The sequence below is a fragment of the Ovis aries genome, chromosome 3 (genome assembly GCF_016772045.2).
Source record: "Ovis aries strain OAR_USU_Benz2616 breed Rambouillet chromosome 3, ARS-UI_Ramb_v3.0, whole genome shotgun sequence".
Classification (NCBI taxonomy): domain Eukaryota; kingdom Metazoa; phylum Chordata; class Mammalia; order Artiodactyla; family Bovidae; genus Ovis; species Ovis aries.
Genome location: NC_056056.1, coordinates 180,882,165 through 180,953,873, shown reverse-complemented (window position 1 = coordinate 180,953,873; position 71,709 = coordinate 180,882,165). Strand labels below are relative to the sequence as shown.

The following is a 71,709-nucleotide window of genomic DNA, read 5'->3' as shown; positions in this document are numbered from 1 at the left end:
AAACATTCTTTTTAATTTTTCGGCCATGACACATGGCACTCTGCATGTGGGATCTTAGTTCCCTGACCTGGAGTCGAGCCTGTGCCCCCTGCAGAGTTGAGTGGAGCATGAAGTCCTAACCTCTGGACTGCCAGCAAAGTCCTACACATTCTTTTTTTTTTTTCTTTAATTTTAATTGGAGGTTAATTACTTTACAATATTGTATTGGTTTTGCCATACATCAACATGAATCCACCACAGGTATGCATGTGTTCTTTTAAAAATTCTTTTCCATTATGGTTTATTAGATGATATTAAATATACTTCCCTGTGCTAAACAGTAGGACCTTGCTGTTTAGTCATTCTGTATATAATGGATTACATCTGCTACCCCTGAAGTCCCAATCCATCCCTTCCTCGTGGCAACAACAAGTCTGTTCTCTAAGGACATGGATTCTTTTTTTTTTTTTTTTTTTTGTCTTTTATTTTTACTTTATTTTACTTTACAATACTGTATGGTTTTGCCATACATTGACATGAATCCCCATGGGTGTACATGCGTTCCCAAACATGAACCCCCCTCCCACCTCCCTCCCCATAACATCTCTCTGGGTCATCACCGTGCACCAGCCCCAAGCATGCTGTATCCTGCGTTGGACATAGACTGGCGATTTGATTCTTACATGATAGTGTACATGTTACAATTCCATTCTCCCAAATCATCCCACCCTCTCCCTCTCCCTCTGAATCCAAAAGTCCGTTATACACATCTGTGTCTTTTTTGCTGTTTTGCATACAGGGTCGTCATTGCCATCTTTCTAAATTCCATATATATGTGTTAGTAAGGACATGGATTCTTTAAATAAGACTGTGTCAGGCTCTTGATATCTGCCCTGCATGATGCTCTAACCTAGAAGCCTCAGATTTTGCAAATTGATACACTGATAACATTTCCCACCCCAGTTTTCCCCAAAGTATTACAGCAACCACCAGCGTTTGGGTGGAGGAGCAGTTAAGGACATTTTTAAAAGCAACCACAGATCAGTCGGTTTCCTTATTGTTCAAGGCTGCTCTTGTAACTTGCCACCAATTCCTGATTCTTACACTGGGGATGTTCCGCTTACTTCTAGCTCCCTTCCTGGAATATCAGGTAAATAAAAGGAACTATGGGATGAAAAATTCAAAACCAGACATCGCATTGTCTATCACTATTAATTTCACTAGAAAAAGATGCTTTTTTTTGTTTTGGCCCTTTTTTTTTTTAAGGATACAATCCCAGAATAAACAGTCATAAATTGAAGACAGCTGTTTTTAAAATCATTTATTTAGGGTTTTTAGTTGCACTGGGTCTTCGTTGCTGTGCTTGGGCTTTCTCTAGTGGAGGCAAGTGGGACCAGCACTGCTTTGCGGTGCACAGGCTTCTCTTTGCGGCAGCTCTTGTTGCAGAGCACAGGCTTGGGGTGCATTGCTTCAGTAGTTGCAGCTCGCAGACTCAGTAGTCTTGGCTCATGGATTTCTTTGCTCCACAGCATGTAGAATCTTCCTGCACCAGGGATTGAACTTGTGTCTCCCGCATTAGTGGGCATATTCTTTTACACCGTATCACCATGGGAGTCCTGAATACAATTGCTTTAACTTTCTCCATTACATTTCAGACTGGTGAAAGCTTGATCTTGGCCACAAATTTGGGAACAGTTAGTTTATTGTTCTTCCTCAGTGGTAGGTACCTCTGCAGGTAAGTTTTGTTCTTCCCCTGGATTCTAAGTTCCTCAAAGCTGCCTCATTTGGTAGAAACAGAGCTTAGGAGAGGCACACATCACTTCCTCTTATTTCCGCAGATGGGGCTTTGTCTCATGGCCACACTCAGCTGCACGGGAAACTGGGAAACTCAGTCTTTATTCATGGCTACTGTTTATGTCAGCTTATGGTGACAAATGAGCACAAACTTGGTGGCTCACAACCACAGAAATCTCTTCTCTTGCAGTTTCAGAAAACAAAAGTGCAAAATTGTTGTGTCTTAAAGCTGTATTCTCTCTGGAGGCTCTGGGGAGGATCCATTCTTGCCTCTTCCAGATCTTCATATCTCCAGGCGGTCAATGACTTGTGGCTGAAAAACTTCAATCTCTGCCTCTGTCTTCATATGGTCCTCCCTCCTCTCTGTGTCTATCTTATGCTTTCTCCTTCTAAAGACACCTGTCACCAGATTTAGGGGCCACTTGGCTATCCCAGGATGGTCTCATCTCGAGATCCTTAACTTAATTTCATTTGCAAAGACTCCTTTTTCAAATAAGGTCATATTTACATGTTTTGGGGGTTGGTGTACCGACATGTTTTGGAGAACCCACCGCACTCTGTATCCACCACAGATCCTTTTATTAGGAAAAGGGAAGTGCGGACACTGAGGACAATGGGCCGTCTCTGCCCCATGCAGGATAATGGACATCCCCGGGCACCCACAGAGCCAAGCTTTGCAGAACTGGGAAAGTAATTGGGAACTTGCAGGTGGCTGAGATTTGAGACAGCAATAGGGACTGGTTACACTGTCAACCACTCAGCAGCAGCACCTGCCACCACAGTGACCACTCCCCTCTATTTCCACCCCCTGCCTCCAGCCCCTCCCTGCTGTCAGCATCCTCAGCCAGAATCCCCACATTGATCATGGCTCCCATGGGCTCTCCCATTGCAGGCTCCCTGCCATCTGCTTTCTCTCCCCATGTCCCAGGCTGGGCGCCCTGTTAGGCAGGCTCTGAGATGATGTTGAGTGTGTGGCAGGAGTTTTATTAAGATGTGTCCTGGGATCAAAACCTATAAGAGAAGAGGAGAAGCAGCAGGACTAGCAGCAGAAGCTGAGTTGTGATGCAGGCCCCACCACAGTCAGCACTTAAGTCTATATTTATTCCAACCCTGGGCCACTTCTCCTTCTATACATATAGCCAAATGCTCTACTCAAAATGGCCCACTGAGGGATTTTTCATTGATTTTTCAAGACCACTCATTACTGGGGCTGCCACACAACCGCCACACCCTTTCTGTGGGTACCCACATACTAGCTGACCCATAAATGGACCAAGCTTTTTCTCTATCAGCTTGTCCTAAGCAACCCTCCCATCCTATGTAGCCTAAGCATGAGCTAAGGGAGAGGTGCTGGGGGATGCGGTTTGTTGATTTCATTCCCCACCCCTCAGTCCTATTCACGCTTAATCCCAGGTGGACCACTTCCATCTGATGACATAATGCTCTGAGCCTTCCCCACATTAAGGCTAGGGTGGTTCACGAAGTGAAGCCCTGATGCCCAGTTGTGGCCACGTAGTCCCGGAGTATCCCATAGGCAAGCACTGTGTCTCTACTAGGGCCCTGCAAAGCAATGGCACAGGATTATTTTCCTAAAGGTGCACAGTTCTCCACTGCAGAAGACGTGGCCTTGCCTCAGGGGTCTCTGTTACGGTTCTCCCACCAGGGCTTATCACATGGCATCTCTTCCCGCTGCTAATACCTCCACTATCATAGATTCTGCTGAGCCTTAGGACCCAAGTGGTAGGGCTGCTTGCTCTGTATCTCAACCCTGCTCTGCAGTCCTTCTCTTCTCTGGGTGCTTCTCTAATCTGGAAGCCTTGGACCTCCCTGATGGTACAGTGGTTAAGAATCCGCCTGCCAAAGCAGGGGACTCAGGTTCGATCCTTGGTCCAGGAAGATTCCACATACCTCAGGGCAACTGAACCTACGTGGTACAACAACTAAAGCCCATGTGACTAGAGTGTGTGCTCCGCAGTAAGAGAAGCCACCGCAGTGAGAAGCCTGTGTACCCCAGTGCAGAGTAGCCCCCGCCTGCTGTGACTACAGAAAACCTGAGCACAGCAATGAAGACCCAGTGCACCCCAGTAAATAAATAAATGATATTAAAAAAAATAAACTTGGAAAAATCTGGCAGCTTTAACGTGGTCCAATATGTGAGTCAGAGAAGTATTTCCAGGTTGAAAAAAAGCTTTGCAGAAGCCCAGCAAGTACTGGACCTCCTCCTTTGTGGTGAAATATGCAAAGGCACAGTATTTTGTCCTTGACTTTGGACGGACTGTCCCAGTACTCTCTTGACCACTAGACCCTTGAAATTTGTACTGAAATGGAAAGCCCTGAATTTTCATAAGTTTTGTTTCCTACCCACTGGCATTCGTGTGAACTATCCAGGCCTTGAGCGTGTTGGGCATTTTTTGCTTATCTGGTTTAACGAGTATGGTATCATTGACTCAGTGGGTCAACCTGATATTCTTCAGGGTGTCCAGATGGTCCAGATGCCTTTCTATTTGTCTTCTATTGTGACCTGGGGTAGGAGATTTAACAGAGCTCTGCAGAAAACCTCTAACTGTAGGCTACGTCCATCTCACGCCAGGGCAAATGGTTTCTGATCCTCCTTTCTGACTGGGTGGAAAATAACACGTTCATCAAATCCATGGCTACATACCGTGGACATAAGGCCATGTTTATCCACTCTTTCAAGGACCACATCTGCCATGTTAGCTACAGTTGGAGCTGCTGCTACTTGGTTGAGTTTGTCTGCCATTTTGACACCTCTGCCTTTCTCTGTGATCTCAGTGTTTTTTTCAGTGGACGTTAACTGATGAACACAGTGGGGTCATGATGGAGATCACCACCTCTACATCCTTCAATTATTGATTTGTTTTTCTCTGCATCCGTTGGATCTTTAAGAGTGACACTAACATCTGCCTCTGTCATTTGCCACTGGTACAAATGTTAACACTTGACCTGCCACTTTGTGCTGGGGGCTGTTGATGCTCAACCTGCCACCAGTAATGGGGTCCCACTCCTGGCTGGGCAGATACAAAACCTTATCTTTGTGCCAGCTTTCTTGAACCATTCCAGCTACTGATTGTTGCAGGTCAGGTTTCTCAGGAATTAGACTTGGAGACAGTTCAGCGCGCAGGGTGTTTACTAAGGAACACCCTTAGAAACAAAGACCACGGAGGGGAAGGGATGGAAACAGGACTAAGCAGAGGGAGAAGCTGAGCTGTGATTCAGACCCACAAGTGTCCTGGCCAATCCCGTAGGAGCTAAAATGTTCCTTCAGAGTTGTGCCAGGCCAAGATGTCCAGGCCCTTGTGTTAATTATTATGTATCTTCTCCTTTGTCCCTCGGGAAAGCTCATGACTTGGGCAAGGTGGAATTCCCTTAATGGGCTTTCAGTGGGGTCAGCAAAATGCCAGCCCCTTCTCAGGCCCTTCTCAGTGGGGGTCTCAGTGTGTATTTGTGTCAACCACAGTGTGGCTTGCAGCTTCTGCTCCCGTGACCATATCCTCACTCTTTCACCAAGTCTTCTTCATTCAAGTTCACAGAAGAGAATCAGAATCAACTAATCCAAGTATCATGGATTGACAGCCAGCTGTGGGTTGGGATGACTTTCGAAGGAGTCACATACAAAGGAAGCAGGCTGAGCTTTGGCCTCCTAGTGCTCTTATCTGTACAATGGAGATGTCACCACCTATTTGTCACAACACTGCTGGGGAAAGTCAATGCAGTTACCTACGCTGCATGGCTAGCGTACAGTAGGCATGAAACTAATGTAAGCTTTCTTATACCATTCCTCTCTTCACTCTGAAATCGAGAACACTTCATTTCAACTCATTTCCTTCATTTCAATCAGTTCAACTCAACAAAGGTACACCATGGCAGCCAAGGTCTGCTGTCTACTCTACAGGCATGCCTTAACTGTCTCCCAGGTCACCCCAACGAGTCCCATCTCCAGATTCACGTTGATGTAGTCCAACCCCACACTGGGCCACGTTGGTCAGTGTGACCAGTAGAATAGAGCAGAAGGTAGCATGTTATTTTTGATATTAGGTTATAAAAAACACTGCAGCTTCCATCTTGCCCCCCCTCCTCTATTTCTCTCCTTCCTCCTTCCTTCCCAACCCTCTTGCCCAGCTCACTCACTCTGGAGAGGCCAGCTGCCACATCATGAATAGCCTTATGGAGAAACCCGCATGACAAGGAACTGAAGTCTTTTGCCAACAAACACAGAAGTGATCTTGAAAGCAGATCCTCTGGACCCAGTCCAGCCTTCAACTGACTACAGCCCAACCAACAGCTGGACTAAAACCTCATGAGAGATCCTGTGCCAAAACCACCTTGCTAAACTGCTCTCAGATTTCTGACCCTCATATGAGACTATATGAGAAAATGTTTATTATTTTAAATTGTTGATTTGGGAGTAACTCAATATCCAGCAACAATTTATGTTGCAACTGCTCCCCACTTATTCTAACAGAACCATGATTTTCCAGGTGTCTGGGGAGATCCTTATGCTCAGGGAAGATGGTTCTTTATCGCAATCCATAATCAGAATCATGACTTTTTTTTTTTAACAAAGAGTCATAATTTAATAAAGCAGTTTTGGAAGCTTCCTTCTGCTTGAGCAGTGACTGGCCTACACTATGAGTATCTGACCTGTTTTGACCAAAACAAGGAGGGTAGGAGAGAGCTCCACTTCACAAATAAAAAAATATAGGTTTGTGAAGAGATGGCCTTTGCCCTCTTGTCTTCACCCTCCTCTGTCCCTGAACAGGAATTTAAAGCCTTGAGCACAACTCTTTTCGATCCATGGAACAACAGGGATGAGGGAGAAGTCAAGAGAATCATTCACACACTGGCTCTGACATCATCGGGGCAATGGACCAACACTGGGATCCCTCACTTCCAGATTTATTCTATGAAAAGAAATTAAACAATTGCAAATGAATACAATCCTAATTGAATGATCTAAGCTCCTGCTATTTTTGGAGCACAGTGTAGGACATTGGGAACAGAGCAGGGAACCAAATAGCCACAGTCCTGCCTTTGTGAAGTTTAAACCTTTGCTCAGGACAGAGTTCAGTTCAGTTCTGTCTCTCAGTCCTGTCTGACTCTGCGACCCCATGAATTCCAGCACACCAGGCTTCCCTGTCCATCACCAACTCCCGGAGTTAACTCAAACTCACATCCATCGAGTCTGTGATGCCATAGAGCCAACTCATCCTCCATAGTCCCCTTCTCCTCCTGTCCCCAATCCCTCCCAGCATCAGTCTTTTCCAATGAGTCAACTCTTCGCGTGAGGTGGCCAAAGTATTGGAGTTTCACCTTTAGCATCATTCCTTCCAAAGAACACCCAGGACTGATCTCCTTTAGAATGGACTTGTTGGATCTCCTTGCAGTCCAAGGGACCCTCAAGAGTCTTCTCCAACACCACAGTTCAAAAGCATCAATTCTTCGGTGTTCAACTTTCTTCACAGTCCAACTCTCACATCCATACATGACCACTGGAAAAACCATAGCCTTGACTAGACAGACCTTTGTTGGCAAAGTAATGTCTCTGCTTTTGAATAGGCTATCTAGGTTGGTCATAAGTTTCCTTCCAAGGAGAAAGTGTCTTTTAATTTCATGGCTTCAGTCACCATCTGCAGTGATTTTGGAGCCCAAAAACATAAAGTCTGACACTGTTTCTACGGTTTCCCCATCTATTTCCCATGAAGTGATGGGACCAGATGCCATGATCTTCGTTTTCTGAATGTTGAGCATTAAGCCAACTTTTTCGGTCTCCTCTTTCACTTTCATCAAGAGGCTTTTTAGTTCCTCTTCACTTTCTGCCATAAGGGTGGTGTCATCTGCATATATGAGGTTATTGATATTTCTCCTGGCAATCTTGATTCCAGCTTGTGCTTCTTCCAGCCCAGCATTTCTCATGATGTACTCTGCATAGAAGTTAAATAAGCAGGGTGACAATATACAGCCTTGACGTACTCCTTTTCCTATTTGGAACCAGTCTGTTGTTCCATGTCCAGTTCGAACTGTTGCTTCCTGACCTGCATATAGGTTTCTCAAGAGGCAGGTCAGGTGGTCTGTATTCCCATCTCTTTCAGAATTTTCCACAGTTTATTGTGATCCACACAGTCAAAGGCTTTGCCCTGCTTCATTTTGTACTCTAAGGCCAAATTTGCCTGACACTCCAGGTATTTCTTGACATCCTACTTTTACATTCAAGTCCCCTATAATGAAAAGCACATCTTTTTGGGGTGTTAGTTCTAAAAGGTTTTGTAGTTCTTCATAGAACCATTGAACTTCAACTTCTTCAGTTCATTCTTGCCATCTCCTGTTTGACCACCTCCAATTTGCCTTGATTCACGGACTAACATTCCAGGTTCCTATGCAATATTGCTCTCTACAGCATGAGACCTTGCTTCTATCACCACTCACATCCACAGCTGGGTATTGTTTTTGCTTTGGCTCCATCCCTTCATTCTTTCTGGAGTCATTTCTCCACTCATCTCCTGTAGCATATTGGGCACCTACTGACCTGGGGAGTTCCTCTTTCAGTATCCTATCATTTTGCCTTTTCATACTGTTCATGGGGTTCTCAAGGCAAGAATACTAAAGTGACTTGCCATTCCCTTCTCTTCAGGACAGAGATAACAATCAAAAATCTGATGGACCTTTCAAAATATTGTAAAAGGAAAAGTAAAGTTGCTATGGGAGGCAAACCACAGGGTTACCTGATCAAGCCTGAACTTTGGGGCAGATCCCACCACAAGCATCTTTTAAGGGGAGACCAGAAGGGTGGGTGGGAGTTGGCTGGGGAGGGAAGTCTGTCCAATAAGCGTCCCAGAGATAAGAGAATATGAGCTATTTGGGGAAACAGGAAGAGTGGGGGACATGAGGAGATGGATATTTGGTGACAGCTCACATTCTAGGGGGACTCTTGGGCCACTGTAAGAATTTAGGACTTTAGCCTAAGAGCACTAAGAAGTTATAGGAGTTTCCAACAGAGCAGGGATAGAATAAGGTTTGCTTTTTCGTTTGTTTATAATTTTTCTTTTAAAAAAATTTTTGGCTGTTCTGGGTCTTCGTTGCTGCACAAAGGCTTTCTCTAGGTGGGGCAAGTAGGGGCTACACTCTAGTTGGTGTGTGGGCTTCTCATTGCCTTGGCATCTCTTGCTGGGGAGCATAGACTCTAAGGCACATGGGCTTCAGTAGTTGTGGTGCACAGGCTTAGTTGGCCCTCCCAGACCAGGGATTGAATTCGTGACCTTATACCAGTCTGCACTGGCAGGTGGACTGTTGACCACTGAACCACCAAGGAGGCCCAAGATTTGCTTTTTGACCAGACGGCTCAGGCTGCCACACTAAGAAGGCTGGAGACAGGGTTATCACAAAGTAGGAAGGCATTTGGATGAAGATGATCCTGGAGGGGACTATGGTGGTAACAATGGGGTGAGAAAAGGGAGTGCATTCCAGACATGTTTAAAGGATACAATCACAGAGCCTACCGTCTTACTTGGGTTTCTCTTACCCTGGAAGTGAGGTATCTCTTCACGGCTGCCCCAGCAAAGTGCAGCTGCCGCCCCGGATCTTGGACATGGGGTAGCTCCTCTCCGCTGCTCCTTTGCAGTTGTGCAGCTGCTGGCTCCTGCAGCTAACCCAAGTAGGACGGTAAGCGCTGAGAGAGGGCATCAGAGGGCAGACAAACTGAAACCACAATCGCAGACAACTAGCCAATCTGATCACACGGACCACAGCTTGTCTAATTTAAGGAAACTAAGCCACCCAAGACGGGCGGGTCATGGTGGAGAGGTCCTACAGAATGTGGTCCACTGAAGAAGGAAATGGCAAACTACTTCAGTATTCCTGCCTTGAGAACCCCATGAACAGTATGAAAAGGCAAAAGATAGGACACTGAAAGATGAATTCAGCAGATCGGTAGGTGCCCAATATGCTACTGGAGATCAGTGGAGAGAGAACTCCAGAAAGAATGCAGAGACAGAGCCAAAGCAAAAACAACACACTGTTGTGGATGTGAGTGGTGATAGAAGCAAGATCCGATGTTGTAAAGAGCAATATTGCATAGGAACCTGGAATGTTAGGTCCATGAATCAAGGCAAATTGGAAGTGGTCAAACAGGAGATGGCAAGAGTGAACGTCAACATTCTAGGAATCAGCGACCCAAGATGGAATAAAATGGGTGAATTTAACTCAGATGACCATTATATCTACTACTATGGGCAAGAATCCCTTAGAAGAAATGGAGTAGACATCACGTGCAACAAAAGAGTCCAAAATGCAATACTTGGATGCAATCTCAAAAGCATCAGGATGATCTCTGTTTGTTTCCAAGGCAAGTCATTCAATATCACAGTAATCCAAGTCTATGCCCCAACCAATATTACTGAAGAAGCTGAAGTCAGCAAAAATAAGACCGGGAGCTGACTGTGGCTCAGATCATGAACTCCTTATTGCCAAACTCAGACTTAAATTGAAGAAAGTAGGGAAAACCACTAGACCATTCAGGTATGACCTAAATCAAATCCCTTATGATTATACAGTGAAAGTGAGCAATAGATTTAAGGGACTAAATCTAATAGACAGAGTGTCTGATGAACTATGGATGGAGGTTCGTGACATTGTACAGGAGACAGGGATCAAGACCATCCCTGTGGAAAAGAAAAGCAAAAAGGCAAAATGGCTGTCTGGGGAGGCCTTACAAATGGCTGTGAAAAGAAGAGAAGTGAAAAGCAAAGGAGAAAAGGAAAGATATACCCATTTGAATGCAGAGTTCCAAAGAATAGCAAGGAGAGATAGAAAGCCTTTCTCAGTGATCAATGCAAAGAAATAGAATAAAACAATAGAAAAGGAAAGACTAGAGATCTCTTCGAGAAAATTAGAGATACCGAGGGAACATGTCATGCAAAGATGGGCTCAATAAAGGCAGAAATGGTATGGACCTAACAGAAACAGAAGATATTAAGAAGAGATGGCAAGAATACACAGAAGAACTGTACAAAAAAGATCTTCATGACCCAGATAGTCACGATGGTGTGATCACTCACCTAGAGCCAGACATCCTGGAAAGCGAAGTCAAGTGGGCCTTAGGAAGTATCACTACAAATAAAGCAAGTGGAGGTGCTGGAATTCCAGTTGAGCTATTTCAAATCCTAAAAGATGGTGCTGTGAAAGTGCTGCACTCAATATGTCAGCAAATTTGGAAAACTCAGCAGTGGCCACAGGACTGGGAAAGGTCACTTTTCACTCCAATCCCAAAGAAAGGCAATGCCAAAGAGTGGTCAAACTACCACACAATTGCACTTATCTCACACGGTAGTAAAGTAATGCTCAAAATTCTCCAAGCCAGGCTTCAGCAGTATGTGAACCATGAACTTCCAGATGTTCAAGCTGGTTTTAGAAAAGGCAGAGGAACCAGAGATCAAATTGCCAACATCTGCTGGATCATCAAAACAGCAAGAGAGTTCCAGAAAAACATCTCAGTACAGTTCAGTTCAGTTTAGTTCAGTCTCTCAGTCGTGTCTGACTCTTTGCAACGCCATGAATCGCAGCACGCCAGGCCTTCCTGTCCATCACCAACTCCCGGAGTTCACTCAGACTTGCATCCATTGAGTCAGTGATGCCATCCAGCCACCTCATCCTCTGTCATCCCCTTCTCCTCCTGTCCCCAAAGTTATGACCAACCTAGATAGCATATTGAAAAGCAGAGACATTACTTTGCCAACAAAGGTCCATCTAGTCAAGGCTATGGTTTTTCCAGTGGTCATGTACGGATGTGAGAGTTGGACTGTGAAGAAAGCTGAGTGCCGAAGAATTGATGCTTTTGAACTGTGGTGTTGAAGAAGACTCTAGAGAGTCCCTTGGACTCAGCTTGGAGATCCCCTTGCAGATCTCCCCTGGACTTGCAAGAAGATCCAACCAGTCCATTCTAAAGGAGATCAGCCCTGGGATTTCTTTAGCACAAATGATGCTGAAGCTGAAACTCCAGTACTTTGGCCAATCATGCAAAGAGTTGACTCATTGGAAAAGACTCATGTGAAGAAAAGCATCTACTTCTGCTTTATTGACTATGCCAAAGCCTTTGTGTGGATCACAACAAACTGTGGAAAATTCTTCAAGAGATGGGACTTCCAGACCACCTGACCTGCCTCCTGAGAAATCTGTATGCAGGTCAAGAAGCAACAGTTAGAACTGGACATGGAACAACAGATTGGTCCCAAATAGGAAAAGGAGTATGTCAAGGCTGTATATTGTCACCCTGCTTATTTAACTTATATGCAGAGTACACCATGAGAAATGCTGAGCTGGAGGAAGCACAAGCTGGAATCAAGATTGCCAGGAGAAATATCACTAAATTTTGATATGCAGTTGACACCACTCTTATGGCAGAAAGCAAAGAAGAACTAAAGAGCCTCTTGATGAAAGTGAAAGAGGAGAGTGGAAAAAGTTGGCTTAACGCTCAACATTCAGAAAACGAAGATCATGGCATCCGGTCCCATCACTTCATGGGAAATAGATGGGGAAACAGTGGAAACAGTGGCTGACTTTATTTTTCTGGGCTCCAAAATCACTGCAGATGGTGATTGCAGCCATGAAATTAAAAGACACTTACTCCTTGGAAGGAAACTTATGACCAACCTAGATAGCATACTGAAAAGCAGAGACATTACTTTGCCGACAAAGGTCCGTCTAGTCAAGGCTATGGTTTTTCCAGTAGTCATGTATGGATGTGAGAGTTGGGCTATAAAGAAAGCTGAGCGCTGAAGAATTGATGCTTTTGAACTGTGTTGTTGGAGAAGACTCTTGAGAGTCCCTTGGACTGCAAGGAGATCCAACAAGTCCATCCTAAGGGAAAAGAGTCCTGGGTGTTCATTGGAAGGACTGATGCTGCAGCTGAAACTCCAATATTCTGGCCACATGATGCGAAGAGCTGACTCATTTGAAAAGACCCTGATGTTTGGAAAGATTGAAGGCAGGAGGAGAAGGGGACGACAGAGGATGAGATGGTTAGATGTCATTGCCGACACAACAGACATGAGTTTCAGTAAACTCCATGAGTTGGTGATGGATAGGGAGGCCTGGAGCTGCATTTCATGGGGTTGCAAAGAGTCAGAGATGACTGAGTGACTAAACTGAACTGAACTGAATCACAGAGCACTGGATGATGAGAGCTAGGAGGGGTGGTCCCAGGCATTTCTTTGCTTAGCTGAGTGGATGGATGGAGTGCAGGAGCAGGCCTCGGAGCAGACGAGACCTCTAGGAAAGTGGCTATCACCACTCCTCTCCCTCCTCCCATTCCTCTCCCTGGACCATCTCAATGGCTTTGCCCTGGACTACTAGCTCTTCCAGGGCCAGAGAAGCTCCCCCCACATATCTCTGCACTGGTGGGGCACCTGTGCCAAAAATAAGGAACTGCAAATGAGGCCAGATAACCATGCAGGAAACCATCTCTGTTTTTCGAGGGTGGGTCAAGGTGGTGGTAGAGATACCAGGAACCCAGCTGTGTGGTTTGGAGTCATGAGGAAGATAAGAGCCTGTCAGGGTTTCATCACTGCAGAGACAGATAAAACAACTGCGTTCATGTGATGAAGTCCAGGAAAATCCCTGCATGACAAACCAGGCTCCCTTCTCAAATGCTGGGGTGTTTCACAGGGTCTCTGGGCCCAGTGGAGTTCGAAGCTAAGAGGCTCCGGGCAATCACTAGTGACAGACAACTGTTGCCCAAGGAGAGGGGTGTCCCCACCCCTGATTACAGTGACAGTGAAAACTGATTTGATCTGAAGCACTGCTATCAAGGGGGAGCGGGGGCCCTTGCCCCGGGGCTGGGACCCAGGGTATCAGGTGCAAGATTAGGGAAGCCAGCTGGGATGGGGCAGAGGTTGGGGTGTATACAGAATAGGCAGGCCTCCAACTTGAGCTTTAAAGATTTTTTAAAACTTTTCTTTAGAGCAATTTTAGGCTCACAGCAACCTTGAGAGGAAAGTATAGAGATTTCCCGTATATCTGTCTTACATCTGGGCAGCTTCCCCAATGAACCAGACCTACACGTTAGTCACTAATGATAAACGCGCACTGACACATCAGTCCAGTTCAGTTTAGTCACTCAGTAGTGTCCGATTCTTTGTGACCCCATGGACTGCAGCACTCCAGGCCTCCCTGTCCATCACCAACTTCTGGAGTTTACTCAAACTCATGTCCATTGAGTTGGTGATGCCATCTAACCATCTCATCCTCTGTCATCACCTTCTCTTCCTGCCTCAATCTTTCCCAGCATCAGGGTCTTTTTAAATGAGTCAGTTCTTTGCATCAGGTGGCAAAAGTATTGGAGTTTCAGGTTCAGCATCAGTACTTCCAATGAATATTCAGAACTAATTTCCTTTAGAATGGACTCGTTGGATTTCTTTGCTGTCCCAGGGACTCTTAAGAGTCTCCTCCAACACCACAGTTCAAAAGCATCAATTCTGTGCTCAGCTTTCCTTATAGTCCAACTCTCACATCCATACACGACTACTGGAAAAACCACAGCTTTGACTAGACAGACCTTCGTCAGCAGAGTAATGTCTTTGCTTTTTAATATGCAGCCTAGGTTGGTCATAACTATTCTTCCAAGGAGAAAGCACCTTTTAATTTCATGGCTGCAGTCACCATCTGCAGTGGAGCCCAAGAAAATGAAGTTTGTCACTGTATCCACTGTTTCCCCATTTATTTGCCATGAAGTGATGGGAACAGATGCCATGATCTTAGTTTTCTGAATGTTGAGTTCTAAGCCAATTTTTTCACTCTTCTCTCTCACTGTCATCAAGAGGCTCATTAGTTCTTCCTCGCTTTCTTCCATAAAGGTGGTATCATCTGCATATCTGAGGTTATTGATATTTCTCCCAGCAATCTTGATTCCCGCTTGTGTTTCATCCAGTCCAGCATTTCTCATGGTGTACTCTGCATATAAGTTAAATAAGCAGGGTGACAATATACAGCCTTGATGTACTCCTTTCCCGATTTGGAACCAGTGTGTTGCTCCATGTCCAGTTCTAACTGTTGCTTCTTGACCTGCATACAGATTTCTCAGGAGGCAGGTCAGGTGGTCTGGGTGTCCCATCTCTTGAAGAATTTTCTGCAGTTTGTTGTGATCCACACAGTCAAAGGCTTTGGCATAGTCAATAAGGCAGAATTAGATATTTTTCTGGAACTCTCTTGCTTTTCAATGATCCAGTGGATGTTGGCAACTTAATCTATGGTTTCTCTGCTTTTTCTAAATCCAGCTTGAACATCTGGGAGTTCATGGTTCATGTGCTGTTGAAGCCGTGCTTGGAGAATTTTGAGCATTAATTTGCTGGTGTGTGAGATGAGTGCAATTGTACGGTAGTTGGAACATTCTTTGGCATTGTCTTTCTTTGGGATTGGAATGAAAATTGATCTTTTCCAGTCCTGTGGTCACTGCTGAGTTTTCCAAATTTGCTGACATATTGAGTGCAGCACTTTCACAGCATCATCTTTCAGGATTTGAAATAGTTCAACTAGAATTCCTTCACCTCCACTAGCTTTGTTAGTAGTGATGCTTTCTAAGGCCCACTTGACTTCACATTCCAGGATGTCTGGCTCCAGGTGAGTGACCACACCATCGTGATTATCTTGGTCGTGAAGATCTTTTTTGTACAGTTCTTCTGTGTATTCTTGCCACCTCTTCTTAATACCTTCTGCTTCTGTTAGGTCCATACCATTTCTGTCCTTTATCTAGCCCATCTTTGCATGAAATGTTCCCTTGGTATCTTTAATTTTCTTGAAGCGATCTCTAGTCTTTCCCATTTTGTTGTTTTCCTCTCTTTCTTTGAACTGATCACTGAGGAAGGCTTTTTTTAAAAATCTCTTCTTGCTATTCTTTGGAACTCTGCATTCAGATGCTTGTATCTTTCCTTTTCTCCTTTGCTTTTCACTTCTCTTCTTTTCACAGCCATTTGTAAGTCCTCCTCAGACAGCCATTTTGCTTTTTTGCATTTCTTTTCCATGGGGATGGTCTTGATCCCTGTCTCCTGTACAATGTCACGAACCTCCATCCATAGTTTATCGGGTACTCTATCAGATCTAGTCCCTTAAATCTATTTCTGACTTCCACTGTACAATCATAAGGGATTTGATTTAGGTCATACCTAAATGGTCTAGTAGTTTTCCCCACTTTCTTCAATTTAAGTCTGAGTTTGGCAATAAGGAGTTCATGATCTGAGAGACAGTCAGCTCCTGGTCTTGTTTTTGCTGACTGTATAGATCTTCTCCATCTTTGGCTGCGAAGAATATAGTCAATCTGATTTTGGTGTTGACCATCTGGTGATGTCGATGTGTAGAGTCTTCTCTTGTGTTGTTGGAAGAGGGTGTTTGCTATGACCAGTGCGTTCTCTTGGCAAAACTCTATTAGCTTTTGCCCTGCTTCATTTTGTACTCTAAGGCCAAATTTGCCTGTTACTCCAGGTATTTCTTTACTTCCTACTTCTGCATTCCAGTCTCCTATAAAGAAAAGAACGTCTTTTTTGGGTGTTAGTTCTAAAAGGTCTTGTATGTCTTCATAGAACTGTTCAGCTTCTTCAGCATTACTGGTTGGGGCATAGACTTGGATTACTGTGATACTGAATGATTTGCCTTGGAAACAAACAGAGATCATTCTGTCATTTTTGACATTGCATCCAAGTACTGCATTCGGACTCTTTTGTTGAACATGATGTCTACTCCATTTCTTCTAAGGGATTCCTGCCCACAGTAGTAGATATAATGGTCATGTGAGTTAAATTCACCCATTTTATTCTATCTTAGTTCGCTGATTCCTAGAATGTTGACGTTCACTCTTGCCATCTCCTGTTTGACCACTTCCAATTTGCCTTGATTCATGGACCTGACATTCCAGATTCCTATACAATATTGCTCTCTATAGCATTGGACCTTGCTTCTATCACCAGTCACATCCACAACTGGGTTTTGTTTTTGCTTGGCTCCATCCCTTCATTCTTCCTGGAGTTATTTCTCCACTGATCTCCTGTAGCATTTGGGCACCTACCGACCTGGGGAGTTCCCCTTTCAGTATCCTATCATTTTGCCTTTTCATACTGTTCATGAGGTTCTCAAGGTAAGAATACTGAAGTGGTTTGCCATTCCCTTCTCCAGTGGGCCACATTCTGTCAGACCTCTCCACCATGACCCAACCGTCTTGGGTGGCCCCACTCGGCATGGCTCAGAGCCCTGCTCAGTAAATCTTTAATCCAGTTTTCTGTTGAATAGCGGGACTGTGTTCCCTCCCTGTTATTTGACCTGAGGCCAAACTACAGTTGAGGTAATTTAAGATAATGGTGACCTTCTTCAAAAGGTCCCATGCACATACTGCTAAACTCAGTGCCCCCAACCCTGCAGCCAGGTGCCGCCAACCCACGCCTCTGCCAGAGACTCCTGGACATTCATGGGCAAATCTGGGTCAGTCTCTTGTGGGGTCACTACTCCCTTCTCCTATGTCCTGGTGTGCACAAGTTTCTGTTTGTGCCCTCCAAGAGTCTGTTTCGCCAGTCCCGTGTAAGTTCTGGTGGCTCAATGGTGTGGTTAATGGCAACCTCCTCCAAGAGGACTTTTGCCATACCCAGGTCTGCTGCACCCAGAGCCCCTGTCGTTGCAGCAGTCCACTGCTGACCTGTATGTCCTCAGGAGACACTCAAACACAGTTCTGTCTCCATCTCTGTGGGGTCTCTTGGTCCTGGCACACACAAGATTTGAGCCCTCTGAGCTTCTCTTGCAGATATGGGGTTTGATTCTAAACATGGTTTCAACCCTTCTATCATCTTGCTGGGGCTTCTTCTTTGCCCTTGGACATGGGGTACCTCCTCATGTCACTCCAGCATGTGCAGCCACAGCTCCAGTGCTGGAAAAGAGACTTAGAGGTTCAGTTCCGTTCAGTTCAGTTGCTCAGTCATGTCCGACTCTTTGTGACCCCATGAATCGCAGCATGCCACGCCTCCCTGTCCATCACCAACTCCCAAAGTTCACTCAAACTCATGTCCATCGAGCCAGTGATGCCATGCAGCCATCTCATCCTCTGTCATCCCCTTCTCATCCTGCCCCCAATCCCTCCCAGCATCAGAGTCTTTTCCAGTGAGTCAACACTTTGTATGAGATGGCCAAAGTACTGGAGTTTCAGCTTCAGCATCAGTCCTTCCAATGAACACCCAGGACTGATCTCCTTTAGAATGGACTTGTCAGATCTCCTTGCAGTCCAAGGGACTCTCAAGAGTCTTCTCCAACACCACAGTTCAAAAGCAACAATTCTATGGCACTCAGCTTTCTTCACAGTCCAACTCTCACATCCATACTGACTACAGGAAAAACTGTAGTCTTGACCAGATGGACCTTTGTCAGCAATGTAATGTCTCTGCTTTTGAATATGCTATCCAGGTTGGTCATAACTTTCCTTCCAAGGAGTAAGCGTCTTTTAATTTCATGGCTGCAATCACCATCTGCAGTGATTTTGGAGCCCCCCAAAATAAAGTCTGACACTGTTTCCACTGTTTTCCCGTCTATTTCCCATGAAGTGATGGGACCAGATGACATGATCTTACTTTTCTGAATGCTGAGATTTAAGCCAACTTTCTCACTCTCCTCTTTCACTTTCATCAAGAGGCTTTTTAGTTCCTCTTCACTTTCTGCCATAAGGGTGCTGTCATCTGCATATCTGAGGTTATTGATATTTCTCCCAGCAATCTTGATTCCAGCTTGTGCTTCTTCCACTGTCTCCCAAAGTTCACAGTTTAAGTTAGGGTTCACGCTTGGTGTTGTACATTCTGGGTTTGGACAAATGTCTAATGATATGTATCCATCATTATAGTATCACAGCAGTTGCAAAAATCCTCTGTGCCCCACTTATTCATTTCTCTCCTAACATTTGGCCACCACTGATCTTTACTGTCTCCATGGTTTTTCCTTTTCCAGAATGTCATATGGTTGGAATCACACAGTATGTAGCCTTTTCAGATGGGCTTCTTTCATTAGTAATATGCATTTAAGTTTCTTCTCTGTCTTTTCACGTCTTGATAACTAATCTTTTTTTTTTTTTAGTAGTGTGTGATACTCCACTGTCTGAATGTATCCCAGCTTATTTATCCATTCACTTGCTGAAGAGCGGGCTTCCTTGGTGGCTCAGCTGGTAAAGAATCTACCTGAAATGCAGGAAACCTGGGTTCGATCCCTGGGTTGGGAAGATTCCCTGGAGATGGGGAAGGCAATCCACTCCAATATTCTGGCCTGGAGAATTCCATGGACTGTATAGTCCATGGGGTCACAAAGAGTTGGACACAGCTGAGTGACTTTCACTTTCATATTCATTTTCCTGAAGAGCATCTTGATCACTTCCAAGTTTGAGCAACTGTAAATGAAGCTGCTATAAACATCTATATGCAGGTTTTTGTGTGAATGTAAGTTTTCACCTCCTTTGGAAGAAACCACCAAACTGTCTTCTTAAGTGGCTGTACCATTTTGCAGTCCCATCAGCAGTGAATAAGCTTTCCTACTGTTCCACACTTCATCAGCACTTGGTGTTGTCAATGTTCTGGATTTTGGCCATTGTAATAGGTGTGTAATGGTGTTTTGGCCATTCTAATAGGAGTGTAAAATTGTTGTTTGAATTTGCATTTCCCTGATGACATATCTTCTTTGGTGAGGCATCTGTTAAAGTCTTTGATTTATTTTTTAATCAGGTTGTTCATTTTCTTACTGTTGAGTTTGAAGAGTTTCTTTGAGTATTTTGTACAATAATCTTTTATCAAATGCATCTTTTGCAAATATTTTCTCCCACTCTGTGGCTTGTCCTTTCATTCCATTAACATTGTCTTTCACAGAGCAGATATTTTTTAATTTTAATGGAGTCCAACCTATCAGTTTTTTCTTCCATGGATTGTACCTTTGGTGACATGCACTTAAAAAGCCATCACCACAGCTAAGTCATCTAGACTTTCTCCTGTGTTACCTTCCAGGTATTTGATAGTTTTGCATTTTATACCAAGATCTACAGAATGATCCACTTTGAGTCAGTTTTTGTGAAGGATATAAAGTCTTTATCTAGATTCAATTTGTGCAGCACCATTTGTGAAAAAACTATCTTTGCTCCATTGTATTGCATTTGCTCCTTTGTCAAAGATCAATTGACTATATCTCTGTGGGTCTATTAAGCTCTGTATTCTAGTCCATTGATCTGTTTGTCTGTTCTTTCACCAATACTGTACTGTCTTGATTATTGTAGTTTTTACAGTGAGTCAAAATTAGGTGGTGTTGGTCCTCCAACTTGTTTTTCTTCAATATTGTGTTGACTATTCTAGGTCTTTTGCTTCTCCATATTAACTTCAGAATCATTTTGGTGATATCCACAAAATAACTTACTGGGATTTTGATTGGAATGGGATTGACTCTGTAGATCAATTTGGGAAGAGCTGACATCTTTACAAGATTGAGTATGTCTGCCCATGAATATGGAATATCTCTCCATATATTTAGTTTTTTTTTTTTTATTTTGTTCATCAGAGTTTTTCCCATGTAGATCTTGTACATATTTTGTTAGCTTTATACCTAAGTATTTCATTTGGGGGTGCTAACATAAATGATATTTCATTTTAATTTCAAATTCCACTTAGTAATTGCTAGTACACAGGAAAGTGATTTACTTTTGAATATTAATCTTATATCTTACAAATGCTGTAATTGCTTATTATTTTCAGAACAATATTTTGGGCCAGTTCCTTTGATTTTCTACACAGATCATCATGTCAGCTACTAACAAAGACTGTTTTATTTCTTTCTTCCCAATCTGTGCACCTTTTATTTCCTTTTTTTGTCTTATTGCATAAGCTAGACCTTTCAGTATAATGTTGGAAAGGAGTACTGGGAGGGGATATCCTTATTTTGTTCCTGATCTTAGGGGGAAAGTTTCAAGTTTCTCACCATTACTATGAAGTTAGTGGTAGGTCTTTTGGTAGATATTCTTTATGAATTTAAGGATCATCTTGAGTTTTAGAACAGAGAGTGTGTCATGAAGAGAAATGTAGGGATTCAGTTGTTAGGCATAAGTACCTCTGGCTCTCAGAAACAAGGCTGGACCCGGAGGCAAGAACAGAGTCTTAAGGAGGTCTGGGAAACATCTACAATTCTGTTTATTCTTCCTGTTGTAGATCAGGATGGATCTGAGCCTCCAGCTGGGAAATGAGGAGACAGTGGCTAGCCATGAGGAAATGAGGACCTAGGAACATCACTGAGAATGCTCTCCTGTGAGACTGAATACTGTGCTCCAGGTAAGAATTCAGAGACCCCTGGAAGGCATATTGGGGAGAGGCCTGGATAAACAGATCCTGTGATTGTGACTCTGATCAGAGGAATTTGAAGGCAGATGTCTAATGGAGTAGTCAGGAGAAGGGCTGACTGGAGTGCTGGGCTCAGAAAGAGCAGCCTAGTCTGGGTTCCTGCACAGTCTTTGGGAGCCAGAATCACTAGCTCTGGTTGGGGAGGCTGACAGAGGGATGGGAGGGAACCTAAGCCCCTCCTGGCCCCCTTTCCCATCCAAAGGATCACCACCTCACCTCATCATTGGCAGGGACCTGCCCAAGACTTAGGGAGTGCTCAGCCTCTGTTCCTAAGTTTAGATGCATTTTCTCAGGGGTACTGCACAAGATCCTGCTTCTCTCTAAACTGTGGTTTTGGTGCTATCTCTAGACTGAGCTCTCTGTTACATAATTTGATTCTTTTGAATTGATAATTTCTTGAGTACAACAGAGGAAGTGTTAAGCATGTGTCTTAGGGTGATTAGCATGGGAGCAGGGAAACTGACTGGACAGATAGTGTTTCTCACATGAGATGGTCAAGCAATGAGGCCAGGTAGGGGTTGGAATTTGGTGGGAAGGCAGATGAGGAGAGCAAAGTAGATTCAGATGCATGGGGTCATCAGCCCTGGCTAGGGTCCAAGGCCATCAGGGCCTCTCCCGTCTGAGTGCTGCCCCAGGACCTGAGCCCCAGCACTGCTCCCTCCTCCCAGCCTGGTTGATGGGGTGGCTTTTCATGCAGCTAGTTCTCCTGTGGGCTTCAGAAATTCTCTGTTTCACTCTCTCTCTTCAAGGGATCACTCCCTCTGTAGGCTCAATACCCACTAAGGCAAGAGGCTTCAGAAGTGCCATAGGGCATTCCACATTCGTGGGACTTTGTTTCCCTGATGATTACAAGATAAAACTTGACAGAGGTAATAAATCTGATTAATTGTGGGAAGTCACAGAGGTTCTCCCCTTCACGAATCACTGCAGCCATCAAATCAGAAGACGATTGCTTCTTGGCAGGAAAGCTATGACAAACCTAGGCAGTGTATTGAAAATCAGAGACATCACTCTGCCAACAAAGGTCTGTATAGTCACAGCCAAGGTCTTCCTAGTGGTCACATATTGTTGTAAGAGCTGGACCATAAAGAAGGCAGAATGCCAAAGAATTGATGCCTTTGAACTGTGGTGCTGGAAAAGACTCCTGAGAGTCCCTCGGACAGCAAGATCAAACCAGTCAATATAAAGGAAATCAACCCTGAATATTCATTGGAAGGACTGATACTGAAACTGAAGCTGATTATGGGCAACAGACACAAACAGCCAACTCACTGGAAAAGTCCCCTGTGCTGGGAAAGATTGAGGACAGAAGGAGAAGAGGATGTCAGAGGATGAGATGGCTGGATGGCATCACCAACGCAATGGACATGAACTTGGGCAAACTCTAGGAGATAGTGAGGGACAGGGAGGCCTGGTGTGCAGCAGCCCATGGGCTCACAAAGAGTCGGATATGACTGAGCAACTGAACAACAACAAAGGTTCTGGAACTTCCATGGACCTTCCTCTGTACAGAATGGGTCAATGGTGCTCAGTGATGTTATCTCAGCTTCAATGACCTTGGGGAAGATCACCTGCCCTTTTTTTTCTAGAAGGAGGAACCGCACTCATCCTCAATGATGCCTGAGGGAGAGGAAGCATTCATTCATGCCTTGGCCCTGAATTATCAAGAATGGAAGATGGGTCAGCTGTCCAGTGGCCCCAGGCCAGCTGGAACTGGTTATCTTCTTCCCCAAAGGGCCATCAGGCCAAGCCCAGCACATTGATTTCTTCCTTATTCACCCCAGCCACTGCCAGAATTCCAGATGCCCAGGGCTTCCCCCATGACCTAGATCTTCATTCCTGAATTCTCTTTATGCTTCCTAATTGGACCCTTGTCTGGTCCTTCAGCCTTTCCAAACCCTTTCCTGCACTCTTGGGAACTCCTGGTCTAACAACAGGTCATGTTTCCTATTCTGACTCTTCCCATCATTCCTATTAAGGGTTGAATTGCATCTCCCCTCAACACAGTTCATGGACTTCTCAGATGGCTCAGTGGTAAAGAATCTGCCTGCCAATGCAAGGGACACAGGAAACTTGAGTTTGATCCCTGGGTCCTAAAGATCCCCTGGAGGAGGAAATGACAACCCACTCCAGTATTCTTGCCTGGAAAATCCCAAGGAGAGAGAAGACTGATGGGCTGCAGTTCATAGGATTGCAAAAAGTCAGACACAACTGAACGACTAAGCACACACCTACCTGCCCTCAGTATGAAAAGGTAAAAAGATAGGACACTGAAAGATGAACTCACCAGGTCAGTAAGTACCCAATATGCTACTGGAGATCAGTGGAGAACTAACTCCAGAAAGAATGAAGAGACTGAGCCAAAGCAAAAACAACACCCAGTTGTGGATGTGACTGGTGATGGAAGTAAAGTCCAATCCTGTAAAGAGCAATACTGCATAGGAACGTGGAATGTTAGGTCCATGAATCAAGGTAAATTGGAAGTGGTCAAATAGAAGATGGCAAGAGTGAACATTAACATTCTAGGGATCAGCGAACTAAAATGGACTGGAATGGGTGGATTTAATTCAGATGACCATTATATCTACTACTGTGGGCAAAAATCCCTTAGAAGAAATGGAGTAGCCATCATAGTCAACACGAGTCTGAAATGCAGTACTTAGATGCAATGTCCAAAATGACAGAATGATCTCTGTTCGTTTCCAAGGCAAACCATTCAATATCACAGTAATCCAAGACTATGCCCCAACCAGTAATGCCGAAGAAGCTGAAGTTGAACTGTTCTATGAACACCTACAAATTCTTCAAGAACAAACACCCAAAAAAGATGTCCTTTTCATTGTAAGGGACCAGAATGCAGAACTAGGAAGTCAAGATATACTTGGAGTAACAGGAAAATTTGGCCTTGGAATACGGAAAGAAGCAGGGCAAAGGCTAATAGAGTTTTGCCAAGAGAACACACCAACCATAGCAAACACCCTCTTCCAACAACACAAGAGAAGACACTACACATCGACATCACCAGATGGTCAATACTGAAATCATATTGATTATAGTCTTTGCAGCCAAAGATGGAAAAGCTCTATACAGCCAGCAAAAACAAGACCGGGAGCTGACTGTGGCTCAGATAATGAACTCCTTATTGCCAAACTCAGACTTAAATTGAAGAAAGTAGGGAAAACCACTAGACCATTCAGGTATGACCTAAATCAAATACCTTATGATTATACAGTGGAAGTGAGAAATATATTCAAGGGATTAGATCTGATAGACAGAGTGCCTGAAGAACTGTGGACAGAGGTTCGTGACACTGTACAGGAGACAAGGATCAAGGTCATCCCCAAGAAAACGAAATGCAAAAGGCAAAATGGTTGTCTGAGGAGGCCTTACAAACAGCTTGGCTCAGAGGTTAAAGCGTCTGCCCGCAATGCGGGAGACCCCAGTTCGATCCCTGGGTCGGGAAGATCCCCTGGAGGAGGAAATGGCAACCCACTCCAGTATTCTTGCCTGGAGAATCCCATGGAGGAAGGAGCCTGGTAGGCTACAGTCCATGGGGTCGCAAAGAGTCGGACACGACTGAGCTACTTAACTTTCACTTACAAACAGCTATGAAAAGAAGAGAAGTGAAAGGCAAAGGAGAAAAGGAAAGATATAAGCATCTGAATGCAGAGTTCCAAAGAATAGCAAGGAGAGATAGAAAGCCTTTCTCAGTGATCAATGCAAAGAAATAAAGGAAAACAATAGACGAGGAAAGACTAGAGATCTCTTCAAGAAAATTAGCAATACCAAGGGAAATTTTCATGCAAAGATGGGCACAATAAAGGACAGAAGTGGTATGGACCTAACAGAAGCAGAAGATATTAAGAAGAGGTGGCAAGAATACACAGAAGAACTGTACAAAAAAGATCTTCCTGCCCAGATAATCACGATTGTGTGATCACTCAACTGGAGCCAGACATCCTGGAATGCGAAGTCAAGCAGGCCTTAGGAAGCATCACTACGAATAAAGCAAGTGGAGGTGATGGAATTCCAGTTGAGCTATTTCAAATCCTGAAAGATGATGCTGTAAAAGTGCTGCATTCAATATGCCAACAAATTTAGAAAACTCAGCAGTGGCCACAGGACTGGAAAAGGTCAGTTTTCATTCCAATCCCAAAGAAAATTGATGCCAAAGAATGCTCAAACTACTGCACAATTGCACTCATTTCACACCCCAGCAAAGTAATGCTCAAAATTCTCCAGGCAAGGCTTCAACAACACATGAACCATGAACTTCCAGATGTTCAAGCTGGATTTAGAAAAGGCAGAGGAACCAGAGATCAAGTTGCCAATATCCACTGGATCATTTGAAAAGCAAGAGAGTTCCAGAAAAGCATTTAAGTCTTCTTAATTGACTCCACCAAAGCCTTTGACTGCATGGATCACAACAAACTGCGGAAAATTCTTCGAGAGATGGGACTCCCAGACCACCTGACCTGCCTCCTGAGAAATCTGTATGCAGGTCAAGAAGCAACAGTCAGAGCTGGATATGCAACACACTGGTACCAAATAGGAAAAGGAGTATGTCAAGGCTGTATATTGTCACCCAGCTTATTTAACTTATATGCAGAGTACTTCATGAGAAATGCTGGACTGGTGGAACACAAGCTGGAATCAAGATTGCCAGGAGAAATACCAATAACCTCAGATATGCAGATAACACCACCCTTATGGCAGAAAGCAAAGAACTAAAGAGCCTCTTGATACAAGTGAAAGAGGAGGGTGAAAAAGTTGGCTTAAAGTTCAACATTCAGAAAACTAAGATCACGGCATCTGGTCTCATCACTTCATGGCAAATAGATGGGGAAACAGTGGAAACAGTGTCAGACTTTATTTTCTGGGGCTCCAAATCACCACAGATGGTGACTATACCCATGAAATTAAAAGACGCTTGCTCCTTGGAAGAAAAGTTATGACCAACCTAGACAGCACATTTAAAAGCAAAGACATTGCTTTTCCAACAAAGGTCTGTCTAGTCAAAGGTTTGTCTATGGTTTTTCCAGTAGTCCTGTATGGATATGAGAGTTGGACTATAAAGAAAGCTGAGCACCAAAGAATTTGATACTTTTGAACTGTCGGGCTGGAGAAGACTTGAGAGTCCCTTGAACAGCAAAGAGATCCAACCAGTCCATTCTAAAGGAAATCAGTCCTGAATATTCATTGGAACACTGATGCTGAAGCTGAAACTCCAATACTTTGGCAACCTGATGCAAAGAACTGATTCATTTGAAAAGATCCTGATGCTGGGAAAGATTGAAAGCAGGAAGGGAAGGGGACGACAGAGGATGAGATGGTTGGATGGCATCACCAACTCAATGGACATGAGTTTGAGTAAACTCCAGGAGTTGGTGATGGACAGGGAGGCCTGGTGTGCTGCAGTCCATGGGGTCGCAAAGACCATGCTCCAGTCCATGGTCGGACATGACTGAGCGACTGAACTGAACTGACCCACCCTCAATCCATATGCTGGAGTTCTAACCCCCACGACCTCAGAATGTGTCCTTATTTGAAGACAGAGGCTTTTTAGAGGTAATCAATTTAAAATGAGGTCACTATGGGTCAAATGAGGTCAAATTCAACCCCTCATGCAATATAACTGGTATCCTTATAAAGAGAGGAAGTTTGGAAGCAGGCACATCCTTATAAAAAGAGGAAATTTGGAGGCAGGCACATCCTTATGAAAAGAGGAAACCTGGAGATAAACATACATACAGAGAGAACATTCTGTGAGTATAAACACCATCTACAAGCCAAGGAGAGAGGCCAGGAACAGCCCCTTCCTTCTTGGCCCTTGAAGGAAACAGCCCTGCCAACAGCTTGGCTTTAGCCTTTGCCTCCAGAGGTAAGGCAGATTTTTGTTGTTTGAGCTACGCAGTCTATGCTACGGTGTTAAGGTAGCCCCAGAAAACTGTGATTCCCGTCTAGCTTTGACTCAAACTTGCCCTCCCTGGAGGACACCTGCTTCCTCGGCAGCTCTCTCTGGCGGAGGATTGTTTTCTCCCAATCCATCCCCTACTCATCTGAAGTTCACAGCATCAGACTCTACCTGGCTCCCTTCCATGTTCCTGGCATCTGCCAAAATTCCAACTGACCCCTGTCAATCACTGATGGCTCGAGGACCTGGCTTGCTGTCTTCTTCCCTTCACGTCATTTCCAAGATCGATCCATCCAGCACCTCGGCCCCTTGACCACTCATCAGATGAGTGGCAGGGCTGGGGTTCAGAGGCTTTGTTTCCTTCTACAATCCCACAGCCGACAGGTGAAGCATCTGGATTCTGGAGTTAATCTACCTGGGGTTGATTTCTGTCACTGTCACCTAGAACTGAGTCCTCAGGCACATCTAACCTCTCTGTGTATCAATGTCTTTGCTTATAAAGTGAGAATAAGACTAGCATCTACTTTATGAAGTTGTTTTGAGGACTAAATGAGAAAAGACAAATAAACTATATGCTACATAATAAACTCATAATAAATGCTAATATTGGGACTTCACTGGTAGTCTAGTGGTTAAGACTCTATGCTTCCAATGCTGGGGCCACAGGTTCAATCCCTGGTCAGGGAACTAAGATCCTTGTACCATGGGATCTTAGTAGTATCACATACTGTATCACGCAGCCCCCTAAAATTGCTGGTATTAGTATTCAGTTCAGTTCAGTTCAGTTGCTCAGTCGTGTCCGACTCTTTGCGACCCCATGAATCGCAGCACACCAGGCCTCCCTGTCCATCACCATCTCCCGGAGTTCACTCAAACTCACGTCCATCGAGTCAGTGATGCCATCCAGCCATCTCATCCTGGGTCGTCCCCTTCTCCTCCTGTCCCCAATCCCTCCCAGCATCAGAGTCTTTTCCAATGAGTCAACTCTTCGCATGAGGTGGCCAAAGTACTGGAGCTTCAGCTTTAGCATCATTCCTTCCAAAGAAATCCCAGGGCTGATCTCCTTCAGAATGGACTGGTTGGATCTCCTTGCAATCCCAGGGACCCTCAAGAGTCTTCTCCAACACCACAGTTCAAAAGCATCAATTCTTTGGCGCTCAGCCTTCTTCACAGTCCAACTCTCACATCCACACATGACCACAGGAAAAACCATAGCCTTGACTAGACGGAGCTTAGTGGGCAAAGTAATGTCTCTCCTTTTGAATATGCTGTCTAGGTTGGTCGTAACTTTTCTTCCAAGGAGCAAGCGTCTTTTAATTTCATGGCTGCAGTCACCATCTGCAGTGATTTTGGAGCCCAAAAAAAATAAAGTCTGACACTGTTTCTACTGTTTCCCCATCTATTTCCCATGAAGTGATGGGACCAGATGCCATGATCTTTGTTTTCTGAATGTTGAGCTTTAAGCTAACTTTTTCAGTCTCCTCTTTCACTTTCATCAAGAGGCTTTTTAGCTCCTCTTCACTTTCTGCCATAAGAGTGGTGTCATCTGCATATCTGAGGTTATTGATATTTCTCCCGGCAATCTTGATTCCAGCTTGTATATTAGTATTAGTATTAATATATCCTGGAAATAAAAGCAGTCTAGCAGGCAGAACTTTGTAACCCAAGAGGATGATAGCAGAATGAGAGGAACAAGCCAAGAAATTTTTACTTAATTATATATTATATTCTTTATATACTGGTTACTTTATATATTGATGGTAGAAACAGGTATGTAATACAGACTCTCTAAGACTCAGACAGTGACAATGCAATAAACAGAATTAACTCAGTGTATAAGTCAAGGTCCAATCCATAGACAGAGATTATGTGATTTGACTTTGCTATATATACAGCAGAAATTAACACAATGTTGTAAATCAACTCTATTTCAATAAAAGAAATTTTTAAAATTACATGATTTATTTAACCAGAGAGAATTTTACATAAATAATTATTTAATATGAAGGTGGTAACTGAAAGTTTAAAAAGAGAGAGAGAGAATTTAAGATGTCATGCGGGTAGAAACTGTAGGATGTAGTTACCAGCCTGAAGTCTGGGAGAACAAAGGGGAGAGTCTGGCATTATAAAAACTTAGAAATTGGGAGACGGGACCCCATTAAGGCTAAGTTCAGACCTCTGAAGAGACGACATTGTTCAGCACGTGCTGGTGGGGGGGGCAGAATTGCCTAATGAAACTGGTACTGCCAGGGCTGGAAAAATGGCAAATAGATAGGACAGAATTGCCACTGGCGGGGTGAGGCGGAATTCCCAAAGTGAGGCTCATTAGAACAGTGAGGAGGCAGGAAGGAGCAAGTCCTTTCTGCCTCCTCCAGCCTCACAGCATCTCTCTTGCATCCCCACCAACAGACACTAAGAGGGAACTAACTGAAAGAGCAGAAATGTGGTTGGGAAGTCTCAGGACTCATGTGGCAACAGAGCAGAGAACAGAAGGAGCTAAGAGACAATAGCTTAATAATCAGTACAGGTGGGTTATAGATATGGGAGGAAAATAAGGAAATGGGGTGGGGTGGGGTGGGAAGGGGCTGGGTTATCCAATAAAAAGATAAACTTCATAATTAATGCCAATACATGTGTACTTATAATGGCAATTTTTGTCCTATATATTTATTATGCATTTGAAGGAGATACAATTTAGAAAAATCTTCCATAACCACCCCCACACACACCCAGAAAAATATCCTGCTGGATTCCTATGACTAAGCTGATCAGAGAATCCCTTGTTTTGCTTTATTTATTTTTTTAAATATTTATTTTGTATTGGAGTAGGCTTCCCAGGTGGCTCAGCGGTTAAAAAAAAAAAAAATCCACCTGCCAGTGCAGGAGACATGGGTTCGATCTCTGGGTCGGAAAAATCCCCTGGCAAAGGAAATGGCAACCCACTCCAGTGTTCTTGCCTGGAGAATCCCATGGACAGAGAAGCCTGGTGGGCTACAGTCCACTGGGTTGCAAAAGAGGTCTACAATACTGAGTGACTAAACAGCAACAACAGAGTTCATTAACAGTACTGTGTTAGTTTCAAGTGTACAGCAAAGTGATTCAGTTATACATATACGTGTATTTATTCTTTTTCAAATTCTTTTCCCATTTAGGTTATTACAGATTGCTGAGCAGAGTTCCCTGTACAATACACGTTATTGTACATGTTAGTTATTTATGCCTTTGTTTCTTTTCTGAGAGCCACTGAGTGACATTCTTCCAGAATTTAAAAAGCAGATCACACCTCCCAGAGCTAAACTGTAATTGTACAGGACTAAGATGTGGTAAGCGACCTTCTAAGACATCAAGAAAGTGACAGGCTGAGGGCAAAATTTTTCTAAACATGCCAGACACAGAGCTGATCTCTATAGGAAGAGCAGTATTACAAATACTTAAAAACATGAACATACCAAGTAACAATTCATAAAGGAAGAAATGTAAATGCCCCATAAATGTGAAAAAAAAGTTTAACCAAGGAAATGCAATGTCATACTATTTTCTCAGTAAGAATAATAGACTGAAAAAAAAATACTAATATTCAGTGTTGCCAAAAGTTAGTAAAAGAAGAGGAACTCAAATTCTTGCACACTATTGGTGAGAGTATTGCAAACTTTCAGTGGGGCTACTTGTTAATAAGTATCAATAGCTTTAAGTAAAACTATGTATATCCTTTCACCCAGATATTTCACATCTGGGAATTTATTTGAAAGAGATACTTAAACAGAAGTACATGGGTTTGTACCAGGAAGTTTTTTTGTTTTTATTTTTGCCCATGGCATGTGGTATATGAGATCTTAGTTCCCCAATCAGAGATCAAACTTGAGCCCTCTGCATGAAAAGCATGGCGTTTTAACCACCAAATCACCAGAGAAATCCCAGGAAGTTCTTTGAAGTGCTTTTTTTAGCAAAAAAGAGAAACCACCTAAACATTAAATGAGAATGTCAGTTAAATAAGTTATGAAACATACACAACCATAAAAAGATGTTCTCAATGTATTGTTAAGTAAAAATGCTGGTTGAAAAATTATATTTGATCTATTTTTTGTCCCCAAATTATAAATTATGCAACTATAAAGGGAAATTTAAATGTAAAAATATAAAAGGAAAAGACTGAAAAAGGCTATGCTAAAAAATGTCAAAAGTTCTTTCTCTGGCTAGGTGATTTTTGGTTACTTCTTTGCTTAGTTATGGTTTCTAATTTTTCAGCATGTATTGTTTATGAACAGGGCAAGAAAAGAGAAGCAAAAACTCACTAGTCACTGAAACTGCTAGTATACTTAAAGACAGCTATATCATCAGGAAGGACATGAGGAGCCCTTGGAAGGGCAGATGGACAAGGGTGATGGTTGGTGTGGATTGGAAGCCGGTAGCCTCATCTGCCTAACCAAGGAGATTCTGACACTAGAGCAGAAGTAAAAATAAAATCTCAAACTTGTTCCAAACACGGCAAACATCTACAATTCAAGAATAGAGGAATTAGAGCGAACCTCTGTCTAACCACATCTTGATGTCAAGAAACCCAGGAATGGTGCAGTCCCTTGAGTTCCACAGGAGAAAATATGTCATCTCAAAAATTAAGAAAAAATGTTGGAAGGAACTGAAGCATTCAAATAATTGGATTTCAAAAATAAAGGCAAATACTTCTTATCTCATGGTAAGATAAGAAGTATTGAAAAGGCTGAGACAGAACTGCCTAGGTTCAAATCCTACTGCCAGCAGGACTTCAAACAAGTTACTCAGTCTCTCCATACCTCTGTTTCCTTACTTCCAAACTGGGGATGCTATGAAGGTTCAGTGGGATGATCCATGGAATGGGCTTACAGCTTGCCCCGGCAAAGTATGTATTCAGTATATGCTTCTGCTTCATTATCCTGTATGTTTTTGTTTTAACTTTATTTTTTGCTTCTCTTTTTTCTTTCCTTCCTTTCTATAGGTCACAGTCTAGAATTTTCCCTAATTAATTTTGATTTGCCTATGCTGTTTTGAATGTATATCTTAGTACATCATTTTTAAAATTGAGTATAGTTGATTTACAAGGTTGTGTTAGTTTCTGGTGTACAGCAAAATGATTCAGTTGTATATATAAATGTGTGTATACACACATGGGCTTCTCAAGTGGTGCAGTGGTAAAGAATCCTCCTGCCAATGCAGGAGTTGCAAGAAACACGAGTTCGATCCCTGGGTCAAGAAGATCCCCTGGAGTAGGATATGGCAACCCACTCCAGTATTCTTGCCTAGGAAATCCCATGGATAGAGGAGCCTAGTGGGCTACGTTCGTGGGGTCACAAAGAGATGGACACAACTGAGAAAGCATGCATATACTTACACATTTTTTAATATTCTGTTCCTTTGTGTTTTTTTGTTTAGATTTTATTTCATAATCATAAACTTAACTTTGCCATCCAGCTATACTTGGAGGGAGATTAGGAAAATGTGGAACCCAAAGAACTGCAGTGAGAGCACAAAGATTAGAGGGTATTTTGAGCAGATGGGGGTGTAGGGGTGGTCTCCTGAGCTACAAAAGAACGGACTGGTGGTTAACATAAAACACAAATCAAAGGCTTCCCTGGTGGCTCAGTGGTAAAGAATCTGCCTGCCAATTCAAGAGACACAGGTCTGATCCCTGGTCCGGGAAGATCCCACACGCCATGGAGCAGTTGAGCCCAGGGGTCGCAACTATTGACTCTGTGCTCTAGAGCCTGGGAACCGCAGCTACTGAGCCCGCATGCCACAGCTACTGAAGCCCGCTCACCTAGAGCCTGTGTTCCACAACAAGAAAAGCCGCCACAGTGAGAAGCTAGCACACTACCACTAGAGAAAAGCCCTCGCGGCAATGAAGACCCAGCACAGCTAAAAATAAATAAACAAACAAACAAAAATCAAATGTATTTATTAAATCTGTCCACAGTCAGCTACGGTGGCCTTCTTGCTGGTCTTGCCATTCCTGCACCCAGAGCATGTCATGGCTTCCGCAATACTCCTGCCCTCTCTCACCTTGCCAAAGATCACATGCTTGCCTTGCAACAGTCTTGGCACTGCAGATAAAAAACTGAGAACCATTTCTGTTGGGACCAGCATTTGCCACGGACAAGATGTCAGGACTCATATGCTTCAGGATGAAATTCTCATCATCAGACTTCGCACCATACATGGACTTGCCACCAGTGCCTTTAGGACATGTGAAGCCACTACCCTGGCACACAAATCCTGGAATCATTCTCCCAGTGCTCAGAATACGCAAGTTTTCTGCCGTTTTGGAACTTTGTCTGCAAGCAGCTCCAATGTGTTAACAGTTTTACTAGGTGAGCTGTCGCCTCTCGGTTTCCAGGTCCCTTCCCTCAAAGGAGATGCAGCCGAAGAGCTCACCGTCAACGGCGCTGCGGAAGAATACAATGCGGCTGGCCGTGGCCGCGGAAGAATACAATGCGGCTGGCCGTAGCCTCTGCGGAAGAATACAGCGGCTGGCCGTAGCCTCCGCGGAAGAATACAGCGGCTGGCCGTGGCTGACAGCACGAGAGGCTCCAGGGCGGCAGCCTCTGCCAAGGTCTCCATTGTGGTTTATTACAGCGCATTGAATATAGTTCCCTGGCCATATACAGTAGGACTTTATTGTTTATCTATTTTATGTACAGGAGTGTGAAGAAGAACTAAAGAGTTCGTTGACGAACGTGAAAGCCTCTTGATAAGAGTGAAAAAGTTGGCTTAAAACTCAACATTCACAACTAAGATCATGGCATCTGGTCCCATCACTTCAGGGGAAATAGATGGGGAAACAATGGAAACAGTTACAGACTTTATTTTGGAGGGCTCAACCCACTCCAGTATTCTTGCCTGGAAAACCCCATGGACGAAGGCGCCTGGTAGTCTACTGTCCATGGGGTCGCAAAGAGTCGGACACGACTGAGCAACTTCACTTTCCAAAATCACTGCAGATAGTGACTTCAGCCATGAAATGAAAAGATGCTTGCTTCTTGGAAGAAAATCTATGACAAATCTAAACAGAGTATTAAAAAGCAGAAATGTTACTTTGCCGACAAAGGTCTGTCTAGCCAAAGCTGTGGTTTTTCCAGTAGTCATGGATGGATGTGAGAGTTGGACTATAAAAAAGGCTGAGCACCGTAGAATTGATGCCTTCGAATTGTGTTGGAGAAGATTCTTGAGAGTCCCTTGGACAGCAAGGAGATCAAACCAGTCAAGCCTACAGGATATCAATCCTAAATATTCATTAGTAGGACTGATACTGAAGCTGAAGCTCTAATACTTTGGCCACCTGATGCAAAGAGCCGACTCATTAGAAAAGACCCTGATGCTGGGAACTATTGAGGGCAAGAGGAGAAGGGGACAACAGAGGACGAGATGGTTGGAGAGCATCACCAACTCAATGAATATGAGTTTGAGCAAACTCTGGGAGGTAGTGAAGGACAAGGAAGCTTGGCATGCTGCAGTCCATGCAGTCAGAGTCAGACACAACTTAGCAACTGAACAACAACAACGAAAGTATGTATCTGGGGCTTCCCAGGTAGCAATAATGGTAAAGGACCTGCCTGCCAATACAGGTCTGAGCCACTTATTGGGTGCCAACAGCCTCGACAAGATATTCAGAGGAAAGTGGGGGCTGGGGCGGGGGCGGGCAGGCATCTGCTCCAGCCACCCCTTTGCAGAAGGCTGGCAGAAATGGCTCCTACCAGATGCCCTCCACTTTCCCTGGGACCAGGGCTTCCCTAGTGGCTCAGGTGGTAAAGAAACTGCCATCAATGCAAGAGACATGTGTTTGATCACTGGATAGTGAAGATCCCCTTGGAAAAGAGAATGGTAACCCACTCCAGTATTTTTGCCTGGAGAATTCCATGGACAGAGAAGCCTAGTGGGCTACAGTCCATAAAGTCATGAAGAGTCAGACAAGATTGAGTGAGTAACATTTTCACTTTCTTTCCCTGGAACAAGGGGACAGATAGCACCACTGTTGGGCTGTCACCAGGAGTCTTTCGACTTCAGGTGGCAGAAACACTTTGTCCTTTTCGTACAACTTTGATCTCATCTATTCCGCATTAGTTTATTTTTTGGGAGGTCTCTGCCCTGCTCACTCTCTCAAACACGCACCCTGATCTTCAGAGATTCTGTGACTCAGACATTGGGGGTTCCAGGATTCCAATTGCTCAGGTTTCTGAGGTTATAAGACTTCAGCATCCATAAGAACTCTTTCTCAAAGGTCCCAGTTTCTGAACAGGAAGGATGCAAGCCCCGGTCCAAAATCATCAAACATCCCAATGGGTCCAAATGCTGTTTATATCAAAAGGGTGAAAAAAATCAAACCAGCCTTATAGGAAATCTCCTGATGAATTCTCAACAAGCATGAGAAGAAAAGGACATGGCTTATAAAAGTCCACTTAACAATAATAACCACGTCACCAGCACAGTCCCTCGACGGTTTTGTATTTACAGTACCAGATGGGGGTGTGGGGGGGGGGGGGTAGGGTAGGAAAGTATGACCAAAGTGTTTACAATTCCCTCCAGACTCCAGCCAGTCTTTACTGCGCCCCAGTTCCCTGTGGGACCAGGGGCCCCAGCTCAAATGCTCAGAGTTTCTGTTAAAGCTTAGACTTCTTTCCAGGTGGTCTTCTCTTTGTTAAGTCAGTGTTTTGGAGGTGAGTGTTATATGCCAAGGAATGTACAAGTTAGACATCCTTATTTTCACAAACTCAGTGACAAAGGAAGGTGCTACTATCACGAGCCCATTTTACACATGCGGAAACTTAATCTCTAACCCAAGTTGCCCAACTAAGAAGTGATGAAGACAGGACCCATATTTTCACCCATGGAGCCAGATGCCTAGCCTGTTTTCATGCTATTCACAGGCTCCCTCCAGCTGGCAATTGTTTTTCCCTTTCCTCCCCATGCCTCCCAAAAGTTGGCCCCACACTTCCTTCCTTTCATCCATCCCTCAGTGCCCCTAAAAATAAATCTCCAAACCAAGGCTATTGTGAGGATTTACTGCACCAGCTTCTGGGGAAATGGACCAGGAGCCAGAATTTCAAAGGAGGAAAGTCCCAAAGTTTACAGCCTGGGAAGATGGCTCGAAGTCTCTCACCACAACAGTGTTTACTTGGATCCCTGCCCTGGCCTCTCTTCTCCAAAGCCAGGCTCGTCAATCCACAACCTCATCTGGCCCTATCTTTCAGGAAAACCCCTCTTCTGTCACATCCATCAGCCAAAAAAGTCAAGGAAACATATCAGGTCACGTTCACGGATCTCGGCCTTGAGCACTGCAAAGAATAGAAGTCACTCCCTCCCAGAAAAGCGGCATCCTCGGTTTATTAGAGAGATGGGAAATGTCAGCTCTCAATCCCGCCATGCCCCTTCTGGAGCCAGGAGAGAAAGACTTGATCAGTGTCACTTCATGTCCACGCGTGTCCAAAGTGACCCAAGGGAAGAAGCCAATGCTCTTACAACATCATAGAGAGAATAATTGGTTCACACAAAATGAACCTGAAGTTGTGAAAACCAGAGAGCATGAACCTCCCATGGAAACTAATTCTTAAACTGTTTATAAACTGAAGCTGATTTAAAATGTCATGTGAGTTTCAGATGTACAGCAAAGTGATTCTGTCATATAGGTAGGGTGGGGGAAAATGTTACTAGATCTTAAAGTAATCATCTGTCAAAGGTTCAAGGACTAGGAGGGAATATTTTTAAATGACAGGAATGAAGACATGTAGAGTGTGAGGTTATAGGTGATTTTCAGTATCACTGTCTTGTTTTTCTGCATTTTCTAAGAGGAATATATTGTTGTTGTTTAGTCACTAAGTCATGTCTGACTCTTTTGTGACCCCATGGACCATAGCCAACCAGGCTCCTCTGTCCATGGGATTCTCCAGGCAAGAATACTGGAGTGGGTTGCCATTTCCTTCTCCAAGGGATCTTCCCAACCAATGGGTCAAACCTAGATCTCCCACATTGCAGGAGGATTCTTTATCATCTGAGCCACCAGGAAAGTCCATATATATATTCTTTTTCGGTTTCTTTTCCCTTAGATGTTATTACAAAATATTGAGTATTGTTCCCCATGCTATACAGTAGGTCCTTGCTGGTTATCTATTGTATATATATTAGTGTGTATACATTAATCCAACCTCCTAATTCATCCCTCCACATCCTAACTTCTTAATCTCTAGGATACCTTTAATGTCTTAGTGATACTTAGAAAAGAATATGTGGAACATGTGTGAGGCCTGGCGTGCTTTGATTCATGGGGTCACAAAGAGTCGGACATGACTGAGCGACTGAACTGTATGTAAGCTACAAAGTATAACAAACAGTTGTGAACCCACCACTCACACCTGAGTCCGGCAACACATTATCCATAATTTTTACCCAACTGTCTTTCTCCCCTATGTATTCCCTCCTTTCCTCCTGGAAGCAACTCATATCCAAATTTTTGTGTTCGCTATTTTTTTCTTCACAGTTTTTGAGCTTCATAAAAATAGAAGCCTATCTTCTGAGACTTAATTTTTTTCCATCGGTTATGTTTCTAAAACTTTCATGTTGCCATGTGTGTTTCACCATTGTGATCAAATCAATGAATGAATCTGCAATTCTCTGGACGAGAGCTCAGCTGGATAACCTTGTTGGGGGTTATTAGAAAGAGAGCTACTGTATCCCGGTCCCGTGCAAGAGTTCACTGTTGCATCATAAGCTACGTGAACGTTCAACTGTACAAAATAATGGAAAATGGTTTTCCAAAGAGGGTGAATTAATTTACATCCCTCTTATTATTACTGGGCATCTTTTCATTATTCATTGGCCATTTATTTGCTCCTCCTTGGTGGAAAGCATATTCATGTTTGTTGTTCATTTTAAATAGAATTGCTTGTATTTTTCTTTTCTATATGGGGGAATCTTTATATATTCTAGACTAATCTTTTGTCAGTTATATATCTTGCAAATATATCTTTTAGCTTTTGGATTATTTGTTCTCTTACATCTTTTGGTAAACAGAACTTTGTATGTTTAACATAGTCGAATGTATTGGTATTTATTTTTGTTTTGTTTAAGAATTTCTTCCCCACTCCAAGATTAGATAGGGAATATTAGGTATATCTTCTCTAAGTATTGTTTTCCTTTCCTACAACCTAATGCATCTAAAACTGCCTTTGGGAATTGTTTGACAGAGATTCAGTCTCATTCATTTTGAGTTCCATATGGTTGAACAGTTTGCCCAGGTACCATTCTTTGATTTTCTTCCTCCTTTCCCATGTGAAAGTGAAAGTCCCTCAGTCGTGTCTGACTCTGCGACCCCATGGACTACATAGTCCATGAAATTCTCTAGGCCAGAATACTGGAGTGGGTAGCCTTTCCCTTCTACAGGGGATCTTCCCAACCCAGGATCAAAGCCAGGTCTCCTGCATTGCAGGCAGATTCTTTACCAGCTGAGCCACAAGGGAAGCCCAAGAATACTGGCGTGAGTAGCCTATCCCTTCTCCAGGGGATCTTCCCAACCCAGGAATTGAACCGGGGTCTCTTCATTGCAGGTGGATTCTTTACCAACTGAGCTATCAGTTCATTTCATTTCAGTTCAGTCACTCAGTCGTGTCCGACTCTTTGCGACCCCATGAATCGCAGCACACCAGGCCTCCCTGTCCATCACCATCTCCCGGAGTTCACTCAAACTCACGTCCATCGAGTCAGTGATGCCATCCAGCCATCTCATCCTGGGTCGTCCCCTTCTCCTCCTGCCCCCAATCTCTCCCAGCATCAGAGTCTTTTCCAATGAGTCAGCTCTTCGCATGAGGTGTTCAAAGTACTGGAGCTTCAGCTTTAGCATCATTCCTTCCAAAGAAATCCCAGGGTTGATCTCCTTCAGAATGGACTGGTTGGATCTCCTTGCAGTCCCAGGGACCCTCAAGAGTCTTCTCCAACACCACAGTTCAAAAGCATCAATTCTGCGGCGCTCAGCCTTCTTCACAGTCCAACTCTCACATCCACACATGACCACAGGAAAAACCATAGCCTTGACTAGACGGAGCTTAGTGGGCAAAGTAATGTCTCTGCTTTTGAATATGCTATCTAGGTTGGTCATAACTTTTCTTCCAAGGAGTAAGCGTCTTTTAATTTCATGGCTGCAGTCACCATCTGCAGTGATTTTGGAGCCCAAAAAAATAAAGTCTGACACTGTTTCTACTGTTTCCCCATCTATTTCCCATGAAGTGATGGGACCAGATGCCATGATCTTCGTTTTCTGAATGTTGAGCTTTAAGCCAACTTTTTCGGTCTCCTCTTTCAGTTTCATCAAGAGGTTTTTAGCTCCTCTTCACTTTCTGCCATAAGGGTGGTGTCATCTGCATATCTGGGAAGACCAAATCTGCAAAACTTTGTTGCTGTTTAGTCGCTAAGCCATGCCCGACTCTTTGCAACCCCATAGTCTGTAGCCCTCCAGGCTCCTCTGTCCATGGGATTTCCCAGGCAAGAATACTGGAGTGGGTTACCATTTCCTTCTCCAGGGGATCTTCCTGACCCAGGGATTGAACCTGCATCTCCTGCATTGGCAGGCAGATTCTTTACCACTGAGCCACCTGGGAAGCCCACAGATCTGCAAAGTTACTTCCATCATATATCAAATACATTTATGCCTGATGTTCCTGAGCTCTCTGTTCTGCTCCATTGCCAGACTGTCAGTTCCTGCCCAAATACCACACCATTTTCTTTTCCGTTGCTTTAAAATAAGTCTTGCTATCTGGAGGGCATGCCTCATCACTATTCTCTTCAGGAGTACTGACTATTCCAAGTCCTTTACTCTTCTCATATCAATTCTAGAATAGGTTTGTGAAACTCTAAACAACAAAAATATTGGAGTGTATTTTCTAATTGCATTAAACCCATGGATCCCTGTGGATCAGGGGGAAGAACTGACATCGGCATGGACAGAGTCTGCATCAGCATTTGTCAATGCTGATTTATCAGCATCATCTTAAACGTTGGAAGTTCTGTAAATGACTTTCTTAAGACTGAACTCTTTCAAGAGTGTCAGAGTCTTAGGCTTTGTGATTGCAGCAAGCACAGTCAGGAAAAAAAAATGTGTTTACCCTTGCTTGAAAATTCTTTGTTCATGGACTGTAATGTATAAATCCCACTAGGGAGAAATTAAAACTGAAACACTGCTTTTCATTAGAAGTTCAGGAAGCGGGTGTGCATAACAGTTTTCCAGGAAGGATGATAACATCTCACCAGTCTGGTTTGTTGTTCTTTTTTTCTCGTCCAGAATGCCTGCACTGAGTATGCACCACGGGCGCAAAGTGGTTGCTAATCAGTCAGATGATATTTCTCTGGTTACTCATGCTGTCTGGTTTGCACAATAGTGGACAACACTTCTTATCTAAACTAAAAAGAGTTTGGCTGCTGCTTCACAATTGCTTTCTAAATGTCTCTTGCAAAATGTCTCTTTTGGCTCATGCTAACCTGGATTTACGCAGTGGAGAAAATTCTAGGAAATACAGTTGCAGTTTAGCTAAGTCAATACAAGTCCAAAAATTATGTTGACCTTTTTATCATTTGCTCTTGCATCTCAGACTATCCCTCAAGGGCCATTTTCCTTATTCTTGAAGCACGTATTTTAAAGATACTTTTAGTTCAGGTATCTTTTTTCTTCATTGAAGTATAGTTGATTTACAATGTTGGGCTAATTTCTGATATACGGCACAGTTCAGGTATCTTGATGACAGATTTTCCATATTTATCCATTTCATTTCACATTCATTGCCTCCCTGGTGACTCAGACAGTAAAAAACCTGCCTGCCATGCAGGAGACCTGGGTTCGATTCCTAGGTCAGAAAGATCCCCTGGAGGAGGGAATGGCAATCCACTCTAGTATTCTTGCCTGGAGAATTCCATGGACAGAGGAGCTTGGCAGGCTACAGTCCATGGGGTCACAAAGAGTCAGACACGACTGAGCAACTAACACACACACTTTCATTATTTTTATTTATTTTTGGCTGCAGTGGGTCTTTGTTTCGGCACGTGAGCACTTCATTGCCGTGTGGACTTTTGTCTAGTTGTGGAGAATGGTGGCTTCTCTGGTTGTGAAGCACAGTCTCCAGAGTGCCTGGACTTCAGTAGTTGTGGCTCACAGGCTTAGTTACCCCTGTTGCATGTAGGATCTTATTTCCCAGACCAGGATTGAACCTATGTCTCCTGCATTGCCAGCTGATTCTTAACCACTGGACCACCGGGGAAGTCCTCTCACCTTCATTCCTGAAAGATGATTTTACTGACCATTAAGTTCTAGATGGAAAGTTATGTTCTCTAAAAATCTGAAGGTACAATTTTAATGGTTTTGTCTTCCATTGGTGCAATTGAAAAGTCTGCTTCTCATTCTAATTGTTATTTGGTAGTGATCTCCACTTTCTCTGACTGCTTTTAACATATTCTCTTGGGCTTCCATGTTCTGTAGTTTTGATCTATTGTAGCTAGTTATGACCATTTTTTATTCATCCTGCCTATCCATACATGTTTCTTATATCCATAGATTTATGTTTTTCATCAGTATTGAAATACTATATCTGCCATCTATTTAAACATAACCTCTTTGCCATTTTCTTTATTTTCTCATACTGAGATCCTGATTTTTTTTTAATCTCATTCTATTGTTTACATCTCTTAATTCCATCTTTATACTCTCCAACTACTTGTCTCTCTGTTATATTCTGAGTAATTTCTGGTTTTATCTTTCAATTCACTAATTTTCTCATCACCTGTGTGTAATGTTTTGATACTATTTAACGCATCCACTGTCTTTTCTGCCTCAACAGATGTACACACACATACACCCATACATACATGATTTTTCTTTTGCAAATCTGCCTGGTCATTCACTTTAGGTTGTTCATTTTTATGATTTCATCCTTTATTTCTTTGAACACTTTAGCCATGGAGTTCAATAATCTGCAGACCCTGGGAGTCTAAAGCTATCATTTATTCTCACTGCCTATTGTCACTCACAGAGATTCAGTGATCTTTGACTAGGAGATTTTATTGCATTTTAATTCAAGTGGCTCCAGTCAGCCCAACTGGGAACACTTCACTCCAGAGGGGACTTTTTTCTGCTTAGAGGCAGGGATACCACTCTCTCGGAATCACCTCATCCTTTACCCCTAGGCCTTGATCTAGCACAAGAGCCCCTGGTCCATGCTCTTTATGCCATGGCCTCCCTGGGCCTCAGCATTCTAACAGTAGCACTGCTTCTGCATTCCAGAACAACCTCCCAGAGTCTGTGGGTTCTGACCCCAGGTCTTATCATGGGTTTTTTTTTTTTTTTTTTCAGCAGGGGTGGGTAGTGGTATGGGAGGATCATTGGAGAACCCACCGCTTCTTCTTAGGCTCATGATTCTTCAAAGAGTGTGTGCTATCTAGGGTCTCATTGTGCTGCAGCAGTAGGGCCTCTAAACTTTTAATGGTTGGTTTTTAGTACTTTTTAATCAGTTAAATGTTTGTTTCACTGAGAAGAGGCATCTGCCAAGCCCCTCCTGCAGTCTTACTGAAGGTGATACCTACTGATATTTTGTCTGCTTAGGAGAGAAAAGGCTTCAGCTCACAGAGGGAGATCCTGCCATTCTGCTTCTTCTTCCTCCCCAGAGGGGCCAGAGTCCACCCTCCCTTCACCCCTTACTTACAATGAAGACCACCAACACCACAACTCAGGTCTCTGCCCTTCTGCAGAGTAGCAGGAATAAGAGGGCAGAGGAAGCCCCTGACCTTGGTCACACAGAGGGCTTGGTGTTGGCCTGACCCAGAGGGTACCCAGGGAAAGATGACTTCCATGAGGCAAGTGGTTACTCCTAGGAAAGGGTTTAAAAGGGAGTGACCAGAAGGGACAGGAGTGTCACTGGGTTTCCCCACACAAGGGGACAAGGTGAGGAAACAGGTGGCTGAATTAGAGGCTCAAAGCCAGGGCCCACTTCTGTATATAAATGATCCCTCAGTGATACTCATGAATGGGTTTTTACTTCCTCTCCTCTTTCTTCCAAAGACATTCTCTTCCTCAGCCTGCTCCTTTGAGATGAAATGGTTTATTTAATTCAGAGACCAAATGTACAAGCCAAGGTCAGCAGGTCTGTCCAACTCAGAACCAGGAAGTCTGTCCCACACGCCCAGCCTTTCTTGGTCCTAATCCCCTCGGAGAGCTCTTTGCCAGGAGTCCCCTCACTGCCCCAGGGACACCACTGGCTCAGGGGACCGTATTGTAGACCTTGTAGTTGTCCTCCTGGGTGACGTGCAGCTTCCAGGGGAAGAGACGCCTCTGGGAGGGGAGACCTCGGGCCCGCTTCACCATGAGCCTCACATCCTCATCCGACAGCAGCCGAACCAGGTCCCCCTCAGCATCCTGGTAGTTGAGGGCGATATCCTCTCTCTGGAACTCCCTCCTGGATGGGAGAGATCAGGGTTCGGGAAAGGTCCAGCAGCCTTTAGGCCTAGGTGTGGGAGCAGGGAGAGGGGATGAAGGGAGATTTAGGGCCGGGATCTAAGAATTGGAAGAGGTCAGAGACGGACACTGGTTCTATCATCGGAGTGGTCCAATCTCCCATTGTACAGATGGGGAAACTGAGACCTCCAGGAGAAACTGGGACTTTCACAATAAATTCGTGGAACAGCTTGAAATGTCTTATAGTGTGCTGAAGACTTAAGAACTGTCATAGGGAAGAGAAGTGGGTTTTATTTAGCACAGAGTAGAGGAGGATAAAGCCCCTGAGACAGCCCTGTGTGTGGCCACAAAGAACTCATGAAGGACTGGAAGTGTCTGATCTGGGTACAGGCAGATGGGTGAACAGCCATTCAGACTTTCCACTGGTAAATCTGACAAAATGGGTCAGGAGCTCTATCTGACTTGCAAACACCTTGATTCCCAAACCTCACTTCTAGAAAATCATCCTAAGGAAATAATCAGGCAAGACATCCAATAGACGAATCACAGCACTATTCACAGTAGTACAGTGAAAAGTGGAAGATAACTTAAATGCCAGCAAAAGGGGACAGCTGCTTTAGTTACGGTGCAGCCACAGAACAATGCTCTGAAGCCAACTAAATAATAAAATTATGGAGAGTGGGGTGCAGGTGGGGTGTGAGCTGAAGAAATAGGAATGCACATCAGATAATGAGAGGAGTAAAAATGAGGCGATTTCACTTCTTTATACTTTCCATGACTTCTGACATTCTTTTTAAAAAATAATGAATAGATATTACTTTTACAGTCGGGAATATAACAATGCCATTTCCATTCTGTAACGCAACTGTTCATAACTGGGTCTTGGGAGGTGGTGGTTCCCTGATGGAGGAGGGTTCAAGTCCAAGGTTTTGACTTGGAAAAACTTCAGCAAATCCAGGCCCACAAACCGCAAGCCCCTTTACCTCTCTGCAGCACCCCTCCCACCTCATCTCTAATGTGGTGAGCTGATACCCAGCCTGCAGGGCTGGGCTGTGGATAAAACAAAAAGGTGAAATAGACACAAAACGCCCAGCCCTTGAATGTGCCGTGTTCCTCCCTCTGTTCTCTGCTGCAGGGTGTCTGATGCCCCTCAAAACTCCCACCCTAGCCCCTCACCTCATGAGCTCCAGCAAGTCCTTGAAGAGAGGGGTGCTGCTGAGGTCCTCCTCCACTGCAATGTCCCTAAGGAGAGAGTGGGCAGGAGTAAGGAGGCAGCCGGGCAGGAGGGGGACAAGGGAACGAGGCTGGCCAGGTCACACTGGACCTTGCAGTCTTGTGACGGGGTATGACTTATCTGGAGGATGGTGGGAGCCACTGCGGGTTTTCAGGTGTGTGTGTTTGGTCGGGGGACATGTGATCTGGTTTAGGTCTTGGAGCCCAGGGGTGGGATGGGGTTGGGGAGGGCCGGGGAAGCTGGACAGATCCCTCCCTCCCAGCGGGCCACCAACTTGATGGTGCTGATGGTGTCCTCGTAGTAGTAGCAGCGTAGCCAGTTGGTGGGGTCTTCCTCCTCTGGGAAGTCCTTGAGGATCTTCACAAAGGACACTGGGAAGATGCCTGTGGTTCCCCGGACAGTGCCCTGAGGGCAGAAAGAAGACACTGCCCTGTGGGTGCTGGGAGAGGCAGCAGGGCCATGTCTCGGGGTCCTGCCCGTTTATAATGATGGGGAAAGGCAGACAAGGTCTGGGTCCCCTTATGCAGAAGAAAGAGAAAAAGTGGGCATGGTCACTAAGCAGTTCACCCCAAGACATCCGTTTTTGAACAAGTCAAGACCTGAATTTATCTGGAAACCTGCTTTCATCTCATTCATTTATTCCCTCACTCAGTCATTCATTTGGCTATTTCTTGAGTGCCAGCTAAGGGGTAGGCTCTGGGTACTCAGAAGGGATGGAAATCCCTGCCCTCCCCCCTGGAGCTTCCACTGTGCTCCAGACAAGGCACAGGTAAACAGGTGAAATTTATGAGCAGTCGTATGGTGGTAGGTGTCCAGGAGGAAAACGGGATAGGGAAGGGAGAGGGGTTAGAGTCGGAGCCCATTCATTCATCCATCCATCCATGGACACCACCTGTTCTAGACCAAACAACCAGAATTCTCCCTCCAGCCAGGCCTCTCTGCTAAATCCAGGCAAGACCTAGCCATCGCTGTGCTTTGTCCCCTGTTCTCTTAATCTTCATAACCCTATGGAAGACATACTGTTCCAGCCTCTTTTACAGACATAAAAACTGAGGCTGAGGTAGTACCCTTGCTCTTCCCCTAACCCTCCTATCCATCTGAAGCCAGAAGTCAGTTAGCATACTGACCCACAGAACCTTCTAGAAAACAAGAAGTCAACAAACATTTCCTGTTTCTGGAGAATGACCCAGCAATACCCTTCAGCTGTCAGAGCTCGTGAGTACCTGAGACAGAGCTGCGGGACTGGGGTAAAAATCAAACCAAGTTGTGAGATGAACAGTTGGCCCATACTCCTCTCCAGCCCCTGGGTGCCAGGGACCGTCCCCTTCCCTCAATGGTTCCCGGACCCCTGGTGGCTGGCCCTGCCTCGGGACCTGTTCCATAAGCTCCTTCACACACCGCTTCAGGAGCCCTGAGAAAAGAAAATCTTTCATAACAAGAGGACTTAATCCAAAAGGCTGCATGAGGCCAGGACTTCCCACTCGGTGATACCCGCTCCATCTTCAGTTGTGCTCTGAGCCTCTGTAAGGACCATGCTTGCTGCTGGCAGGGACAAAGCGTGGCCAAGATGCCACACACCCAGGCCCTATATGGGCCGAGCCCTGAACATCTGCGTCTCCTTCAACCCTTCCCAGAAACCTATGAAGAAACAGCCAGGGTTATCTCCATTTACGGGAGAGGAAATCACGCGGTTGAGTAAGTTTCCCAAAGTCACAAAGCTAGCTAAAAACAGCTAGGATGTGACGTCAGACGCTGGAGTTCAAGTGAGTCTCCCACCTCACTTTCACTCACTCCCTGAGTGGTGAGTAACTTTACCCAATTACAAACAGCACGTCTCCACTGAGCGTGATTCTGCCTTCTGGGGCCAGAGGTCTGGGGACACACTTGACTGCTGCAGCTGGAGGGGTGCTACTGGCATCTAACAGATGGATGCCAAGGTCACCATTAAAACCCCACAGTGCACAGGGGTGCACCCCAACAGAGAACTGCCTGCTCCCACATGTCAGAGTGAACAGGCTGAGAGACCCTGTTACAGAACAAGAAATGAAACTCAGAGGGTTAACTGACTTTCTAATGTGACCACTGATGGGGTCAGAGGCAAGTGTAGGTGCCAGAATCTTCTGCTTCAGTCACATACACAATATTTCCTCAGGCTTCCCTGATCTACACCTTTGGACAGCATTTTTTCCCTGGGGCCATCTCAGATCCTTCCTCTTTCTCTGATCCCTCACAGAATCAAAACGACTTCACCTCCAACTTACCTGCAACCTCACTTCCTCCTCATCTTCAGTCTCACCTCCTTGCTCACCTCCAAACTTACCTCTAGCCAATCTTTATTGATCCGACTGAGAAGGAAGATCACATCTCCAACTTTGAAATTCAGCTCATGTTTGCTGTTGCCAGTGAAATCAAACAGGGCCTGGGAGAAGAAAATGGTAAGGAAGGAGGGAGGAAACATTCACCAAGTTCCTACCACAGTGCTTTACATTCTTCAGTGTCGCATTTAACAGATGAGGAACCTGAGGCTCAGGGAGGATGAGTGACTTTCTGATGCTCCACTCTATTTGTTAGGGAGAAGCCAGGTTTAGAACTCAGGTCTCCCTGACTCCAGAGCAGGTGCTCTTTCCAAGCCTGGGGGCATGAGCAAGAGAGGGAAGGGTTCAAACTCCCCGGACTTGGTAACTTCCTCATCTCCCAGGCCTCACTGGGGACTCCTGTACCCTCATAGTCCCCAGGGCATTGACCACATTGGTTTTGAAATGCCCATGTTTAAGAGTGTGTCCCTGGGGAGCAGTGAACTCCTTGAGGACAGGGCCTGGTCTAAGTCACCTCTGAAGCTTTGGTATCCAAGGTGGGTCTGAGCTTGCTGAATGAATGCTGGCTGGCTGGTACCCTCTGCCTCTGTGTGCTCATCACAGGCCCTCCCCTCTTCTGGCTGGGGGTTCTGAGGTGTCTGAGGCTGAGGCTGTGGGCCTTTCCCTCCCCTCCCCACCTGCCCTGTACCCAACCCCCATCCTAGGCACATAGTGGGCACCAGCAGGACAGGCTCAGGGGCTGGAGGTGGAGCCAGGCAGCTGCCCAGTGGTGAGGTGGGAGGGTACCTCTGCTCGTGGAGCTGCCATGCGGTCAATGCCAGCAGCTTGTGGGGACTCGCTTTTTCTGTGGAGAGAGAAGAGGGGCTTGTCATCCCTCCTGCTTCTGTGCCCAGAGAAGGGCCTCAGCAGAGGAGTTAAAGATGCAGCTACAATTGCTCCTCTGTGCCAGCACGCTACCCCCAGCTCTCATCGCCCTGGAGGAGGGACTGCACCCCACTCTGTGGACCAGAAAGCAGAGGCTCAGATAAACATTTGCTTAGGGCCGTAGCTTGCCAACTCTTTCCCGTTACTCCCCACACTCAACCCCTAATCTTCCGGCTGAGGAAATTGGCTTCAGAAAGTGCTGAACTCCACTCCAGGACCCAGGGCTGCTGTGGCGCACAGCTGGAATGCAGGCCACATCTGCCTGGGTGCCTGTGGGAAATGGCCAGGCACGACTTGGAGAGGACACTCGGAGACACTGGCCGGAACAGAGGGAGGAGCTGGATGGGCAGGTGGGGCTCAGGAGCCTTGTCCTGGGATTCTTAGCAGCAGCAGCTCTACTTCATCGGCTTGAATTTTCAGCGATTCCCGCCACCCCCACCCCTCCCCGCTTAGAAGGGGCCAGAGGGAGCTGTGGGCCCTTTAGAATAAGGGAGTGAGCAGCAGCGTCCCCTGGTGGCCAGCGTGATACACCAGGAGCCACCGCCGGCCGCATGGAACTAAAACCAACCAGGGACAAGGCGTCCCAGGCGATGATGGGAAGAATGTTTGCAGACAGGACCATTCCTCCTCCCTTCCCCACTCTCCCCACCCCAAACACCCAAAGCCCTCGGGCCATCGCCAGTGGTTACCATGGCAACAAGCTCTTCCCGTCACAGCCCCTGTCCTCTGGCCCGACGTGTCACACATCAAAACGCACCTACTTTCTGTCCGTCCAGGCCTACGCTTGATTTTCCAAGCTTACCTAACAACCCAAACCACCCTGGAGGGCTCAGACAAGAGACCCAGTTTCTATGCCTTTCCTTCTTTCAGGGGATAAAGTGCCTTCGCGGCAGGGGCCTCCAGGACAGCCCACCCGGTCCGCAGCAGGTGGCCCAGGGCCGTTGGGAGCACGGGGCCCACCACTTACACTCTCCGGGTGCGCGGGCGGAGCCGCCGGAGCGCCTGAGGCACCTGCTCGGCGTCGTAGGACGACTGGTAGAAGAAGATGCGAACGTCCTCGTCCATCAGCACCCAGATGGGCAGGCTGAGGAGGTGCTGCGTTTGCGGAGAAGGCAGGACAGGCCGGGGGTCAGCAGTCCTGGCATCCCAGCCCCGTAGCTCCATCCCCGCCCGTAGCTCCATCCCCACTCCCCCCACACATACTATTCCCTGGCCATTAATGCATTCTCTGCGTGATAAAGAAACAAGATATATTTTGAAATTTCAACAGGGTGAATGAAACATGTCACAAGATCTACCCCCAGGTTCAAGGTCAGGAGGGACCACCTAACTTGAGAAGAGCTCATTTGGAAAAGACCCACAGGCCTCCAGACACAACAGATGACATGATGCGGTGCTGACTGTTCAGGCGCTGCCCTGAGCACCACACCGTGTGACCTCGCTCCCTCTCACAATAACCTGGGAGTGAGGGTCAGAGAGGGAAGGGACCTGCCCAGGGTCGCACAGCCTAGTGAGCGACAGAGCTGGTCACCCAGAGCCATCTATCACCAAAGCTCATCCCTTAGGTCAGAATGAGACAGTGGTGGGGGAAGTACCTCCCAGATAAACCACATTAACAACACTTGGTGATACTGCCACCTAAATGATGCTTCCTGATACTGTATGTCGTATTATAAGATCAGAGTGGGAAAGTGCCCAGGTCAGTGGGCAGAGCTAGGAAGTGGTAGGGTTGAGACTGATTATCTGATGCTGATTGCAACACCCAGGATGCAATGACCCTCAAGCCGTGAAGATGCAGAGCACCCAGAACCTGGCGGGGTCATCCCTCCAAGCTGTCCACTGCACAGGTCCCCAGGAGCACTGCAGTTGGCTTTGGGTGCTACAGCTCCAGAGGCACCCAGAGCCCCCCCCAGAAAACCCTCTGGGGATGGCAGGGTGGAGGGAGGCCGGGAACTCCATCCCAGAGGGACTGCAAACTCAGAGCCTAGAAAAGGCACAGTTGCTCTATGGGGAGGATGGGAGAGGGCAGTCCAGAGATGAGCGCAAGGGCATAGATAGAGCCAGGCTGTGCCTGGGACAGAATCTGCCACTCAAGGTCTCCTGAGGAGACCTTGGGCAAGGATGCCTCTGTGTGTTCATTAATACAATGGGGGTGAGGGTACCTCCCTTGTAGGACTGTGGAAGGACTAAAAAAGTGAATTCGTGCAAAACACTTAGAACAGTCATCTAGCAAAGGCCCCATCCAAGCTGAATGTTATCATTGCTTCTATTACTTTTATTCCAACACAGTACAGTGGATAAGAGCAAAATCCTGGAGTCACAGAAATGTGTATTCAAACCCCATCCTATCTACTAAATGCTCTGTGACACCAAGGGAGTGACTCTACGTCTCTGTGCCTCCATGTCCCCACTTTAAAATAGGAATAAGAGTACTGAGCTCACAGATTATTGAGAGAATTAAATAAGCCATTTATCCAATAAATTCATGGATATATCAAGAGCCTCCTAGTTGTACTCCACCTGGTTCCAGGCAATTGTTGTTATCACATGAACCCTATTCTTAATGAGGACAGATGTGAGACCAGTGAGTAGAAGTCACAGGAAGCCAGGCTTTTCTAATAGCTGTCCAACAATGGATGAGCAGCCTGGGTCAGAGAGAGTGGTAATGAGCTCCCCCCCACCCTATCTCTGAATGTTCCAAGCCCAGGGTGGGGTTACCATAGCACTGACTGACCTTTTGGCTTCAAGGGACCCACTCAGACACAGACAGTTAGGGATGAGATTCTCCAGGCTGCTGGCTGCCAAGACCAGGTGAAGAGTGAAGAGCTCCAGCTCCACACCCCTCCTGGCTCTGGCTCCTTCCAGCCCTGCTGGAGACTGGAGGAGCCAGCCACCCTGAAGGAGCAGCTGTCACAGCGCCCCCTGGAGGGGAGATGCCACCAGTGCTGGAGCCCAGGTGCCTTCCTACCCTACCTGTTCTCCACCCAGAGCCCAGGATTCCTGCAGCCGCTGGGGAGGGCAAACCAGCCACTTGCTCCCTTCCGCTTCCCCCTCTGCACTCCTGCCCTCTCACTCCATTAGGAGTCATGCTGTCTCACATTCTGGAGGCAGGTTCACAGTTTACAAAGCACTTTTCTGTCCTTTTCTCAACATCAGTCCCCTCCCGTGAAACCAGAAAGTTGGGAGCACCACCTCATTTCATAGGCAAGAAAACTGAGACCTAGAGAGGATGAGCAATTAACCCTAAATCACCCAGGGAATGACAGAGCAAAGACCAAAGAGACTCCTAGCTCAGCGCTCTTTCCCCATAAGAGTAGAAGAGGAAGGGGCGATCTCACTGTCTCTGAGGATGCCTCTCAGCTCTGAAGAGGGCTGCCTTCTCCAGTTTCCTAAGGTTGCCATCAAGCCATGTCTTGTATACCTCTAGTGATGGGGTGCTCAGTACCCTAGGAACGCTATCCATTTCTTGCACAGCTTTAATTGGTATAAGGCTTTCCTAACTGGCCTTGGGTCTGTCTGTAAGATGCTCCTTCCTCTGTGCTCCCATCTCCTGAGGACGCAGACAGTTTACAGGTTGGGGAATACGTAAGGGCATCTGTCCAAGGCCCATGGATGCCACTAAAATCCAGCCTGTGTCCTGTTCGTATGTAAGTGCTATGTGAGAAAGCTGGGGCCCTGGTTTGCCATGCCCCTGTTATACAGGCCGTTCTTCATCTGTCTGTATTCCCATGAGACAGTGGGGACCTCGGGGCAGGCATTGGATCTTATTCTTCTCCTCTGTACCAGGAGGCTCAGCACAGCCATTAGTCAGTTCAAGGTGTAGCTTCCTGAATCTTCTCCACTGCTCCCGCCCCATCCCCCGGAACCCTGAGAACATGTCCTGCTTCTCTCTCCAGGCCTGGCCTTTCAGAATTGAAGATAAGGGCCATCAGAGCAGGAGAACCAGCCCCAGTTCCCAAAGCCACTCTCAGGGATGGTACCTGGGCCCCTCCCTGGGCTCAGCACCCTGTCGCCTCCCCCAGGAGCCACGTGGCCTAGCCCTGCCTTACCTTCATGTAGGCATTGAGGGCAGGTATTCGCATCTCGGCGATCTCCTGTTTCACACCCACGTAGACTTTGGCTGAGGAAACACAAAGAGCTGTAGAGCTGTCCTGAGAATCTGGCCCAAGAGCATTGTCTCCGGCCCGGAGCTGCCCGCCAGAGGCAGGTACCCTTCCCGCTAGCTCAGTGCTCCTCCCGCTCATCGGCCCAAGGCGCTCTGGGGCCACCATCCAATGTGCATTCTCTGTTGTACTGTCATCAGCTGATACTTTTCTTGTTTTAACTGTTTATCTATTGCCTTTTCCTGCACACGCACACACACACACACACACACACACACACACACACACACTTCTTAGCTCCAAGAGAAGAGGATCTTTGCATTGCTCACAGCTACAGTCTCATCACCTGGAACAGTGGTCCTCAAGTCTGTGCATTCATGTCACCCAAAGAGTGTGTAAAATCTCATTGCAGAGGACTCACCCCAGAAGAATTTAAATCAGAATCTCTGGGGGTGGAACATGGGCATCAAGAATCTTTTAACCTCAAGGTACTTCCAATATGCCACCCAGGTTAAAGAGCCAAGAATAAGGGCCAAACCAGTAAATATTCGAGGAGTGGATGGGTGAATCCTTCCTCGAAATCAAGACAAAGTGTTTGTGGGGAAAGGGAAACTGATGATGCTGATCAAAGACAAATGTCCTCTCTGGGAACTTCAGGGGGCTCTGAATCACCCACTCAGAGAGCCCCCCAGAAGGCAAATGTGAGATAGGTCTGGCTCCCGCTGGCCACTGCCCAGGAGGCACACTGGTGTCTGGGAGTGGCAGGAGGGCAGCATCTGAGGCCTGGGGTAGTGAGAAACTGGGGGATTAGTAGCAAGTAAAGGGCAACTAAAGTCATAGGCATGCAGGTCAAATTGCCTGTGCGCAGCAGCAGAGAAGAGGAAGGGAGGGTAGTGAGAAGACAAAAGTGAGGATGATGGGTGCCCACCTTCCCAGGAGCACCAGAGGAGGTGACTCTGTAAGGAGATGAAGGAGCCACGGGAGACAGGAAGGGAATTGGGAGAGGCTGGCACCACAGAGGTTTGGAGAGAGCATCCCAGAGGAAGAAGTGGGATGAGGAAGGTGGGGCCATGGATCAGAGTTAATGGGTCATGGGCCACTGTCCCCAGAGGAACTCACCAAGCAGGAAGAGCTGAAACCAAGCTGGTGGGTTGAGCAGAGGATGGAAGATGAGAAGGTGAGACAGCAAGCCAAGATTTATTGTGGAAGGAAGGAGAGATCTTTGAAGGCCCTCGGGACTCACAGAGGCTTCTGGCCGGAATGCTCACTTAGGATACGTTTTTGCTTAAAGATGAAAGAGAACCAAGCCTACCCGTGGTGAAGCTTGGCAGACAGTCAGTAGATGAAGGAGAAGGTGAATCTACAGGGGTCGCGAGGACAAGCTGTCAGGGAGGAGAGGTCAGCTGAGAGCAGGAGGGACCCTCCTCCCTGCTGCCCAGAGATGGGGAAGGGGTAGGGTGATGGAACGGGTGAGTTTTCTCCCTGGGGCTGGCTGCTGGGAACCTCAGGCACTGGCTCAGGCAGAGAGGAACCCCAGCTGGAGGCGGGGTTTGAAGCTTAAAGAAGGGAAAGTCAGGGAGTATTTTGCAGCCTGTAGGGTGGGGCAGGCACAGCCAAGACCACCCCGTGAACCCTACACCCCACTCCGGCAGGGTTCTCTCCTGCTGGGCTCACGAAGACTGGCCTTGAGAAGCCGAGAAGTTTGCACCTTTCCAAGGTGTGTGTTAGGACCGAGTAGGTATGGAAGGCCAGGAGGCAGAGGGTGAGAGGCCTGTCCAAAAGCAGCAGTGGGTGCGCCCCCATGGTGTCCCAGAAGGGCAAGAGAGGAGGAGCGCCCGCAGGGGACTGAGGAGTTACAGGGCAGTTCCCCTTGAGGGGCTGGAAGATGAGTCTGTGTTTAACGTGGGGAACACAGGGATCCCTGTCTCCAGGAGGGGAGGCCGGGGCTGATGCACTCAAACCTGGTGGTGGATGGCTAAAGCTGGGCAGCTATGCAGGTCATAGAGAGCACAGGAGGTCCAGGGCTCAGAGGTCAAGGGTTCCAAGGCCGGAGAGCTAGAGGTGGCAGCCTGTGACTGGCAGGAGGGGGCCATGGATTAAATAAACAGTTTTCACTAAAATAGAACAGTTTATGCTAAAACAGAACCACCGAACAGCACCCACAGAGCTGGGAGGAGAGGCGAGCTGGCGGGCTCCGACTGGGGCAGCCAGTCGCTGCCTACCTGGGAGTGTGGGGAGGATACAGGTGGAGGGGCTGGTCTTGCTCTCCCGCCCGAAGCGCTCCTCCAGCTTGCTCTGCAAGGCATAGAACTGGCGGTAGCGGCGGTAGATGAGGTACTTGGACCCCCCTTTTGTCTTCACCTCGATGACAAAAACCTAAGGACAAAAACCACAGGCTGAGCAGCAAGCCAGGGATTGGGGCTTTGCAGACAGGGGGAGGGGGGAGGGGTAGCCTCACAGGCCAGAGGTAGAGGACGGTGGAGGTCCAGAGGCCCTAGGGTTAGATAATAATTTCTTGGCCTCAGTGTCACTTTGGGGGTGAGGTATTTCCTTGCCGTGGGCACCGCATGACATGAACCAGAATCCCTGGATGCCATGCAGTAGATGCTCCACCCCAGGTTGTGGTCATTAAATCTGTCTCCAGATATTTACTGCAAAGCATCCCCTGGAGGGTAGAATTGCCCTGGTGAGAACCACCAGGATAGAACTTAGGAGAGGAAAGCATTGGAGGCTCAGCGGTCAGAGGGTGAGCGTGCAGGGGTCTCTCTTACGAAGTGGCTGGTGAAGCCTCTCTTCTCCTCAATGTCAGCGATGTTGGCTGAGATGGCAATGTCGTCAGGAAGCTGGTCGAAGTCGCTGAGGGAGGTGGGAGGAGAAGAAATGCTGGTTATCATCCTGATGTATTGAGGGGCTGGTAGGTGCAAGGCCCTGTGCCAAGTGAACCCATGTACCCAGCATTCTCTGTTCAACACCCTTCACATGCCAGGCTATGACACAGACCAGGTGTCTGGAGTCAGAGCCACATGTCAACAACCACACTAGAATCTAGCAAATCGCTTTGGGGCTGCATTATTCATTCAGGAACAGAGCATCAAGCACCCCTGCCTATCACACCCTGTTCTAGGCCCTGGGTCACATACTTCCCAGAGAGGATGGCTCATTATACCCAGGTTGAGAAAATCCTCACAGAGGAGGTGATATTTGAGCCAGGTCTAGAAGGATGAATGGAAGTCTACCGGGTAGGACCAGACCAGGGGAATGTCTGCCCTCCTTCCTGGCAGAGTGAATGCAGGTGATAAAGCTCTGAGGACCAAGTCTATTGTGGTTGGAGTCTGGTGTGAGTGTGATCAGAGTCTGAATAGGCAGATGAGGCAGGTTGAGGAGGGTCTCCAGCGCAGAGCTAAGGAATTTTGTAAGCAACAGGGAGCCATGGACAGCTTCAGAAGAGAGCGAAAACACAACAGGGTTCTGGCTTTAGGAGGCCAACTTGGGCAGCTGCGTGGAGAGAAAAAGGAGGGCAGATATGGGGGGACGGAGCACCACTGGGAGGCCCTGAAGTGGTCCTGCTGAGAGATGAGGTGGGCCTGAGCCAGACAGTGGGGATGAGAAGAGAAGACAGACATGACGGAGACCTGATAACAGACGCTGTGCCGTTTTTGCGCCCTCTGCTTCTTCCTAACTAATCAAGCTCCAGTTCTTTTCTCGGTGATAAAGCCTAGCCCCAGGGTGATAGGTCACAGTTGGCCTGAGCCAAACAGAATAATCCCATTGCTGTTTCCCAGACCCACTTGCAGCGAGGAGCAGCCATGTGACCTGCTCTGACCAAAGAGACCTAAGAGGAAATCTGTAGGAGCCTCTGGGAGAGGTTTTGCTTCAAGATCCAGAGAGATGGACAAAGCTAGTAGGGTCTCCTCCTCTTTCCCCAACTGCCTGCCTAGAAAGCAGATGTGACATCTGGACTTGCAGCAGCCACATTGCATTCATGAGGCAAAAACGTGAGAATGATCACAGGAATCTCTGGGACTCTGGTCCTGAAGTCACTGAGCGGCAGAACCAGTTGTGGCCTACCTCTGAACTTCTCATTATGTGAAAGCATAAACCTCTGTTTCAGCCACTATCAGTTCCTCTGTTCTCGACAGCCTTCAGCATTTCCAACAGACACGCTGCTAATTTGTGAGTCATTCCAGAGTTACGACCAGCAGGGTTTGGGGACTGTTTGGATATAGAGGTGAAAGAAAGGGCAGTGTCGAGAGTGACACCCACATATTACCCGTATTGTGACCAGGATGGGTGGAAGGGGAGCAGGGCTGATGGACACATTGTGGGACGTGCTAATCTGAGAGGCCCCTGGGGCACCCAGGTCATGGTCCTGCAAGAGTTGGTGTGTGGCTCTGGAGTCCTGCAGGGAGTGTAGTTGAAAGGGGTCCCAGCTGGAGTGGGAGCGGTAAGAACCTTCCACCCTGTGACTAATGGTTAAAACCCCCAGGGAAGAACAATCCGTGAGCAGAGGAGGGGACTGAGAGGGACAGCTGGAGAAAGAGAAAACGGAACGCCAAGGCACGGGAAGAGGAGCAACTAGGGGTCACCCAGTCCAGCCGCTTGCAGACAGATGAGGAAACAAGAAGCCATCAGCAATCGTGTTCCTGTTGTGGCGGTTGGGAAACAGGGTGGGAGTGGGGGGCAGGGCTGCCTGAACCTCAGAGCCAGAAGGGACCAGTCCCAGCCCCTGCTGGGCCCCCCACGTGACCTGGACTGCAGGGATCTAACTCAGGACTCCGGAGGCTGGCACAGGAGGTGACTCAGACTGGCGGTGGGCAGGCACAGGAAATCCCCACCACTCCCAGGCTAGCAGCCTCCCCACTCACTTTCCACACAGGGTCCTGTGGTAACAAACACCCTTGGGAGAAGCTTCCTCAGCCACTTTCTCCCCTGAGACGGTGAATTTCCTGACTATTTCACCTTCAGCAGGAGGCTGGTGGAGCAGGAAGGAACTGGAGGGGCAGCAACGGCCCTTTGCAGGGAAACAGGTAATGGTAACTACAGCTGACGACGTCCTAAGCGCACGGAGCACCGGCGGCCCTTCTAAGACAGTGTCACCTTTTTCCAGACTGAGGCACAGAGGTTAAAGAACTTGTCCCAAAAAGCGAAAAAACTGGGATTTGGTTCCAGAATTTTGTTCCCAGTCACTGCTACACTGGCCCTGGTTTGAGGCTCCCAACAGCTGGCTGTGTTAAACTGAGATAAATCCCAGCCTCTCACAGCATCAGTCTCCCATCTAAAATAATAACAACAGTAATAATATTGTTAGCAGCTACTGTAACTCAGACATTGTCCTAAGAACTCTAGGATGTGGCCTCTGCCTTCCTGGGTTTCATGGTTGATTGGAGGAGTTGGATAAATAATTACATGATTTCAGTAATCATAGAAGCTGTGAAGGAAAATTCCACAATTTTTCCAGCTACAGCAGGAGCCCAGCCATTACTATAGTCTCTCGAAGAATCAGTAGTGCAGCAGGCAAGAAAGCTCGCCAAGCCGACACTCTAAGACGGACGTGAAGTTATCAGAGGGAGAGGCAAGGATGCTGTACCTGCAAGGAGGGCAAGGTGTGCTCAGACTGAGGATGATTAGGGAGGGCTTCCCAGAAGAAGTGGCACCAGGTAAAGAGGAGTCAACCCAGGACAACAGGCAAAAGAAAGAGTGGGTGCAGAGGCCTCAACTATGCAAGAAGGGGCAAGTTACAAAGGATGAGGCCAGAGAGACCAGCAGAGCCTGCTCATGAAGGGCGCTTGTGCCCCGCCTTGGGGTGGCGGGGCGAGGAAGCGTTATGTTGGGAGACCTGTGTGTCACAGAGGGGAGGGTACAGGTGAAAGATGAAGACCTGAATTCTCGCTCTGATATTGCCAAGGTCAGCAGACTTGGGAAGACTCCTCTCTGAACTCTGACCCCTCCACCACTCCGAGACAGGGCCCAAGGAGGTATTTATATCCCAGGAGGGTTTGGAGGTCACATCTGTAACAAGCGTAGCTGGAGAAGCCCCACAGGAGCAGGGACCCTGCTCACAGCTATATCCCCAGTGCCCAGGACAGCACTGGCACATAGTAGGTGCTCAGGGAGGTGCAAGCCCAGGTGCAAGCCCACTCCCTGTGTCTGTTTTATAGCAAGTCCACTGTGGGCTGACACTGTGGCTCAGTGGTAAAGACTTCACCTGCAGCGTAGGAGACCTGAAGGAGACAAGGGAGACGTGGGTTAGATCCCTGGGTTGGGAAGATCCGCTGGAGGAGGAAATGGCAACCTACTCCAGCATGCTTGCTTGACATCCCGTGGACAGAGGAGCCTGACGGACTACAGTCCTCGGGGTTGCAAAGAGTCGGACATGACTTAGCAACTAAACAACAACAAAAGCAACCACTATGGGCCACGTGGGAACAGCCTGGCTGCCTGCGGGGCGGGGCCAGAGAGCTGAACCAAGAAGTTGTTGCACTGGGCAAAAGCAGGGGTGCAAAAAAAATGGGCAGCAAGTCCCCCTAGAAGAGTTGCCCCCTGGAGACCTCAGCCAGAACCCCTCTGAACTGAAGTCCACTCAGGGCCCATAGACTGATATTGTTCATGAAAAGTCCATGTGGGAGGCCTGGACAGGAGGGGCTGGGTGACGGGTGGAAAGACCCTGGGGAAGCAGCTAGTTCAGGGTTCCTGCCTCCTACACACAGTAGGCGCTCAAAACATGCTTGTGGAAAGCACACTCAATGCCTCCACAGCGGTCCTTTCCACCTTCAGGTGCCTCAGGCCTTTGAAAGTCCTACCGGAAATCTGCTGCCCTCGCATTACATCCTCCACTTCGGCCTCAGGCATCCAGACCTCACGTTTAAATAGGCATCCAGGTGAAGGGAGACTGAGAGACCCCAGGCATGGCTCCGTAGCCCCATGAAAGAGGGGGGAAGGGCGCCCTTCCTCCATAAAGGGGCAAGCACAGCTTAGAGGGGGCCAGGACTAGGAGAGAGGGGTCTGCTCTGGGCATCATCTCTCTGACCTACATGCCCTGAGAAACAGGAGGTGCCACCAGCCTCAAACAGCAGGTATTTCCTGAAGGTTCAGGTTTACATGCCACGCCCAGTCTCCACTGAGGACTTGGGGGCTGGAAGAGCTGGAATCTGTGGGGGGACCTGAGGACACAGGGCTTGGTTCCTGCCTCCCTGAACCTCACCCCAGCCCCCAGCACCACCCTCTGTGTCTCTGGAAGACCATTCTTTTTCTTTTTTTGGCTGTGGGATCTTAGATCTCTGAGCAGAGATCAAACCCATACACCCTGCAGTGGAAGTACAGAGTCTTAAGCACTGAACTGCTAGGAAAATCCCTGGAAGGGCGTTCCTGAATCACCCTCCAAGCATTTGCATTTGATACCCCTCCTGCAACACAGAGGGCTGTGTGTGCCTGCACATACCTTCCTTCTGACATTTGACATTCAGGAATTCCATCCCGGCCCCCACTTCTAGCTGCAGAGTCCACCAGGGGCCCTCTGCTGCCCACTTTGGCCAGACCAGCCTGACCCGTCTCCGGTGACCCTCTGAGCCACTTCCGTGCTTTTACCACACTCTTTCTGATGTCATCTGCGGCTCTGATCCAGAAAGGCAGGAACCAAGCCCTATGTCCTCAGGTCCCCTCACAGCTCAGAGCACAGGCTGACCTACCGAGGAAACTCAGAGACTGACTCCTGAGAAACGAGGCGAGGCCCTGGCAAGGCTATGCTCGGAGCCCCAGCCTTGCCACTCACTCCATGTGACCCTGAGTGAATATTTTATTCTCCTTGGGGCTCAGTTTTCTCATCCATACAATGACAGGATTGGTCCAGAATGATCTAAAGACATTTTCCAGCTCAAAGATCCATCCATCCATCTGTTATTCATTCATTCACTCACTCACTCAGCAGCATTTACTAAGCACTTAGTACTGGCATTGTTCAAATCCTGGGATATTTGCTGTTCACTTCCTAAGTCATGTCGACTCTTTGTGACCCCATGGACTGCAGCACACCAGACTGCCCTGTCCTCCACTATCTCCCAGAGTTTGCTCTAGTTCATGTCCATTGAGTCGGTGATGCTATTGAACCATCTCATCCTCTGTCACTCCTTTCTTCTCCTGCCCTTAATTTTTCCCTGCATCAGGGGCTTTTCCAGTCAGCTCTTCGCATTAGATGGCCAAAATAGTGGATTCAGCTTCAGCATCAGTCCTTCTAGTGAATATTTAGGGTTGATTTCCTCTAGGATTGACTGTTTTGATCTCCTTGCTGTCCAAGGGACTCCCAAGAGAGTCTTCTGAGCACCACAATGAAAAAGCATCAATTCTTCAGCACTCAGCACTTTTTACGGTCCAGCTCTTAAATCTGTGCATGACTACTGAAAAAACCATAGTTTTGACTAGACGGACCTGGGATATAGCAATGATCAAAAGAGATAAATACCCTACGGGACTTCCTTCTAACTGCAGAGCCAGCGACAAAGAAAACAGATGAGTGTGTATAGACTATTGTGCCAGAGAAGTAAGGACTACACAGAAGAAGGAAACAGGGCAAGTGTTTGGAGGGGTCTGTTAAGGAAGGTTTCTTGAAGGAGTTGACATCTGAGCCAAGCCCTGGAAAACAGCCAGATTCTGTGCCTCCATCTGAACAGAAGATGAAAACCCATTATTGAGTAGTGTGGAGTAGCGAGGCCCAGCCTGGGCCCCAGACACCTGAGTTCCCGTTCAGACTCCACCACCCACTTCTGCGTGACCCTGGGAAAGTCACTCCCCCTCTCTGAGCCTCAGTGTCTTCATCCGTGCCTGAGGGAAGTGAGCCACTGCTAGGAGTTTCCTTTAAGAAGTTCTCAGAGTATATTTCTGAGTATTTGGGGTCTGACTCAACTCCAGCCTCTCAACTTTTGACATTGATGAGCGGCTGCAGGAGAGTGGGCCTCTGCCCTGCAAGGCCTGCCGGGAACAGTGAGGATCCCCGGGCGGGCAGCACCCCTGCACTCACCTCTCAGCCCGAAGCTGCTGCGCCCTGGCCATGGCTGTCCGTCCAGGGCAGGGGTGGCGGAGGGTCTCACGACCGGGCCCAGGCCGAGGTCACCTCTCACTTCCCTCCAGCTAGCCTCGTCTCGGCTGTGGTCCCAGGAGTCCCCAGGAGCTGCCTCTGGGGAGGCCCCCAGCCAAGCCTCTTTCGGCTCTAGAAGAGGCTCCTCCTCCAGGCCCTCTGGGGCTGGCCTGTGGCCCATACTTCCTCTTCCCCACTTTGCAGATGTACCACAACTGGGGAAGTACACACTCTCTGACACTGGGTGTGTGGGATACATTGACTGAGGTGGGGGGGCATTGGGGACTTCCTCGATGTCAGTTCTTGGTGCCAGATCTTGGCTGGGTATCAGAGACCTGCTCTCCATCAGAGACTGGGCCTCAGTGTTGACTCAGCCACCACAGGGGACTTATATCCTTGGGGAGTTACTTCACATCCACTGACTCATCACACCCAGCCTGCACCCCCTCACTGTTGAGACTTTACCCAACCTATTCCCTAGGCTGGGAGTGCGGGCCTCCACCTCACCTTCCTTCCCAAAGTCCTCTCTCAGATGCCACTTCTTCCAGGAAGCCTTCCTGGTGCCCCCAACAAAGTTAGTGCTCACAGGCACTTGTGTCATATTAGAATGTGAGGGTTGGTTTATCCTTCTCTATTCTCCCTTTCCTGGAATTCTGGTCTGTGCTTCTCTCGTGCCTAGATCCCCAAGCCTACTTGAGCCTGGCACAGCCATTTCTCCCCACAGGGCTGCCAACCAGAGTGAGCGTCACATTACAAATCTGAGCACACTCTTCCCTGCTTAAACTTTAACTGCTTCACCTGCTCTAGGAGAAAGTCCACACTTCTAGTCCTGTCTGCCTCCAAAGTTCTGAATAACCTACTGGCTTCCCCAGCCCCCTCTCCCGGGCTGTTTCCTTCGCACACTGGCCTCTAGTCCATTTCTAGAATGTTCCAAGATGTCTTCCCCTCTTAGCCTTCATGCAGGCTGTTTCTGCTGGAATGCTCTTCCCTGTCTCCTTTAGGGCTCTTCTTGGAGGTCACGTCTTCCGGGAGACCTTCCAGGAACCTGAACTCTAAATATGTCACCCTCTCTCGGCTGTTCTCTCTCAGATCCCTGTACTTTTGCTTTAGAGCATTGAGAACTATTGTAACTCCATATTTGTTTGTATTTTTATATGTCTGACAACTGTCTTCCCAGCGAGTGCAGTGCCTAGCACGTTGCAAGTGCTCACCCAATATTCAGGGAATTAACATGATTTTCTGGCCCCTCTAATTTGTATGGCTATAGAATTCTGAAGGGAGCTCTCCCAAGAGAGCCACACACACTTGTCACACACACACAAACATACACACACACACACACACACACACTCACATTCACATTCACTCATGCATCATAGATGCAAAGTAGCAAGCAGCAGCAAGAGGATATGGATGATGGGGAAGACATGCCTTCTGGCATCACAGAATGGGCCCTTCTGGCCCTCTGTCCCAAACCCAAGCTGAATTAGGACCCACAGGGCTGGACGAGGCTCTGCAGGGACAGAGCCAGCCCGGTGGAGCCTGGAATCAGGATCTCCCACTGTAGTTCTTTTGTTGTTTTCCAGACACAGAGACTGGGGAGAAGAGTCATTCTAGGATCCCAAGGGCTGTCTGGCTTACAAATGAAGGGCAGCTGGAAGCCTCAAGCCCTTCCTGTGAACCTCGTCCCCACTCTACCCAGCCACCTCAAGGGACCTTCTGCCCCAAATAGAGTTCAGGGCAGAGCCCAAATCCCCAGGAGACAATATGCTCTGGGCCCAGCACTACAGCCTTGACCCAGTGAGGATCTGCCTCCCTTCCTGCAGCCTGGCCAGGGTCAAGGGCTCTTCAGAAACCAAGATTCTTTATGGACTCCTTGGGAAGCAGGAACAACATTGGCAGACAGAAGAGAAGACAAGAAAGGAGAAAAACGGAGGGATGTACCCAATCAACTATTTATCAAGCAGGGCATTTGGAATACAGAGATAAACATGGCAGGGTGAACACAAGTCAAAATTTCCCATCCTACTCCAGGCATATAAAAGCTGCAAGACAATATATTTTTAAGTGTTTTAAACATATCAAGTTGAGCTCAAAAGCAAGAAAGTCTAATTTTCAGATTCTAAGAAAAGGGAACCTATACCAGTGAGAGGCACCCCACACCCAGTGGGAAAACCATGGGTAGAAATGGGCTCATAGGGCTAAGATCTTAATGCCTAATTGAGGACTGAAAGTGTGAAAGTGTTAGTCACTCAGTTGTGTCCGACTCTTTGTGACCCCATGGACTATAGCCTGCCAGGCTCCTCTGGCCATGAAATTCTCCAAGCAAAAATCCTGGAGTGGGTTGCCATTTGCTTCTCCAGGAGTTTTTCCCAATTCAGGCATCAAACCCAGTTCTGCATTGCAGGCAGATTCTTTACTGTCTGAGCCATCAGGGACTAGCCACCAGTCTGAGACTAGGTTCAGGCTTTAAGTCCTGCTCTGCTGGCAGGAAATGAAATCTGCACTCCCAGTTTGAAGCTGGGTGTCAGAACTGATTAAAGGAATAGAACATCAGCCTGGGATCACTGTAGGAGTTGAGATGCTCTCCCAGGACATGGGCAAAATGAGAGATACATATACAAGTTCAGAGCCTCAAACCTAAAATGTGCACTGGTGTCAGACCCAGATCTAAGCTACCCACGCAGTAGAGACATCCCAAGCTGAAGCATTAACATCAAAATACTTTGGATGCCATGAGCTTGCAAGGCAATAACAGAACTTCCCTGTAGACTCACAGACCAAAATTGCAAATTGTGGAAAGAACCTCTCCACTATGAAAAGTAGCTTATAGACTCAGCGTACCGGAGAATTCACACCCAAAGAACTAGAAATAATACAGACAATGACTCTGTCCCAGGCATGGTGACTCAGGGTTCCCCAGCTGGAGGATGAAACTAAACGAGCAGCAACAGGACAGGGTTACGTGTGGCAGGTGTCTGTGCGTTCCAAGAGGTGCAAGCACCTAGCTGTGGCTGGGGACCACGAGGACACTGGCCGGCAGCTGGTCAGGAAAAACAGAAGTGACAATCATTTTAGCGAGAAAGTATGACCCAGCATTGGCATGTGATTGTATCATCATATGCGCTTAGTTGAAAACATATATATAAACGTGTTTATAAACATATATGAGTCTGTGTAGACAAGTGTGAGGGTATTTATATTGTATACATATTAAGAATATGCAATATGTACAGTAGTGACATTGTAAGTTTGAGAGAATATATTTATTTATTATTGAAGCATAATTTATTTACAATATTGTGCTAGTTTCTGGTATAGAAAGTTATCCAGATATATTATATATATATATGTAAATATCCATATATATGTATTCTTTTTCAAGCTTTTTGCAATATAGATTATTACAAGGTATTGAATACAGTTTCCTGTGTTATACAGTAGGTCTTTGTTCTTGAACTGATTTATATACAGCAGTGTGAAAAATTCTGAAAGAGATGGGAATACCAGACCACCTGACCTGTCTCTTGAGAAACCTGTATGCAGGTCAGGAAGCAACAGTTAGAACTGGACATGGAACAACAGACTGGTTCCAAATAGGAAAAGGAGTCCGTCAAGGCTGTATATTGTCACCCTGCTTATTTAACTTATATGCAGAGTACATCATGAGTAACGCTGGACTGGAAGAAGCACAAGCTGGAATCAAGATTGCTGGGAGAAATATCAATAACCTCAGATATGCAGATGACACCACCCTTATGACAGAAAGTGAAGAGGAACTAAAAACCTCTTGATGAAAGTGAAAGTGGAGAGTGAAAAAGTTGGCTTAAAGCTCAGCATTCAGAAAACGAAGATCATGGCATCTGGTCCCATCACTTCATGGGAAATAGATGGGGAAACAGTGGAAACAGCATCAGACTTTATTTTCTGGGGCTCCAAAATCACTGCAGATGGTGATTGCAGCCATGAAATTAAAAGACACTTATTCCTTGGAAGAAAAGTTATGACCAACCTAGATAGCATATTGAAAAGCAGAGACATTACTTTGCTGACTAAGGTCCGTCTAGTCAAGGCTATGGTTTTTCCAGTGGTCATGTATGGATATGAGAGTTGGACTGTGAAGAAAGCTGAGCACCAAAGAACTGATGTTTTTGAACTGTGGTGTTGGAGAAGACTCTTGAGAGTCCCTTGGACTGCAAAGAGATCCAACCAGTCCATTGTGAAGGAGATCAGCCCTGGGATTTCTTTGGAGGGAATGATGTTGAAGCTGAAACTCCAGTACTTTAGCCACCTCATGCGAAGAGTTGACTCATTGGAAGAGACTCTGATGCTGGGAGAGATTGGGGGCAGGAGGAGAAGGGAACGACAGAGGATGAGATGGCTGGATGGCATCACGGACTCAATGGACGTGAGCCTGAGTGAACTCCAGGAGTTGGTGATGGACAGGGAGGCCTGGCGTGCTGCGATTCATGGGATCGCAGAGTTGGACACGCCTGAGCGACTGAACTGAACTGAACTGAGTGTATATCTGTTGGGCTTCCCAGCTGGTACTAGTGGTAAGGAATCCACCTGCCAGTACAGGAGACATAAGACACTAGGGTTTGATCCCTGAGTTGGGAAGATCCCCTGGAGGAAGGCAAGGACACCACTCTAGTATTCTTGCCTGGAGAATCCCACAGACAGAGCAGCCTGGCAGCATACAGTCCACAGGGTCTCAAAGAGTCAGATATGACTGAAGTGACTTGGCACACATGCCCATGTATTTGTTAATCCCACTCTTCTAATTTACACCCCTTTCCCCCTTTGGTAACCATAAATTTGTTTTCTGTGTCTGCGAGTCTGTTTCTGTTTTGTAAATAAGGTCATCATATCATTATTTTAGATTCTACACATAAGCTATATCACATGGTACTTGTCTTTCTCTAACTTACTTCACTTAGTATAATAATCTCTAGGTCCATCCATGTTGCTGAAAATGGCATTATTTCATTATTTTTATCACTGAGCAATAATATACCATTGTGTTCCCCCAGGTGGCTCAGTGGTAAAGAGTCCACCTGCCAGTGAAGGAGATGCAGAAGACATAGGTTTGATCTCTGGGTCAGGAAGATCCTCTGGAGGAGGAAATATTCTTGCTTGGAGAATCTCAAGGACAGAGGAGCCTGGGGGACTACAGTCCATAGTGTTGCAAAGAGTCACACACAACTGAGCAACTGAGCATGCATGCAATATTCCATTGTGTATGTGTGTGGGGGGGGGCATATATATATATATCTCACATCTTTATCCATTAATTTGTCAGTGGACAATTAGGTTGCTTTCATATCTGGCTATTGTAAATACTGCTGCTAATGAATATTGGGGTGATTGTATTTTTTCGAGTTAGAGTTTTCATCTTTTCCAGATATATGCCCAGGAGTGGGGCTGCTGGATCGCATGGTAACTCCATGTTTAGTCATTTAAGGAACCTCCATCCTCTTCTCCACAGTGGCTGCAGAGAGGCTGTATTGAAATGCTGGAATCTGAGTGGGCACAAACTCAGCATAAATGTAAATATATCCATAGCACATGAACTTGGGCACCCTTTTATCTGTGAACCAGGCTTACCAAATAGGGTTGTAGTAAAACTTAATGAGAAAAAATGCAAGAAAAGTGCCTAGATATGGGAATATCTAAATCTTGTGCCAAGTTTTCAGTGTGGATGTTTGTGTTGTGTTTTGTGTGTGAGTTTGTGTGTGTGTGTGTGTGTGTGTGTGTGTGTGTGTAGGGTAGGATAAACCCTCAATTTCACCTTCCCTGGTTTCTCAAGATCTTCCTTTCCCATTCCCAGCCCCCTCCACCCCAAAAATCCTCCTGGGGACCTGACTCAGCTACTGGGCAGCTGCCTCTGCCTTGGGGCAGCAGTCCAGGACTGTCCAGGGAAGGGCTGAAGGCCTGTAATGGGCCAGCTCTTCCCCTCCCCAACTCCTTCTCTCCCTTTCTTCTGCCCATAGTTCTGCTGAATCTGGCTATTTTTTCTGGCTCCTCATACACAGAACACTGCTGCTAATTTTATGCCCGAGCTCTGATACAGTGTAATTTGAGGCCAGACACTCTGTCAGCAGTGGGCCCCGGTCCTGCGGCTGCTGTGATTCCTGTGTCCCTCACCCCCACCAATGGTCTCCCACCGCCGCCGCCGCTGCTGCTGCTGCTGCTGCTGTGGTGAGAGAATGAGGCAGAGGAATTGCCAGGAAGAGAAGCCAAACCCTGCACACGTTCCAAGCAGCACATTTGTATTGAGTCTTTCTGAGTAGGTACAAAGAAATGCCTGAAGTGACCTCTTGCATCTTTAGAACTGACTTGTGATAACCTCCCCTCTCCACAGCCTGTGGGAAAAACTCACACACAAGTTATTCAGCTGTTCGCATTGGTAGCTCCCAGTCCAGGCAGTAACGCTCACATGTTTCCTTCACAAAAACAAGTTTGCAGGCCCGCCCTTCCCACCAGGTTACTTTGAATGTACACCTAAACCTAACAGCTCAGAGGTTTGACGCCAAGAGGTTGGGAGGAAGAAAACTGCGAGTGTCAGTAGGAAGCAAATGCCAGTAAAGTGACATTCTGACAGTGAGGTGCCAAAGAGAATGCTGAAAACAGAGGCTCAAGGACTCAAAGACAAATGCTAGGGTCTTTTCTGGTGGCCCAGTGGTTAGGGATCCAACTGCCAATGCAGGGGACATGGGTTCAATCCCTGGTCTGGGAAGATCCCACATGGTGTGAGGCAACTAAGCCTGGGTGCGGCAGCTACTAAGCCTGCATCCTAGAGGTACAGCTCCTAAAGCCCCCACCCCCTAGAGCCCGTGCTCTGCAACAAGAGAAGCCTCCACCATGAGAAGCCCAAGCACCACGAGGAAGAGCAGCCCCTCTTCACTGCAACTGGACAAAGCCCTCGCACAGCACTGAAGACCCAGCACAGTCATAAATAAATGAATAAGAAAGAAAATGGAAGACCCTGAAGCTATATATTTTTAAAAAAATAAACAAACCAGGGGCCACCCAGAGAAGGGGCATTGCTGCATTATGAAGGTTTACTAATATCCATTCAATAGGCTTCCCCAGAGGCTCAGCGGTAAAGAATCTGCCTGCAATTCGGAAGGTTCCATCTTCGGGTCAGGAAGATCCCCTGGAGGAGGAAATGGCAACCCACTCCAGTATTCTTGCCTGAAGAATTCCATGACAAAGGAGCCTGGCGGGCTACAGTCCCTAGGGTCTCAAAGAGTCGGACAGGACTGAAGCGACTTAGCATGCATGCATGCACTAATACCCATTCATAACCACGTCTTCAAGGAAAGGTTCAATACTCTCAGAACATATCTGAGGGCTGCCAGTCCTGAATGAGGACTAGATCTTTTTTTTTTTTTTTTAGGACTAGATATTAATGTCACAAAATGCACAACAGTTTTCAAACCTTTCTCATTCAAGTGCTGCAGGTCTGCAAGATAAAATGAAGATACCCACCTCTGAGTAGCTGTTTACCAGGGCTAAGAGCTCCAGTGGCAGAAACAGGAGCATGATGATGGTCAGGGGCTGGGGCAAGACTGGAAGATGGTCCTGGAGTTCATCTTACAGGAAGTCAGCAAGTGTCCACTGCCTGGAATAATGACTCTCCTAAGGAAGAGAAGGAAAATCCCAGATTAGACTGAGCAAGGTTCCTGGGGATCCCTCATGTACTGAATTCCCCAATCCTGACCCACATGTGTCTCTCTTTGTAATTTATGAGGGGAACCTCACTGACCTCCTCCCTGAGCCATAAATAGCCACCTGGCAGGCCCCAGGAAGCAACATTTGAAGACAAGGAGGGTGTGGATAAAGCCAACTAGACAGCAAGCTCCCTGAAGGCAGAAGGGCCCTGCACTCCTCTGTGATGTCTCAGCAAGCAGCAGAGCTTAGTCTGGAACTTAGGTGCCCTGGCTCTGACACACCTGAGTTATGTAACCTCTCTGATCATGTTTCCTTGTTCATTTTTCTAAATGGAGATGATTATACCTGTTTCATAGGATTATTGCCTTATTCATTTCTCAAAATGTAGTGAGCACTTACTATGTCCCAGACACCTACTCTGTGCCCAGCTTCAATGAAAGCCATTGTTCTCTTGAAACCTTCTGTTCAGTTCAGTTCAGTTCAGTCGCTCAGTCATGTCTGATTCTTTGCGACCCCATGAATCGCAGCACGCCAGGCCTCCCTGTCCATCACCAACTCCCAGAGTTCACTCAGATTCACGTCCATTGAGTCCGTGATGCGATCCAGCCTTCTCATCCTCTGTTGTCCCCTTCTCCTCCTGCCCCCAATCCCTCCCAGCATCAGAGTCTTTTCCAATGAGTCAACTCTTCACATGAGGTGGCCAAAGTACAGGAGTTTCAGCTTTAGCATCATCCCTTCCAAAGAAATCTCCTTCAGAATAGACTGGTTGGATCTCCTTGCAGTCCAAGATGGGTTAAATAAGTTGGTGGTTGCCAAGTACTCAGTATAATGCCTGGAAGATGGACAGTAATTGATGGACATCATTGATGTTAATGTTGATGATAATTTCCTTGATATGGCTTGATCCCTTCTTGGTCTATCTCCCCCTGCACAGTTCACTCTCCTCTGACTTAAAACTTATTACAGCAAATTCTATTTTTCCCCCGTATATGTCATCCGCTGTCACTGCACTTGAGTTGTGGAAACCGCCCTGTGCCTAATCAAAATCATTGATGGAAATTGACCACCAGGGGACGCTGCGACCTAGAAACCCAGTTCCCACTCTGTAGCGCCACCTGGAAGAGGAAATATCCTAAGTCGCAAGCGAAAGGACCGGTCTAACAAGAGGGTCAAATAGTGAGAGCTAGCTTGGCAAAGCCGGAGAAGGCAATGGCACCCCACTCCAGTACTCTTGCCTGGAAAATCCCATGGACGGAGGAGCCTGGTAGGCTGCAATCCATGAGGTCGCTAAGAGTCGGACATGGCTGAGCAACTTCACTTTCACTTTTCACTTTCATGCATTGGAGAAGGAAATGGCAATCCACTCCAGTGTTCTTGCCTGGAGAATCCCAGGGACAGATGAACCTGGTAGGAGACTGTCTATGGAGTCACACAGAGTCGGACAAGACTGAAGCGACTTAGCAGCAGCAGCAGCAGCAGCTTGGCAAAGCGCTGCTTGCTGAACTCCACAGCCAAATCTCCAGAAGCCTCATCAGCCAGAATCTGAGCAGAATTCGTAAGAAGAAGCCCCTGAGGCTTAAGGATCCGGAATCTCCTCTCCTTTGATCACAAATATGATAATGGCTAAGATACTCAGAGTTTACTGTTTAACCAACCCTCCACCACAAAATTGCAAAAATATGTGAGTTAGCACTTTCAATGCCCTAACTACAGTGTTTGGCTCAAAGTCCAGCTCAATACATGTTGGCTCTGATTATTGTTACTTAATCCTCATTCCAACCCCAATAATATGTCATTATTTTCCCCCTGCTCTTGAGGTAAGGAAACTGAGGCTCTATGGGATTAGGAGACTGAACCAAAGTGACTTAGTGGATGAGTGATGAAGTAAGATTTTGACCTTAAATCTGGCTGATTTCAAACTCACACTGTCAGTAAATGTGCTGGACTGGCTAATTCATTTGTATATTCACTTCACAAGCATTTAGCATCTCTTCTGTACAGGTGGAAAGGATACAGAGATGAATCCGGCACAGCAGTTGCCTTCCTGGAATTCACACTACTGTTGAAGTACACGTGTGTGCATACACACGAGCACACACATGCACATGCACCCACACACAAGTGAACACACAGATAGGCGCACCCGTGCACACACGGAGACACACACACACATGCACGCATGCCCACACATACACTCAGGCATTCAGAGCAGAGCGCAGGTCGGGGGAAATCAGGAGATACATGTTAGGAATCCAGCTTCCCCGATTCTATATCCAATGCTGTCTTCAGCCTCCAGGGGATTTCAAACACAGATGTCTCCAGGGGCCTGGCAGGTATCTTCAGTGTCAGCTGGAGCCTGGATGGAAAGCTCGAGGGGGTGGGGCAAACTGTGGCTTAGGGTCTGCCTTCCCTGCCATCACCTCTGCCGCAGAACTGCAAGGACTTTAAGAATCTAGCTGTGCACCTGGCCTTCCAGCTCCCCATGAAGGTCTACTGGTCAAGGCAGAAGAACAGAACTGTCTTATTAGCAGCTTGTTGGCTCGCTCTGCAGTCGTAAGAATTTCAAGGCAGAAGAACAGAACTGTCTTATTAGCAGTCATAAGAATTTAAGCACACAGCACACGGGCTTCCATTTGTCCTACTGCTCCAGTCCCCCGTAGTGTCGGTGTCGGTGAGCAAGGCATAGGGACTTGTATGCCCCAGTAATCCTCTGGACTTCATTCAAAGAGGAAAGAGAATTTATGAGAGTGTTTAAATAAAGAGTGATGTAATCTGATTAATGTTTAAAAAAGATCCCTTTGTCTGCTGCTCAAACGGAGGCTCCCAGGAGGTGGTATTAGAAGTAAATAGACTATGTG

General features: G+C 46.6%; 1 protein-coding gene and 1 pseudogene across 2 annotated transcripts; both read right to left on the bottom strand.

The window, feature by feature from the left end:
• Window positions 1-33,012: 33,012 nt before the first annotated feature.
• Window positions 33,013-33,672, bottom strand: LOC114113803 (peptidyl-prolyl cis-trans isomerase A-like; annotated as a pseudogene).
• A 9,487-nt stretch (window positions 33,673-43,159) lies between these two features.
• On the bottom strand, window positions 43,160-61,275 carry NCF4 (neutrophil cytosolic factor 4). 2 transcript variants are annotated; one of them, XM_042247241.2, is made up of 10 exons: window positions 61,118-61,275; window positions 54,879-54,963; window positions 54,330-54,483; window positions 52,054-52,124; window positions 48,972-49,099; window positions 47,867-47,924; window positions 47,086-47,184; window positions 45,040-45,170; window positions 44,708-44,773; window positions 43,160-43,580 (listed from the first exon to the last, which is right to left on the bottom strand). In XM_042247241.2, exons 1-10 carry the CDS (start codon window positions 61,147-61,149, stop codon window positions 43,547-43,549), a joined length of 858 nt encoding a protein of 285 aa, XP_042103175.1. In that variant the 5' UTR covers window positions 61,150-61,275; the 3' UTR covers window positions 43,160-43,546. The 2 variants fall into 2 exon arrangements, with proteins under 2 accessions (XP_042103175.1, XP_004006773.1); XM_004006724.5 differs by having other exon boundaries at window positions 43,160-43,532.
• Window positions 61,276-71,709: the final 10,434 nt, after the last annotated feature.

Bases quoted from the DNA above. Each gene is read 5' to 3' on its own strand.
- NCF4 (XM_004006724.5), bottom strand. From the start codon at position 61,149: ATGGCCAGGGCGCAGCAGCTTCGGGCTGAGAG. The intron at 47,925-48,971 runs GTAAGTGGTGGG...CTCTCTCCACAG, and splicing joins CGCCCGCGCACCCGGAGAGT to AAAAAGCGAGTCCCCACAAG. The intron at 44,774-45,039 runs GTTGGTGGCCCG...CTCTCTCCTTAG, and splicing joins GACACCATCAGCACCATCAA to GGACATTGCAGTGGAGGAGG.